We start from the raw sequence: 72,089 nt of genomic DNA, 5'->3' as shown, positions 1-72,089 counted from the left end.
AGAATTGCTATTTTAATGCTTCTATTGCTTACATTAAAAACATGAATCTGGTATATTTATATTTACTGAAAAAAAGTAAGCTTTAATTGATATTAGATAGACATCAGCATAGAATTAAAATTAAAACTTAGAAAGCATATCCTATTTATACATCCAAATACAGGGGAAGATAACCATAAGAATGTTATCATAAACAAGATTAAACATTCCTGCGTATACCAAATATAATAGAAATGAAATTTTAAAGTAAAATCGAAAACTGCAGAAAAAATTCAGAGAAGAAACGTTTATTCAGAGAAAAAATTCAGAGAAGAATAAAATTTTCCGGGAAGAAATCGCTACAGTTCCTGAAAAATGATATAAATTTATAAAAGAAGCGCTAGTTTATGATAATGCAGAAACATCCTCGTGTTTCCAAAGAAAGGAAAATATTAATAAAATATCGTAATGCAAATCTTATTTCGTTTACGTTATTTCTTAAAACTAGTACCAAGGTCTACTACTAGTAATGTGAGAGGTTGTTAATATGTGTAACTTTTTATTAATATGCTGCATATAAATATAATCAGTTTGTTATGAATTCCATTAAAGAAAATAATGAAATTTAAATTTTACAAGATAATGGTATGTAGCTTATTTAATTCATAACAGAGTAACTTAAGGCTCTCTGTATGAACCTGTCATAATCCTGTTAAACAGCTGCGTGTAGTGGGGCTATGCCCAATGTCAGTTACTACATGGAAAAACGTTATTAGCCTTTAAATTTCCAAAATGAACGAGCAGTGCACAATTTGAGTGTCAAGTGATGTTTTTTCTGAGAATTCTATAAAACTGCATCAAATGTCTTCACAAATATATTCGTATTCAAGTATGTTTGTCTCTGAATCAAAGACAGAATGCATTTTGGAAACTCCTAAAGTCCTTTCTTTCATCCAGGTATAATTACTGTGGCCGTTCTTTACGAAAAATATCATTGTTGCATTTCGCATTTTTGGGAAACCCTGAGTCTAAAATATAATAAGCACTTGAGAATACATGAGATAAGAATGAGATCTTACTAGACAGTTTGAAAGGTGTATTAGGTATGTCTCCCGCTTTCCTAGCGTGCCTTCCTGGTGTAGTGGTTCTGCACGCTTGGCCGGTATTCCAGAGATCCGTAGTTCGATTCCCGGTTAAGGCATTTACTCATTTTTTCATCTCACTCTTGCTCCAAAAATACCTAATGTCTCTGCAGGTGCGCTAACCATTGATAAATTTTGGTGTACTGATATGTCTTGAGAATTAATAAATTCCATAATTACTGATTTGTGTTATATTTACATTTATTAGAGATGAGCATCATCTAATTTCAGATTAAGCAATATTCGATGAAGATTTGCATACAATCAAAACTTCATCTTGTTCGTCACGCTGGGAGGGAAATGTAGGAAGTGATGCCTATGGGCAGTAAAAAGCACATCATGTGAAAAATCATGATGTAAGAGGATTAGAGTTTAGTTCCAGTAACACTCCTCGCCCACCCTTTGCCCTGGGGCCTATTAGAGGGAACACAGAATTAGAGTCTGCTCCTGTGTGGGGCACCAAAAGCACGGTAATTATGAGCGGGCCACCTAATAAATCAAGCTGTCCGTTTCATGATGAAATGAAATCCTTCGCCCGTGTGGCACATAAGACTAATCACAATCTGTCCCGTGGAGTTAATTTATGAATGCGAGCTGGGAAAATAGCACTTTTATAGACCTTATTAATTACATATCGACGGCTCTGCCATTAATGGACGTCAGTATCCGGCTGGAAGTATCTCTATCACGAGTCTCCCCCAGCCTGCTTTGCACGCCCTTCTCCAGTAGTGTTTGTGAACCATTCAAGAATACCCAGTTGTCTATTTTTTTATTCTCAGTGCTACATAAAATGTGTTTTAATATTCTGTCGTCAATGTTGCTTACTCATACGTATTCAGATTGGGACTTAGTTAACCCCTGCAATATCACTTAATTTTTAAGAAAACCACTGTAAAAGCATCTACTTTTATTCAAGAAAATGTAACCGTAATTATGCTTCTTATTGAAACTCTGATACAAATTCATTTTGTTATCTTGTTTTCTTAATCAAATCGTAAATGCTTAATGGCTAAAGGGATGTATAAGTTAAATTTAGCGCTGTTCAGTACCTGCCTTCTCCAAAGTTTTCACTTGGCAGTTTCACAGGTGGGAGAAAAAGAAAGCGGTACCTCCGGCTCTTATATTAATAGGAAACAATAGTAAGAGGTTAAAGAACTCTTTTCCCTGTAAACCTGTGGACCAAATCCGGTCCGCAAGCGAAAATTGTGCAGCTCGCTTGAAAAATTAGAAATCCCCACACTTAAATCCGCTGAACATCCTCAGTTCGACCAGGGCTGAAATTCAGGCAAACAGGCTGTCTGCGTTAGAGTTTTTATGGTCTTCTTCTCCATGTGTAATGTGACTACGAGCCAGTTTCCCTTACAAAATTTTCCATGAAGGCATGCCTTTCCTTAGGCAGATATTCCTCAAATGTTTTCTTATAATCTAAATAATTATTATCCTATATAGATAAGCGTTTTTCAAACTGTTTTCTCGTGGAGACCATTTTTATAACCTAGAATGTTCAGCGGTATATGTTAAGAATAGAATGTTCAGAGAATTTTATAGATTAGAATGGTTACTCTTGTCCCTTTCGAAAGCAATTTTTTTTTTTTTGGCATATGTTACTACCAGTATACTTAAATTTTTAAAATGCAATTCATTAATATACATTTAACGAATTGAGTTAATAAAAGAAAAGTTATATTTGTTTTTTAATATTTCAAGGCTGTTAGAGCTTGGGCAATCTTCAGCTTATTAAATAAAAATTAAATAAGCTTTAGTACTCACATTAATAACCAATTCCTGCAGACTTGTTCCATGTCTGACTCTAAGTTGGTAAGCTTGTAGCGTCGTTAGGTTGTTTTGAAGCAGGAGTAAGTGATAAACGAGCACTTCCCTCCCTGGTACTCGAACCTGGACCTCTCAAATATGCGTCGAGTGTGCTACCATTATACCACGAAGGTACTGGAAGGAGGAAGAGAATACCTTATAAGCTTAAATCTGAGATCGGCATAAACATAAAATCGTTTTCTGTCCTTTGTCTTTATTTTAGTTAGGGACGAAAATCCATTCTTACACAGATATGTAGATGCAAACTGAATTATAACTTTTAGCCACCATTGTACGGTTCATTATATTCCATTTTCACTGTTAATGAGGTCCAGAGGATCAAGAACTTATGAAAATGTGTTATATTTACCACTTGGAAAATAAGTTTCAAGTTGTGACCTTAGTGTTTTGATATATGTCATTCATAATTATTTTCCAATAACGATATAATAGTCTGCTAAAAAGATTCTAAGGTTGAAAATGGTCAAAAGCTCTCTGTTTACGCAACTAACCCACAAACCAAGTTTCCTTTCTAAGTCTTTCAATGTCTCATGGGCATTGAAAACATTCAAAGATTTACCTTGTAGACAGACATTTAGTCTACTTAGTTCTGAGACTATATTGAGCTTTGCTTTCATTTTGAGAAAGATATATCAGTGTAATTAGCTACATGTCATCAGCAAGAAATGATGTGAAATCTTGTCAGTCTCCAAATCTAGCAGGACCACAAGGGCAGGCTTTGAGGACCATAGTTTGAGAAACACTACTATAGACGCATTTACGTGAAAAAAAATCATCTCAAGCTCAGTTTTTTTACGACGTTCCTGCCAGACATGACTATTATTTATACTGGCAGACACGATTTCTAAAATACTTATGTAGTCATCAACGGTTAAAGAAAAGTATCCTATTATGACATCACTTGCAGACAGTGACAGTAAAATGCATCCGTCTACAGAACAACATTTATAGCATAGGTTTTCCCTGGCTATTTATCTGCCATCCAAAAAGCGTAAAATATGTCGTGTGTTTTGCAATTTGAACGGTTGGGGTGGGGTATAAAAAAGAGAAAGCGAATGAAACGTATTCAAGAAACAGTGATCGTTACTGAATCTGATAATAATATAATACGCTTGATTTGTGATGAGCTTATTCCTGTATTAAAAGAACACAATACCCACGTCATTTATATAGAGTCTCTATGTTCTTTTTGGTAGCATACAACATGGACTCTACGTAGAAGACGAAGGAGCGAATACTCGCTGTGTCTTAAAGAATAACTACTACAAAAGAAAGTTTTAAATAACCCTTTTTTTTAACTAAAATGAACAGATGCACGCACTTGGTCTCACAATTCATCACCACTTGTGAATAACTAAATTAACAGAAAAAAAAAGAATGTAACAAACCGCTAATAAATTTAAAGGGCTAACTAATGGCCCCTTAGCTTAACTAAACGCTAAATCGGTTGCACACAGCAAAGCCGAGCCTAGAAATATCAGTATAAACTGAAGGTGTCTAACACCGACTAAAAGAGGGCTAAATTCAAACACGCAGCATAAACTCGGAATATCTCCGCTACTACTCCTTACGAACTCTTGAAACGCAGCTTAAATAAATACCGCTTCTGACACACATTTAGATTATCATCTACGTCATTACAAATTTACATTCCTGCAGGAAATTAAAATCATAAATGAAATAAAAGTAAAACTAAAAATAATTGGTTAGAATAAAATAAAGTCCTTACAATTATGAAACAAAACTTCCGCAGAAGTAGTTACATCATGATTAAATAGGCTGTCTGAAACGCAGCTTAATGATACAACAGTTGTCATTTTTTATGAAAGGCTAGAGAATAAAGATGAAACAATGGCTAGCTTTCGCATAGCACATGTATCGGTAAAACGACATAATAAAATTTTGTATTATTGAAGCAGTGGAAGAAATACCAGATATTCGTTTATGTAATACCCACACTTTTATCCAAAAATTTCAACGCAGATTTCTTGGTTGTATTATACGGTTCATTCAGTTCCGTATGTCTGATAACTAGGTTTCCCCCCCCCCTCGGAAAAACTGCGATAACTCTTGAAGGATAAAATATCTGTTAAAAAAAAACATGAAATTTTCAGTAATTAAATGCGATATTAAACAAATTCGAAATTCTTCCGTTTCAAATATAATTTTCACACACACATACACATACATGAATATAATTTTCTTGCAGTAATCATAGAAATTTAAGAGCAAAAAGGCTTCTGGAAAAATTATAGTGACCTGTATTTTTTCTTCATATTCTTTCTTGAAAGTAAAGATATTACAAAAGCTTATACATTATGTCCCGAAAATATAAATCTATTTAAACCAATGACCCTTTCTGCAAACACAGCTGCATCTAAAGTACAAGATATTGGTAATAATATTGTCTTTCAATTATGAGAGAAGACTAAGTATTTTAGCGGCTTTATCTTGCAGTGGGTAAATTGACTAACACTTCCGATGCATCTTAGTTTTCAATTCTAGAACAGAGAGCTGATAAAATTTTTGAAGTGGCCGAGGAGCTTGCTGGTATATGCAGCATGCACAGAACTATTACCAACACAGATATTGTTAATGGTGTGAACCAAGACTTAACGCGATTAAATTTCTAAGGAAAAAAATTACAGTTTATGGAGGTAGAACTATCTATGAGTTCAACAAATTGAAGAAATCATGAAAATAAAAATTGAACACACATACGCATACATGAAATATAGTTGTTGAACAAATCATGAAAATTAGCTACACAAATGAAAATTAGTTACACAATTTAGTTGAACAATTCATGAAAATAAAAACTGAGTTAACTCCAAGCCCTTAATGCAGTATGGACATTTTCACCAAGCACTTCATTCATAATGTAGGAAGTTATATTTAAAACTGTAATACATATATCTGCTGTAAATTTCTTATCATCTCATGGACGCAACCATCAACAGTTCTGCGGTTTCTTAGAAGAAATTAGAAGCGGGATCGGGACTTAACATACTGCTAAATACTAGCTTAGCTATAGAAAGGTTTTGTGGTTTATTAAGATGCTTAGAAGTCAGGATACAATAGATATGCTTCTAGAGGAGAACAGTAACCTAATGAGAATAGAAGAATAGGAATTAGAACAGGTGCGGATGATGAAGAAATTCTTCTGCTAAATAATCAGTCTTATAAACACTTAATAACTAAAATATGCTAATGCAATGCTCCGAGTAAAACACGATACGCCTTACCAACACAATTTCTGTTTCAATCATCTTTTGATTAATCAGGTGTACGAGATGGAATATTTTTCCAAGGTGTACAGATTTTGGAGATATCAGTACGATAAATTAGACTCATGTATAAATCGTCTATAACTACAGGTTAACAGTAATCAAAACATTTTTTAAAACTGTCAGATGTGTAGCAATTAAATCAAACAACGCTTTCCACTAATTAATAATGACGTTAATAAAAGAGGAAATATAATTTAAACTAAGTGTATTTATTAATTAATTTTTATTCGAAATCATCTCTAGTTAATTAAACTTCCAATAAAACTGAACTAGTATATTCTTATAAAACTAATTAGAAATCTGGGGAAACATAAATAAATTATACCGGGAACTTGATCTATCGTTTTTCAGTGTGACTGAAGAAAAATAGTACAAATACCAAAACCTATTACATATGAAAAAAAAAAAAAAAAAAAAAAAAAAAAAAAAACAGGATTAGGTTAAACAGGTTATAACAGGATGTAAATAAATATCATTTATTACTTTCAACATGAACACGCTATATTAAAAAACTACCTTTTAACAAAAATGTTAACAGTTTTCGCTGAATTTTTCCTTAATTTAATCTATGATTTTTGGTGACTTCAAATATCTTCACGATTCGTGTAGCTTCCAGTCTGGGGCTAGAAAAATGGTTAAACTTTTTGTAATTACTGTAAGACTCGGTGAAGCTCAACGTAATTTCTTACTCCTTTCTGATTTCTTCATCTTCCAACATCTGCCTTCTTCATCTTCCAAGTTGGCGTCAGAAATTAACCATCAAACTCCTAAAAAATTAACGGAAATAAACTTATTGCAACTTGCAGTGAAATAACATTTAGGCATGACTCCAATAAAGCGTACATAGCCTAGGCGCGAAACGTTATTGCATTATTTGTGCTCCCAGATTTTTAACCCTAAGGAGAAACTGAAGTAAATAATAAGTGCTTCTTCGCTCAATTTTTTCAAATTATTAAGCATTATGACATCAAAGATGTTAAGTTGCTGTTTTTTGTTCTTTTGTTCTAACAGTGGTGAGCTAAAAAAATATTGTTCTCTGTTAATTTTTATTTATTTTGTAAATATTGTATTTTAGTTTGAATTTTAATATTAATAAATTGTGTACATTATACTTTTGGTTTTTGGACATTGAATTTATTTCTTTTGGATTTGTTTTTGTGTATTTTTATTTCATATGATGGGAGATCGGCTGTGTCGGGTAGGCGTTTAGAATTTTCGGATGAATTTTTATAATTAAATAATTTAAGATTGGTGCATCAGCTAATTTTAGATGGGCAGAAAGGCAGTGGTGTTTCTAGGAGGAAGGATTCATTTGAATCTGATCTACCTCCTCTTGATAACGCTGAATCAAGATTATGATTGTATTCCTCTTCCTATTTTTTGTACTTGCATATATTTTTTGTTCTTTTTTGGAATTCTGATTTAAAAGAAATGAGTTGGTCTTTTTTTCCTTTTTTTTTGGGGGGGGGGAATTTTTGGACTTTACTGGTTTTGAATTTCATTTCTTTCATGTCTTTGTAAATTAGGTTCTAAATTTCTTACTTTTTTGCATATAATCGATTAATTTTTCAGCAACATATTGTGCGGAAATAATATGCGGATATTTTTGTTTTAAAAAAATTTTGTGAGACTGTTTTATATATAAAAATATAAGGTCTATATAAATTTCTGTCCGATAATGTTATTTGAAGTTTCAAAACGCATGCAGGTGTTCATTTGAAACATATATGGCTGTTTCTCTTTATCGCTGCATTCATAAACATCTGTTCTTAAGTGAGACAGGGTCGGTAGCCACTGAATTTTGTACGAATTCGAACAAGGAAGAAAAGCTACGGAAGCGTGTCGAAATTTAGCGACAGGTTTTGGTGGAGATGCAGTTTCGGATAGAGATGGTTTGAAAATTTTGAAACAGGTGATTTTGACCCTAATGATAAGCCACGCTCTGGGCAGCCATTTTTGATCGATGACGGTATTATCAAAACCAATACTTTTTTGACAACACTAGAAAAACTTAATTTAGCTCAACAAGCCATTTCGAGCCATATTCGGAAACTAGAATTTGGTCTATATATATTTCAGATGGGCAGTTGAGTTAAGTGAAAAAAAACTGCATGATCGAATAGTCAAACGCAGATCTCTGCTTCCTCGGGACAAAAACGAACCCTTTTTGGACCGGATGATAACTGGGGATGAAAAGCACATTACCTACAAAAACATCGTTAGGAAAAGAATATACTGTGAGTCAGTACAACCTGCCTCCCTCCGCCTTTAAGCCGAGTTTGAGGGTGAATAAAAAGAATGCTGTGTATATGGTTGGAAGTCCAAGGACCAATAATTTACGAACTTTTAAAACCTAAAGAAACGCTCAATTCAGCGAGATACTGTCAGCAAATGGACGATTTAAACAAATTAGTCAAAGAAGGCTGGCGATGTTCGATAGAAAGTACATCATACTGCATGATGATAATGCGATACCAGATGATAATTCTGCCCCATCCACCATACTCCCCAGACCTAGCACCCTCCGATTATCACTTGTTTCTCACCTTGAAAGTTTCTGAAGGGGCAAAAATTCAAACTGAGGCAGATGTCAGCCAAGCACTATTTGAGTTCTTCGCCCCTAAGAACAGTAACGACGGAAATCATATTGTACAATAAATATTATTAAAAGCATAAAAAATAGTATTTTCTTTCACTTTCCAAACGGACAAAATTTTTCCGGCAGACAATATATATAGACGCACAGCTAGATGTTATAACAGTCCCATGTACAAATTTTCAACATTCTACGGCTAATTGCTTTTGAGTTGTGCAAGATACATTACGTACAGACGTCGCGAAAAAAAAGAATCCCTTTTGAATCCATTTCAAATCAATTTTACAATCCATTTCGAAAAACGAGTCCTTTATTCTGTGCATAAGTATACGTTACGCAAAAAAAAAATCTTCCAAAGGGATTGGGGAACGGTCAAAATTAACTTTTCTGTCGAAATATTCCCCAAATTTTTCGCGATTACAATATTTTCTTTGCTTTGTACAAGGATTACTTTGTACTTTGTTTACCTGAACTTTGATTGTAAACACACAAATATAACTTTCAAACCATATGATATTCGCTCAAAAATGATTGAAGTAAAAGCTTTTAAGCCAGAAAAAGTTTACATTTAAACTTTTTTTTTTTTTTTTGGTCCGGGAGGGGTGGTGCCAGATTCATAATAATGTTTGTTTATATTTAAGATTGATTTGGTTTGTTTCATTATGACAAAGCTCTATAGGATCTGCTGTGTATATATGAGAATTAATTATCCTTCAGTTTATGATTATAGACCTGATATGATTTCACATGTTACATGTAAAAAATATGAAATTCAAACTTCAATGATCTTTTAAATGAGGAACTAAAGTATTCGAATTTAGGAATGTGAACTTATTTGATAGCACTGCTCAGTTCTGCTGACAGTCATTCGACTCTTCGCCGTCAATATATCAAGACAGTAAATGTAATCAAACTTGATTAGAGGATTCATCTGGAACGTAACGTAGCAGGTGTGAAATCAATTACGTAGAGTTTCAGATTATATCCGAGAGATAATATTAAATGGTACAAAGTGGAAATTACATAGAGATCCACGTAACCTCAACTGTGATGTCCGGGGTCGTCAAATAACACAGCAGCAGCTAAAAAAGGGCGTGCGAATTAGTCTCAGCAATGAATTTTGAGATGGAATCAGTACCGAAACATTGAAAAGGAGACTGCCATTATTGGCGATTTCTCGCTCTAATTATTAATAGAAGTTTAAGCGGGTCTCTCTTTCTCTTTTTTTAACTGAATATTGTACATCTATAAACTATTTACGCTTTTGCAGTTTTATAACCGTATTAAACAGATTGATTCCAAATAAAATGTTTAATTCCGCCATCAAATTGTAAAGAATTATAACATCAAAATAAAAATCGTAGCACTAATGCACCCTCATGTAATGAAGTAAAAATAAAAATCGCATTCAGATAGCAAAAAAAAAAATACAAATCCTAAGGTATTTAACACGAATATCACATGTAAAGAAGAAAATCACTAGTTTCTGTTTACGGTTTCCTGTCTGTTGGCGAAAAGCAAGTAAAATGTTTGTAAAATTAAAGCCTACTTACACAGAAATGAATGTTTCTTTCAAACACATTATATAGGCACACTTAAAATAGACTTTAAAGTATTTCAATATCTGAAGGCCTTCTATGTTTACGAGTTAATGCTTCTTGTCAAAGTATGGACAAATACATTACCTTTTTATATTTAGGGAGGGTGAATGCTTGCAAAATTTTAAAGATAAGTTTCCTAAAACCAAATGCTAGCAGCGCAAAAAAAGAAAAACCTCGAAACTTCTTAAGGCTATGCTTCAAAAGTAAATAAAAAAAAAGTTATAGTACTCTTCTTTTCATAGAAAACAATTATAAGAATTAGAAATTAAATAATTTATATTCCGATGTATAACGCGTACTTTTAGTTCAAAAAACAAGATCGAAATTTACGGGTGCGCATTATACTCCGGATAGAAAAATGATAGATTTTAAAGTAAGGAAAAGCTGAACATGCAAAAATTAGATTTCTACATCGCAAAGCATATTTATTCTTTAGCATATTGATGACTTGTGATTTAATTTTTCTTTTATTCACGTATGACGTTTTCACCAACACCAAACGAATTTGCTGCAGCATGATTTCCATTTTCTTTCCCAAATTGAATGACTTTGCATTTGAAGCCAGTACTATGTTTGTTTCGTTTGACAGGAGCCATTTTTACTAATAAAAGTAACACTAGAATAACTGTATTCCAAACTTGAAGCAAATGTGATTTGCTAAAGCCTTCGATGTTTTCTTCAAATGACAAAGAAAAGAGAAAACATCTGACACTTAATTCCGCGAATTCATTCGAGTCGGAATTACCTACGTATACCAAATTATATGCCCCTTTTACCGAAACATTCTTGTGCACATCTACATTGAATACAATCCACCCTCTCGGCACAAGTATGCTCCCTTAAGCATTTCCCTCCTCCCGCCCATATTGCTCCCTTAAGTATTTCCCCCCTCCCGCCCATATTGCTCCCTTTTAATTTCAATATACCATTGTTCGAAAGCCTGGGGAAAATCTCCGAATGAATGACTTTTAAAGATAAGAGCATTGCACATGCTATCTTTCAGGTTTCTTCGTTAAGAAAAGGGCGCGTTAATAAAATGGTGCCCGAATATACCTAAAAATTAAAATATATAGTTTGAAATTATAGATGCGCGTTATACACCAGCGAGCGTTATACGTTATATAGTAAATAAATGCGGAACGTTGTTTCTGCTTACTGCTCGATTTCCTTCGTTTAATAGATTAGGACAAAGTACATCGAGTGCTCTTTGTCTAAGGGCAGGGATACCTTCGCGGAGGGTTTTCGAAGGAAAAAGGATGGTATACATACTACCCACGGAAAAAATCACGAAAACGGCCGTGCAACCAGCACATTCACAATGATTTGACACCGTTTAGAACTTACGTGTTCAGCGATGTTATCCATCCGAGCACTGGTGGGTTGGCTCACTTTACAACGAACATTTGTCTATATTTTCGGCAAGTTTCAGATTCTCTACCAGAAAGCTGATCTTACAAAAGTGTGGTTTTAACCTAAACCTTAGAGAAATTTTTGGGAAAATGTTTGCTATGTCCGTGAACAAATTTACTTATATAATAAATAATACTTAACATAATAATAAACTATTTAATACAATAATAATATTTATATAGTATAATATATAACAAACAGTCAGTTTATAGACTCTGTATTTGATAAGTAATTTCATCAACGGATGAACCAAAATAAACAAAAAAAGAAGGTGTGATAGTTTCCGCGGATTCGAGCATCTCATTTCACCCAAGAACTCTTGCTCGAAGAATGTGTTTTATGTAATATTTGTCATGCCATGTTTATCATTTTCAATGAAAACAGTCAGGGCATTTCTATCCCATATAAAAAATTATTAATCAGTTCTATTAATAACACTGATAAATGCTCGTCAAAAGTATAATTTTACTTGTTTGAAAGACATAACATAATAATTACGAACAAAGTTGTCCTCGTATTAGAGAAAACAACACTCCGTTGCGTATCTTATCTGAAGGATACCTACAGGAGGAGGCTGAAGCAAGGCCGGCATCTGTGCGTTCAAGTAGGCATATTATGTGTCGCCGGGCCAAAGGCTACTTGCATCAACAAGCATAATAAATTCGGTGGATTCTATTCTCCTTCGGGTTGATCTTAATCAAACTTTAGATTGAGCTTAAGTCATATGGCGCAATACAGAAGCACTCTCTGTAGCAGAAGCAAAAACATATGTAACAAGATTTAATGGACTAGCATATCGCCCCGTACCTAATAGCAGGGCACCTTATAAGTGGTCGCATTTAGCAAGCTGCTTATATTACGCAGCTTTCTTTTCGTCTTTTAAATCTCGTATCTTGTAACTCCAGTGCTGAAGACGTGTTGGTCCGTAATTCTTTTTGATCCATGGCGGTGGATTTCCGCCCAAAAGCATGTGTTTGTAGTAGTTTAGATTTTCTCCATAAATAAAGGCCTTCACAGGTTTGTTTACCTATTTTAATCAGTTATAGCCAAGCACATGACAATGTGAGGGCATACATGCCTTTGCAGAGGACTTTATAAAAAAACTGTCTCTATTCCCATTATGCATGGAGAAAATCCCAGATGTTCATTAATTGGAAAGCATTTTGAACAATAAAAAATAAATAAATGAATTTATAGTATATTTGTATTTTTATTAATATTTGGAATAAATCTAATCAATTAAATTTAGAATTTGCTTATAAAATTTATTCTTTTCCTAATCAATTTTTCACTAAATTCGTTTAAATTCTACTACTATTATTAATCAATCACTTTTTAAACGTACCTATTCACTCATTTTTTTATTTAATTGCACAATTTCTTTTAAGTTCTCGTTTATTTTTTATTTTAGTTTTTCTATTATTATTCATAAAATTAAGTGATTAAATTAGCATTAATGGAAATAATAGAAAATAGCAATTTAGTGATTCCAAAACTTCATATTTAATTTTTATACTGGAAGCAATACATTCAAAATAAGCAAATTTTGGTGATTATGCATAAATATTCAGACAATGCAATATCAATAAGTAGAGATAAAGAAAAATAATAATTTATATATGATTACTTAAGAGCTTCTAAAAACCACTGACCAATTTCAATATCAGAAAATTAAACATACACATCAGTACAAGTCTTTAAAACTGCTGAGTTTTTTTCCAGTCACTTAAGATAAATTCTTAGCAGAATCTGAGTAAGACCTGCAAAAATTTGAGGATACCTGTAAAATTATTGTTTTTGGTGCTGTTCTGTTGAAAACCGGAATTAAAGACATCAGAATGAGATCTTCAAAAAAATTGACTAGATTACGGGAGAAAGAAATATCCCTTCACCAAATCGTTAATAAGCTATTGTTAAAAATGAGCAACAAACAGTTCGTTATGAATAAAACCAAACATATTGAATGGACTTGATGCTGTTTATAAAATTAATTTTTGTATACAATCGACACTTTATATTACAAAATCCAGCAAATAAATGGAAAATGCATAAATTATGACTTGACATCTTAACAGACAAATTTAATTATGAACGTTCAATAAGAACATTTATCTAATAATTTATATGTTACCCTTTGGCTGAATAGCACCCTTAGCAACGGCGGATCATACTTCATTGTTGATCATTTGTTACTAAGGTAGCCTTATGTGATTACGAGTTATCGTCCATATCTATGGTCTCACTACCGGATGCGAAAGGATATAGACGAGCAGTAGGGCGTAAAATATCGTTACGACATCGAACATTTGTTACTCAACTAACAACAGAAACCTGAAGGAGAGTGTTCTTACTGCTCATACTGGCAGACCTCTCCCTTTGTGATTATATCTTTCGATAACATTTAACTCTTTATATCTAGTTCTAGGATCTCTTCGCCACTCAACCAGGATAGTGGTTAGTGACTCTGACTGCCGTACCGAAGGATCCGGGTTCGAATCCCGTAGAGGGCCATGAATGTTTGTAAATGTATAGTTTCTGCGTGGCATAGGAGCCGGCTAAATATGTGGCGAATCGAAAAGCCACTCGAGAAGTTGGCGATAGAGGAAGAGGGGGTTTGAGACCCTCGGACCCCTCTCCCCGGGAAGCCCCAGCTCTCTCTCAAAATTGGGGTGGAATTGATTTAAGTCAGGTTTTCACCTATATAATACTCAAGGTTCTTGTCAACGACAGACCCATTCGATTATTCCTTTCCGCAATGAATGTCGTGGGCTTGTACTGACAAGCTTGTCGGACAAGTGACATTAGTAACAACAACAGGATCTCTCCACATCAGAACTCTTCAAAAATCATTCTTGAGATTAAATCGAGACTCATTCGTAAAGAATACTTGACTCCATCTCAGATATTCAAGAGTCTAATTCCCCCAGGCTGTGATATGGTGAAAAAGAATGGTGAAAAGGTGAAATAGATGGCAGGTCTTCTAGCAATCAGTCTACTCTCATGAAGTCTGTATAAAACAGTTTTTTAATATATTGGTGTTCTTTTACTAGCAGAAGAGGATCGAGGCCAAATGTCGAGCTACTAGTATTCTGTGTGTCGGGTGGGGGTCTTACAGTTTACCATAGAAAGCGATCGTCAACCGTTGAAATACTCCTGCGGTGTCCAGATCCAAGAAAAGGCTTAATTACTTCAGTAAGGATTCCGTATTGGCTAATGATGCTACAATGTACATTACCATTCATCCTTAAACTAGCTTGGTGCATTACGTCAGTCTTCTAATACATTTCATCATTCAAATGGTTTCCTGTCTCACGTTTCTAGTACATTTCAGATTTCTGTTTGAACCGAAAATGCTGTATTTGAAATGTCAGGTTTTCAAGATTAGGTTTTACAAAAATTACAATTGCATATTTAAAAATCAGCGCTGAAAACTATCTTAGTCTGTAAGTTTAAAATTTTAGTTCCAAGTAATAGATATGATAGGGCTGATATTTACATGTTGCTTAATTTTTGGTGTTATTGTATTATAGAACGAATTTATGCTTATGTCCAAAAAGTAATTGGAAAGCACAAAAAGGACAGAGTGATGGAAACTGAAGAAAAGCAGAGACTGAAAGGATATCCTGACTGCAGGTTTGAAACTGGAAAGTAATGATCCAAAATTGCGTGTGCGTTACTTTAGTACACGGAATGTCTCTCAAAATCTGAGAGAGGAACTGTTCCTCAGCTTACAGAATAGTTAGCAAGTATAATACACTGCTTCCATTTACTCAGGATCTAAATTTGCTGAAACAGATTAATAATTAGCTACAAGATCAAGTTCAATAATTTTTGCTAGCAATGGATGTCACACTGCTTGGAGAAAACAGCACACAGCTTTTGATCCAGATTATGTAACTTCAATAGGATGTTACATCTTGGTATGGGTGTGTATGACTGCAAATAGATCGGGAAAACATTTTATGTATCATTATTCATACAACGTACTTAGATATGATGAAAGGAACCTCAAAGAAAGGGCTATTCTTTGGGCTCTGACAGAAGTTTCATATTCCAGCAAGTAAACAATTCCTCAAGTCTGCGGAAAATAATGTAATATATATGGCTGCCTCACAACCCTGAGCGAAAACTGCACAACCTTTCCTATCCCCAGACATCATTATCGTTCGAAGTTTGCATTCTAGACTAAAATCAAGTATATAAAATGAGAAAGTAGTGAGCAAAGATCACATTTGAAGCATACCCTAGAAGTAAAAGGGGACAAAATATCTTAATATAAACTCTGAACTTGGAGGTTACAAAATTCGTGCAACTAAATATTAACATTTCATAGATTTGAATTAGCAGAAAGGTTTCCTGTATTCTCATTTTTTATTCCAAAATATGAGATTGTATAATAAAAACATTTTCATGTTTTTTTGTTTTAAGCTGTTATTTTTATTTTCTGTACAACTGTTAGAAAAGAAATTATCTATTAGGTTTATGACGTAAAACACTGCTTCACTTAGTTGGAAATGTTTAAAGAGTATCCTACAAATATATTTTCCATCCCTACAATGATGTGCATTCATATAGAAAAATTTTAGGCAATCCTCAATTTTTGTAGATGAATGTGAAAAAGACAGCTTCCGAAAACACGAAAAAAAAATTTCTCTTTAACTAGCATAACAGCATAAAACACTATGTTGACGAAAGTTAAAAGCCAGCCTTAAGAATGGAACTTTATGGAAAATGCTAGTCCCCTAATTAAAGCTAAATAAAATTTCTTTTGCGTTTAAATAATTAGTAGCAAATAAGTTAAATTTTACTCAAAGAAAAATAGTTATAATTAATTTTATTTTGTTTTGTTTTATATAAGAAAACTTTAAAACACTTAAGTGACCGAATACTTAAGATTTCTGAATACTAGTCGTTTGACCTGAGGTCGATCCCAGGCAAATAAGCTGGCTGTATGCTTGTTTTTCGTGGTTTTATCTATGTGTAACGTGAATACGAACAAGTTTTCTTTAGAAAATCCTCAACAAAGGTAACCCTTCCTTTAGGCAGTTGGCTCTCATGTTCTTTGACATATATAAGTAATCTTACTTTAAAACTTTTAAGTCACTCTTAACTTTTTCATTCATTTACGTTCATAATTACGAAGCTATTAAAACGTGTTAATTGCAGACAGGTTGATGACACATTATGTAGATTATCATTCATGGCTATATGAATTATTTTGTGTATGCTGTAAACTTAGCTTAATCATCTTAATGACTGTTTTTAATCCTTTACATAATATCTAGTTGTGGTTTAATTAAATACCTTCAGATCATTAGATGAAAAACTTTAATCATTAATTAGCAAATATGTATATTTATATATATATATATATGATTTCAACGTATACATTCAGGCATTTTATCTCGCTTTTGTGGTTTACTCTGTTTCATTACCTGGACAAAGAGCATAACTGCTAGACAACCACTTTCTTACAACCCCTATAGCTTATGATACGGACACACCCTCACACTTATGAATCGGAGCTGAAATTCCTCTTCAGGCTTTATATGAAGTCAAATGCCCTTTAGAAAACCGGAACAATGTAGTCATAGCGAACAAGTGGGTGGCATAAGATATATCCTCCATTGACATAATGATACTTAATAGCTCCACTTATTGATTCCACTGAAGAGTAAGCGTTCTGAAAGATAATGCTACGTTTGGGGCTAATCATCAAACTAGAAGCGCGGTCAGTTTGTGAAATTACTGTGAGACAATGGGTGCATTTCCAAATGGAATTTGCCCGTACTTTAACCTCGACTTGATAATGCAAAGATTTGTATTGACAAAAGGGAACATCAGCAATATTGCTAGGAATAAATGACCGTGCCGGTGTTGATAGAAGTGCTTTAATAAAATAATAATACATTTGGCGTTTTTGCTGTAAGTTATTACGCTCCACTTTGAACATCTAGTTTACGCCTTTTTTTTTTTTTTTTTGTCAGGAAGTTAAATTCACTGTCGAAAGCTTCTATAAAAGAGAATAAGCTGCTATTTTTTTTTTTTTTTTTTTTTTTTTTTTTTTTTTTTTCTTAATGTTCAATATTTAATTCTAACAAATGTATGTCTCTAAATCTGCTATTCTACAGTTAGCATAGTGCTAACTGTGGTTAGCAGATTTTAATTATAGAATCATATCTTTTAATTATGAATATTTTGCTTCATAAACAGTAAAGAAAGTAAAAAGGCAATGTTCTATATTAATGCCATTAACTCGACATACTTCAGAAATAACGTTAGATGTTTTTGCGCGTAATATGTAACAAATTATATGTCAGTAAAAAGAAGGATAATACATAATCCTGGATTTTATTATGCTCTAAATAACCCTTTTAAGCAAACATGCCATTAACCGCCGTTTCCCTTCACATATTTAAATGTGTCTGTAGTTAATATGCTATGATGCCTTCAGTTGGAATTCGCTTTGATTTGGAATAGTTTCACTACCTGAAATTATGGTATTAACACATGGCTGTTAAATTTTATGTAAAAATAAAGAACTTTCCTTTCCCTATGTTTTCCTTTCCAATGCAGCTTCATAAAAAACGTTATTAAATAATGACTTTCAGCAGTGAAGTATATAAACTGAAGTTCTCTGAACTGCTATGTGTAGGATTAGTTTTCTACTTTTTCTCAGTTTTTAAATGCTTGAGTTTTCTTCTTGAATTTTTAGCAAATACTTATTAATTAACCTAAAAATATGAAATATAGAGGTAAAAATATTCCTCATTCATTCTTGCACTTACAAATCATTATGCGAATATGCATTTAAAACCTAAGAAAACATGTGTGCGATGTTATCTTCATGCAATCATTCGCATGTACTTTGTTTTTTATCCCGATATTTTTTACCACGATATTTTAAAACTGCGATGTTTTGAACCGCTTTATTTTCGACGACGATGTTTTATACACAATGTTTTAGAAGTGCGAATTGCTTCCCGCGATGTTTTGTACGACGATGTTTTCCGTTTGGCGCTGTTTTCTCTGCGTTTTTTTCGGCGGACACCCCAACGAACGACTGAGAAGAGACAGAACTAATCAAGCAAATCCAGGTGGTAATGATTTCTCTGCAATTTCATTTTAGCACGGATGCTCCTTTAGAATACTTGTACATTAAAATTTCCAAAACAGTATAAAGTATCTCTCCCGCCTCCCTAGCGTGCCTTCGTGGTGTAATGGTTCTGCACGCTGGGCCGGTATTCCAGAGGTCCGTGGTTCGATTTCGTGGCGATTGCTAATTTTTCATCTTGTCTGCTTCCTAAAAAAATCCCAATGTTTCTACAACAGAAGCTGTGAAAAATCAACTGCGCCTTTTGAAACATGAAACTCCCATTTGCTAGCTAGATAGGATAACCACTTACAGAACAAAATAACGTTCAGAGAAATGCTACAATTCCTTACAATTCGATAACAGTTATACTATATCTCTTCTTCCTACATAGAAGAACCAATGCTGCAAAGTCCTGACTTTCTGTTCGTACTTCCATTCCATACTATTCCATTCTTTTGGTTAATAACAAGTTTAACCACGTACATAGAGGAAAACTGCATGCAGTTTCAATAAATGTATTTGCTTTTCCTAAATAAATTTATGTCTTTATTTACCTCAGATTTTATTCTAAGCAGACTGCAAGATATGATGCGCATGTTCTTAGTTATAAAAATCAGAATATATCCTCGGGTGCCAGAATTCCTTTTGTGAAAGTTAGTTGGAACCATCCTGTAGTTTCATTTAAGAGCTGCTAAACCCGAATCTTTTCTTTCTTCAATATGGCCAACTCTCATATTTATCTAATTATAGACTTTGAAGTCAGGCAAGTCGCTCAAAGCGCTAATTCTGTAAAAAACTACTGCCAAAAAACAACGTATAGATGAAAATGCAAATAATCCTAATAATAGTCCCCGTTTTCTTGTTATCTCTAGTCCTTCTGACGAGCTGCAAAAGATGTCTCCCTTTAAGATAAATAAATACATACATTCTCGTATTGGTGAGCCCAGAAATATAAAGCTTCTCCGCTCTGGAGACTTGCTACAAATTCAGCCACCCAGTCTGCTTCTTCACTTCAAGTAACCAAACTTGGGCAAGCGAATGTCACTGTAACAGCACAAAAGACGTTGAATTATTTAGCGGTGTAATGTAGGAAATCGACCTTCTGTGTGTTCCCGAAGAAGAGATCGCATCCGAGCTGTCTGGCCAAAATGTCTGTGGTGCTAAGCGGATCAAAATGCGTAAGGAAGGTCGGTTGATCGATACGAAACACGTGATCCTGACCTTCAACTCGCCTGATCTGCCTAAGAATATTAAGGCAGGCTACCTAAATTTTCCTGTAAGACCTTATATTTCCAACCCTCTGCGATACTTCCAATACCAGCGCTTCGGCCATTCTAAGATGTCTTGTCGTGGCAGCCTCACATGTGCTCTGTGCTCACAGATTGACCACGGTTGTGAAAATTGTACCGCTGCACCTTTATGTATTAATTGCAAGGGGGGACACCCAGCATTTTCTGGCTTGTGCCCAAAATGGAAGTCAGAAAAAGGAGTGCAGACTGCAAACGTTACTAGGAACATCACATATGGTGAAGCTGGAAGATTAGTCTAAAGCACACAGGTTCGACCAAATACATCTTACGCCAATGCTCTTAAAACATCGTGTACAACTGCCACCCAAACTTCAGTTGTTATGCAGACTACACCAAACAAAACTCAACAGATTACAAGCAACAGGAAAAAAGAAAACCCAAAACATATAGTACAAAAAAAGAAACGATAATTCAAAGCAAACCCAAAAATGTCACTCAGAAAATAATAAATAGAAATAGAAGCCCCAGGAATAGCTCTTTTGATGGGATGATTTCTGAATCTGTGGATTCAGATAGAATGAAAGTAGAGAAGGGACTGGAAGTTCCTAAGCATCTGCTTCCACGCAAAACTAAAAACCAGCACCGAAAGAACAAACATCAATCATAACGGCCACCCTCGTTTCATGGAACTGTCGCGGTTTCTACCGAAATTTGCTTGACATCAAAGCTATAATCAATGCTTATCATCCTGTGTGTATAGCGGTGCAGGAAACAAATCTGAAACCAGAACAACAACCAAAACTTCGGAGGTTTTCTTTCGTCAGAAGGATAACCTTGCAGGTGAGCGTGCCAGTGGGGGTCTAAGCCTCCTCATCTCACTGGACTATCCATCAAATGCACTTCCTTTGACAACATCCCTCTAAGTTGTCGCTACTCAGGCAAATTTTCATACTGTTGTCTCAGTCGTTTCTCTGTATTTGCCTCCAAATGAGCACATTGATCAGCAAGATTTAAATGGCCTCATAGAACAGCTGCCTCACCCTTTATCATAATAGGGGACTTTAATGGCCATAGTCCGTTTTGGAGAAATAAAGACACAAATTCTCGAGGAAGACAAATTGAGCAGAGGATTGAAGATCATAGCCTTTGTCTCCTGAATAATGGATACATACTTCCATGAACCTTCAAGGACATTCCACGCTCTCGACCTTGCCATCTGTTCCCCAGCTCTGTTGCCATTTTTCAGTTTTAGCGTCGAAAATGATCTTTACAACAGCGATCGTTATCCATTTTTGTGTCTCTTGCACGAAGAGGAGCAAACCCCATGTCGAGATCCCCTCGGTTTATACTTGATAGGACAGACTAGGAATTCTTCTTTTCCACTACAGAGCTCACAGAGAACATGGTAGAAGATGTGCATATAGATGATGCAGTTGAATCAGTTACTAATACTATTATTCCGGCAGCTGTGCTCTCCATCCCCAGGACATCAGGAAAAATGCTAAAGTATTCGAAACAATGGTGGAATCGTGACTGTCATGAAGAACGGAAAAAAACAGAAAAAAGCATGGGGAATTTTTCGCAAATACCCTACTTCGCGAAACCTTATAGCATTTGAAAGAGCAAAAACGAGTGCACGAAAAGTAAGAAGGCAGAGCCCAAGGGATTCCCGGATTACATATGTGTCATCAGTAACATCCTCTACTCGTAATAAGCAGGTTTGGCAAACAGTTAGAAAAGTATGCTGAATATTATAAAGACCACTCACTTTCCTTTTTGGAAAAAGACGGCCGAATGATTAGCTCTGTAGAAGAAATTGCGAATACTATTGGTGAGACATTTGCTGCCGTTTTTTCCATCAGAAATTACTCACATGCATTTCTTTCTATCAATCAGCATTCTGAGAGAAATCCCATCGCTTTTAACTCTTCCAACTTTGAGCTTTATAATAGAGATTTTACTGTGCTAGAGTTAAAGAGAGCATTGTTACAGGCTCATTAAGTCTTGTCCTGGTCTTGATGGCGTGTATTATGAAATGCTGAAGCATCTGTCCTATAAGTCACTAACTGCCCTTCTCACTCCTTACAATAGGGTGTGGAAGAAGCGAAATTTTCCCAGTGCATGGAGGAGAGCTGTTGTGATTCCTACTGCTAAGCCAGGGAAAAACCCCAGGAATCCCTCGAACTATCGGCCAATTGCCCTTACAAGTTGGATATAAAAACTGTTTGAAGAAATGGTGTTATAAGTGTGATTTTATAAGTGTGCTGTTATTTTTAGATTTTTTTCTCATCTAAAATTTGTACAGTAGTTTGTATGTTGAAGAATGAATCATGTGTTTGGCGCATATGGCCTTTAGAGCTTTTCACCAGAACTCTATTACCACCACTACCAAATAATACCATACTTGCTTTAACACAGGAGTTCTCAACTTTGAGGAACTGGTCTGTTCCCTAATTTTGAATGGATGGACATGAAATTTGTGACATACATACATTCAGCAGAATCTATGTTGTACGGTTTGAATGCTTAATAGGCTGTTAATAATGAGGTTATAATTTTATCTTGGTATCATTCCCACAATTTCTAAGTTCTCCTACTCCCAGGAAGGAAATTGGGATTATTAGGGGCATATTTCGAAGCTGAAAGCTATATAAAAAAACTCACGGGAAAAGGCAAGACGCGCTTAAGATCACAACTCAAAAGGGCTGGAAAAGTTCTAAAGCTAGGCACCAGACAAGTTAAATCAATAAAAATGTGTCTGTGGTTATATATTTATAAATAATACAGTCACATTAAATATAATAAATCTTAAGTTTATCTGCAAGTTTGTGACGTACTAAAAATAAATAAATTTAGATTTTAAGTTTTACACATTATATCAAATGCATTACACTAAAATTTAAAAAGAGAGGGAAAAAGAGAGGGAGCGAGAGGGAAAAGAAAGAAGAGAAAAGGAGCGATGAGATCAAAATGTCCCACGAGCAAATCGTTAATGCATGCCCAAAGGAAAAGTTCACTATGCTTATAATATTTCTGACATGGCCCCATAAATGAGATTATCTTGCAACAAACAACGATTTTATTTTTGAAATGTACGATATCTTCCAACGACACGATTCCCTGTCAATTAGTAATTTAGTTTCTTAAATTACATTTTATATATAAGAACTTAATCGATTTCAAACTTCCCACACTGTACCGATTGCCAGAGTAATGGCAAATTATTCATTTCTGCGAACTGCTAATGTGGGCATGCTATTTGTAGAGCAGGTGAATGGAGATCGAAAGAGCCTAAATTAGTAATGCGAGCACCATTTGAAAAAGAGTGTGTTCTAATTTTTTCACCCAGACTTTTTTTTTCCTTAACTACTTCAGGAATTTCTCTTTTTCGTTGTAGTCCTATAGCCCCCTTGCTTCTCAACCACGATGCAGTGTCTCGGAAGATTTGTAATTCTTGTAGGTGACCACTTTTATTCAATCATCTCGTACCTTCAGTAAAAGAAATTGCTGTCAGGAAAGGGGAGAGGGAAACTTTTATATATTTATTCGTTTTTATTCTCATCGTTTCAGACTCAAGCCCGTCAATCAAATTATTCAATTGAAAAGTCAGTTTTCAACAATGAATAATATCTCTTTTACCTCCAACTATTCTGTTACATCAAATAATACTATCTAGAATCTCAAATTAACTAACAAAATTATTAAAAAGAATTGTGCTGCTTTATCCGATGGTATAAAAAGGAAAATTCTGTGATTTTTTGTCTGTTCGTTAAACGAAAATATGTAAGAAAAATCGTTTTAATATAAAATTTTTAAAAATATAAATCGTATTTTTAAATATTCGTATCAGCACATTATATTGTCATACACAAACAATGTGTGTATAAAATCTGAGCTCGAGCTTGGCCAGCAGATCTGTCTCAACCTTCTTATTTACAAGTGTGCCGTGCATGGGCATTCATAATGAGTGTTTAATTCCTAAATAAATCAGATTTACAGATGTATTTTTAGAAACATACCGCAGTCACACTTTGTCCACATAGACTTCTAACTTTTGCGATGATTGTCTGGAAATCATCGGCGGAAGTCACCATGAACTTTGTAAGGATTATGTTAATTTTAATAACAGTTAAATTTTGAGTTAAACTTCTTTCCTATCAAATTCTTAACTTCAACTTACTACTTCCGGCCAGAACGTAGTTTTAGAATCACGTCTGAATACATAATGAGGAGGAGCGGTATTTAACCGCGAAGTTCTGCTTGCTGAGAGAATCGGAGTTTCTGATTAGGGCGCGTCCGCCTTTTTGGCTACTCTCTCTCAAAGCTGTTATTACGCTCGGCCGTACTCAGGCCCTTGATAGCTTCGCAGTCAATTAGCGTTAAGGGGCCAACTTGGTTAGAATCTTGATAGCTTCGGCTATATCTCTTTTATTTTAGATTAGTTTTAGTTTACTTCTTAGCCTCTTAAGTTAAAGCCCAAGCGTCGGCTTTTATTTTACACTCCAAGACGGAGTTCTGTTAAATCTTATTTGAATAATAAAGGGTTATTTACCTTTCCATCTTGTTGTTTCTTATCACACGAACTCAAGCAATTATTATCGCTTATTAGTTCTTAAGGCTTTTCACGTTCAACTGTAAATTAGCATTTAAAAAGTGAGGAACTCTACAATTTCATTTAAAACTGGGCATGTCCACATCTGAGATTTGAAGAGGATGGCCATCTCCATTGGATTGACATCGATTTCAAATCTAGCTCATAATCTTTGTTACTCATTTTGTCAATAGTAATTATTCGAGACAGAAGTCTTTCACCTTTACTATTGGATCTTCATATTCAGTAATGTTGTATCAAGTAATAAGGATTCGTCAGGCACAAGTTTTTCTATTTTACAGAGCTTCGGTCAAAGACAAATACTGATGCTGGTGAAATCACTATAGATTGTAACCTTTCTTCACGTGTTGCTCAACAAGCTTCTTCATTTTTAGCCCATCTCGAGCATTTTCGTTCATTTGTTGATGTTTTGGGTGTTCCTGCAGACATCTTGCACGCCTGACACAGAACTGCGTTTCTTAATCTTTTTGATAAATGGAACCGTTTTAGTGTCCACTTTTGTCATGGAACCCTTGTTGCTTCAATAGTATGGTTTTAATGTAACATTTTGTAAACGAATTACTTTCAACAAATTGACAATTTTTTCAAAATAATATTTATTTTCTTCAAAAGTAATTTCTAAATTAACCCAAAAGTTTTTAAAATAACATAAAACAACGTACTGAAGCAAGACTTTTAAATTTAAATTTTAATAAGATGAGTGATACTGCTTTTTGTTACCTCAGATATACTTAATATTAGTCTTCATGGATGAAAGTTGATTTCTCATGTTATGCTCATCATCATTCAACAAAAAATAAATACTTCCCACAAGTATTTATTTTTTGTTGACACATACAACTGCGAATCTCGTTTAATGTAGTTGCAAATGGTAAAAGTGCCAAAACGTCCTTTTTGGCAAGTTGGGATATTTATCTTTTAAGCTGCTCCAGAATTCCACTAACGGCATGATTTTTCTTGCAATGTTGAATTAGATGTTACTTAAACAAAAGTTTCGTATTCTTCTGCTGACATAGCCGAAGGTCCTGTATTGCCAATAAATATGCTTCTAATCCACAATATATTTTGATATTTAATCTGCTGTTCATTTGAAGATTAAATATCAAAATATATTGTGCATCATAAGCAGTAAATACTGATTTAAGTTTTTACTCAAACCTTGCAGGTGCTGAATAATTTCTTCAATAAATGTCAACTCTTTCCTCTTCAGAAATGCTTTTTTTTTTTTTTTTTTTTTTTTTTTTTTTTTTTTTTTTTTTGAGAAGCAATCAAAGTCGCTCGCAAAAAAGCGCAAAAATAGTCCAAATTTCTTTTTCTGCAAAAATTTTTAAATGAGCATTAAATACTTCCCACAAGTTAATCGGTTACAGTCGAAAACCTCACGGAGAAAACAACGCAAGGCGAAAACGTCGTGGTACAAAACATCGTGGGAGAAAAGAAAGCAAAAAGATAATATCACAGTTCTAAAACACCGTGGTACAAAATATCGTCGTCGAAAATAAAGCGGTTCAAAAACTTCGCAGTTTAAATTTTCTTCTTACTTTTTTAGTAAAAATTTATTAGTTCATTCAAAAATATGAAACATAAAAGTAAAAATATCCCTCTTCCCTTCTTGCGCTCCCAAACCATTATGCGAAAATGCATTTACAGCTTTTAAAAACCTGAAAATCGCATGTGTGCGATGTTATCGTCATGCGATGATTTGTATGTACTTTATTTTTTACCACGATATTTTCGACGACGATGTTTTTAAACTACGAGGTTTTTGAGCCGCTCTGTTTTCGATGACGATATTTTGTACCACGATGTTTTAGAACCGCGATGTTTTCTCTTTGCTTTCTTTTCTCCCTCGATGTTTTGTACCGCGACATTTTCACCTTGCATTGTTTTCTCCGCGATGTTTTTAGCGGGCAGAAAGTTAATCCTTTAAATTTTAATGAGATGTTCATTGATGTTTGTAAAAATGCATTTAAATAGGCAATTTTAAGCAACCAGATCTACCAAAAATTCGACGTCTCAGATCGAAATTTTGCTCTAAAAAAGCATACACCTTCGCCCCTTAGTTCAAAAATACGGGTTAGCATCTTTCCTCGAGGTAACGCCTGATTCTATTATGTACACTTCCTACGTCCTCACATAGTATTTTAAATAAACGATTATTTAGTATTTGAGATCTTATGAAGTTAGTGACTTTGACAACCTCATCAAGAGCAATTTTATAACTGGGGATAATTTTTTGCAGCAAATACCTGCCGATATGCCATGCAGTGCCTACTAGAATAGGTTTTGGTAATATTTTTAATGTCTTCAACCCATCAATTATGCCACTAATGGCCTTTGCTTTATCGGCAGAGATATCAGTGTAGTTGTCCCGTATAGCATCTATATATATAATCATAGAATAATAAATGTCCCCTTATCCTGGTTCGATTTCCGTATAATTTACATTATGGTTAACGATGTGTTGAGTTTTTTACTTCTAATTTTATGGAATAGGATGTATTATGTGCAGATATAATAACCAATAAAGTTTATCAATAAACAAAAAATTAAAGTAAAAAATCCTTCAATCAATTTGTATTTTATGAAACACACATCCACAAATGATCATTATCCTGGTTACTCGCACCATTCTTTTATATTCAAGTATAATCTATTCTCCTGTGTTTTTAAAATTTGGGGATCCCACTGTATTTCTGATCTTTGGGATTCCCCATGTGTAATGATCAATAACAAAACGAGCCAGGGAATCGCCGATAGTAAAAATTTCAGGTGATTCCGCAGTGCGGCTGCTGCAGAATACCAAAATTTGTCGCGATGGTGCCGTCACAACCCGCGACGTCAGACTCTCATATTTGGATCAGCTATCCAGATTAATAAGTGGATCCGAGGGTTAGTTCTTATGCTATTTTTTAATTTAGTAGAAGCGTTCATTTTAATTCCTTTTTTTAAATTACTTTCTTAAATGTTACGAAAAAAGGGGGAAAAAAGCACATTACGTGTCGGGATTTCCTTGAGTCATCTTGACTGAACTCCAGGGTTCCTTGGAACACAGTTTAAGAAATGCTAGCAACTGTTTAGAAAATGAGGTCCCAGCGGAAGTCTGTATTACAGTCTACCGTCCAATCATTCAATACACTATGATATTCTGTAGAAGTTTTGCCATGTAAGCTTTGAATTTTTGAAGTATGATCATTAAGTTTCTGACAGTAACCCAGACTTCTACAGACTTTATAAGGTATTTCTCCCGCCTTCTTGGCATGACGCTGGACACGTATTCCAGAGGTCTGTGGTTCGAATCCCGTGCGAAGGCATTGCTCCTTTTTCATCACTCCTGAGTAAAAATAATAACCTAAAGTTTCTACACTGGCGCTCGAACTAAAAAGGTATTGGATGATGATTCTCCACACTCAGGATTTAACGATTGGGTCCCCTAAAACCCCAGTCGCCCTTTAAAAAGGGGGAGTATATAAGGTATTTCTCCTTCTTTCTTAGCATGCCTTCGTGGTGTGGTGATCTGCACGCTGAGCGCGTATTCCAGAGGTCCATTATTCGATTCCCGGCGATGGCATTGCTCATTTTTTATCACTCCTGCTTACAAATAATAACCTAATGTCTCTACAACTTCACTGACACTCGTCACTTCAAAATCCTATATCCTAAAGAAATCAAAAGAATGAACTCTTTTTCTTTAAAACTTTCACTGCAAATAGCATAAATATATACAACCTATCCCGCTGTTAAGTGCTATCTTTGATTAATACAGCATTTCTTATATCAAATGTGAAACGCATCTGTCAAAACTCGTTAAAAGATCTGTGTCGGTACTATGAAACTTGGAACTCAGCTCATCCAACATCAAATCGCTTATACCAATAGATATAACAAACTAACAAACGTATGACTGTTACACAAAGGAAAGAAAAGTGCAAATATAATATATGGGGAAAATTAGATGCATTATTATACAAGCTACTGGATTCTACATTCTTTAAATAATACATAATATTTATTTATACTAAAAATTTTCCTGTCATACGGCTATGCTTAAAAAATTTCTTCGTTGATTAAAACTTTTCTTGATTTAATTAACTGATATTAGAGCAGGAGATAGCTTCTGGACATACCTTGAAGAAACTGGAATTCTCGAATACCATTAGCAGCACTGTAAAATATTTTCTACCTAATTACCACGTATCTTCATGATGTAATTGGAAGCACGTCCGGCTAGCAATCGGGAGACCCGGAAATTTGAATCCCGGCAAGGGCATTGCATATTTTCTCGTTTCTTACACTGAAACTGACCTAACTGATTCTACAACATCAACCTTCGATCTACAACACGGACATAGACCTTCAACAGTATTAGAAAATATCCATGATTTGTAAAAGACTGGTTCAAGAATTATCAAAGATAGATCCCTGTTGAGAAATTTTAGCATTAATATGGACCTCAATCTTTCTTTACATGAATAATCTCTCATATATGCTGTCATTCAGTAACACATAGCTTCTGAAATTTCGTATGCCCAACCGCGGCCGAGTTGTAAAATCGTTGAACATTGGGAGTTCCGCTATGGGTTCGAATCCAGGCGAACGGGATGACTCCATGACGTTTTTGTGTTTTTCATTATGTGTAACATGCATACAAACCAGTTTCCCCTAGAAAGTCCTCCCCGAAGGCATCCCTCCCCTTAGACAGATAGCCCTAGTGTGCTTCGCCATAATTGAATAATACCAATACCAATTCTCGTATTATGATAATACATGAACAAAACATAAAACTTCGTCTTTAGGGTTCTAACTGAAGTTTTTTTATGACATGGTGTAAGGTACTGTTTCGCAGTATCCACTCTGCAATGCTGCACCGCGTGAGTTATTTTCCAAATGTCATTCATTGGCATTACGATGTGCTAATGATGTATCTCAAATCTTAACGAATGTTACTATGAATACATTGCACAGTTTTTAAGCTGCATAGGAAAAAACTGAGGAAGGTCGAATCCTAAGTCTCGTCGAATTCAAATCCAAATCCTTTTATCCTTGGATCATAGTTATCGCATCTGGCGAAGGTAATCTGGAGCTGGTTTCGAGCGCATTTATAAGCCAACTAACCAATCAAATCCGAATCTGGAAAGATTGTCGGGTCTTTTGAATTTCAAATCTGTCGTAGTATAAGTGACTAACAATATCTATTAGTAGGACTCTATTAGCAGTGAGTTATCTTTGTCCAGAATTGCAGATTTTCGGGTTTAATCCCGAGAACGCACGTTGTACCTATTACATAATAATTCCAGCAGATTTCGCTGGATGCCATGCAGATATATTGTGACAACCAGGGCCTTTACGACGTAGTAGTGGTGATTCAGATATACTGAAACTGCAACAATCTCCCTCTCTACTGAGCGTCAATAAAACCAATATTTTGAAAATTTTGAGTGCACCAATATTTTGAAAGGTGTTTTTTTTTTTTTTTTTTTTTTTTTTTTTTTTTTTTTTAAGTGAGTGTTAATGTACACTACAGGGAAATAAATTTTGCCAGGAAATGAAAAGTGAAAAATCTATTGGAAAATGATAAATAAAACGACATGCATAGCATTGAAATCTACAACTAAATATGTGGCTAAAGTTGCACCTGCAACAAAGATAAATTTTTAAAAAAGGCCTTATCGAATAATTTAACTATTTCTAACTTTGCTATTTAATTTAAAATGAATCTCATTATGCTTGCTGATGCTGTAAGAAGAGACTTATCGCTTTCGAAAACAAATTTAATGTTAAAAACTAAATCACGCGTATTACAACATCACACACACAAACCCTCCTCCCCCCCCCCCAAAAAAAAACAATCCTGTAAAATCTTTCATGGCTAACAAAATTAATTAGTACAGACATGTCAAATTTAAGATAAATACCACAAAAATTTAAGTAACAGACTATTGTTCACGTACAATTTTATTGCTTCACCTCCCCCTCCCCCATTACTTCTTTCTGTTGCAATGCGCCAAAAAAGATTAAAAATTCTCAAAGACACCATTTGTGAATTCGCGGGCGCTAAAAACCCTAACGCCGCCGCTGTCAGGAATAATAACTTTTCTTTTCCAAAAATTCTGAAACAAATGTCGGTTTTTAAAGTGAGAATGTTGGAGTTTTTCATTTAGCAAATATTTCTCAGAAACAGTATGAATCATCTTAGAATTGATATTGTTACAGAAGTTCTTCAACGATCTTGTTTATTTTCTTAAATTATTAAATTTTTACGGCCATTAATGTTTTTAATTTCATAAAAGAGTAAAAGTCGGAATTCATATGATTACGAGAATTTAAAATCAACGAAATGCAGTAATGGTATTTATTATCTTTGCTTATCAGTTAAACTACATGGCCATGGAAATTTTTGCATTTCTTTAGCAATGTACAACAGTTAAGCATGAATAATGACCCTATTTTACTACGGTTGTCTATTTGAGTGCATATCTCGTTGAACTTGTTTCATAATTTTGGTTTAAGAGACTGAAAATTACTATCATCGTTTTATTTAAACGGTTTCGAATGATTGGATTTTTTCCTCCTCCCCACCGCAACCTTTTTTTTTTTTTTTTTTTTTTTTCCACCTCCCTTCCGCCACGATAAAAATGACCACCATGGCAGACGTAAAGAAAATAATTTGATGATCTGATTCTCATCTTTGTTCTACATTCGATAAAAAAAAGTTCTTCAGATCATACTGCTGATAATTGAAATAGCTCCTTCACCTAAATAGAAAAGCAAAGAAATAAAAAAGACAAGTCCACCAGCAGGGAGCACATTTCCCTTCAGGCAATTTCGGAGTTAACTTCTAGAGCCTCGGAAGAACAGACTGATGGTAATTCTTTTTGGCGATAGATCCGCCTCATATTCTACTCCTCGGCAGTGTTGAAAGCAAGGGAGGAAGGGGGAACGAAATATCTTACTTTAATTTACAGATCATTACAATGTGTATTTTAGGAACAGAAATATCCTCGCAAAATAAGAACACAACATAATTCTTTCATGTTATATTACAATAAATTATTTTTAAGTTATATTGGATCAAGAAAAATTGTTTTGCAATTTAATTTAAATGCTAAGCTAATTAATCTAAATTCTATATATATACTTTTTTACTTTCATTAAATTGATTGGTACAGAAATAATTATTTAAAGTAGCCTTAATCATTGGGTTTTTGACTGTTTTTTGAAATCATAGAGAAATATTAAAACTTATAAAGAAACAGAGGTACTATATTTTCTTACACATTTTTCATCCATCTGTGAATTCTTTGCGAAATTATTTCGTATTCCTAGAAATTTCTTTTTAAAATTTTGAATATTGTTTTTCTTATGTAAAATGAGTAGTTGCGCGTGCTTTAAAATTTAAATACTTCGAAAATTAAACCTACTCAACTTTATTTTCGTTATTTCTGAGATAAATCATAACGAAAACTGGAACTTTATTCTTACAGAAATCAAGTTTCAAATGTTGCTAAGTTACTTCTTTCTTTGTAAATATTATATTGTACGAACTTATTTGCTAAACTGAAAATATTTATAACCCTGCTGTTCAAAATATGAAAATGTATCATTGACTGCATACTTGCAAGGAAAGAAGAATTTTGCGATTTCCCCACACACTTAAGCTAACCGAAACAAAACTCTAGAAAAGATGGGTGATGATAACGTGCTAAGACTTTTCAGATCATGAAACAGGAAAAATCAATCCTTGCCGGAATTCCAAGGTCGTGATTCAAATCATGGAGCTTTAAGATACTAGCCAGAGGTGTTACCACTTACACTACGAGTGTATTTCCGTAGTAACACGATAACTCTGTAAAGTCTTCCCGACTTAAAGTTTGACTGGTGATAGGCATGAAACCCAATCGACCAAATTTAAGAGAGGGGTTGACGAATCATTATCTACCAAATTTTAATTCGATAGAAAATGTAGAGGCATTAGGATTTCTTGGAATCTGAAAAGTACAGCGACGCCTTCGCCGGGATTCGAACCACAGTTTTTTTTTAATTGATAGTGGACGTACTACCACTTAACCACTATAGCACGCATGAAGTGCGCGATAATTCTTTATAAACGCATTCCAACTACGCAGCTTTAATCTTTAAATGGTGCAGTGGAAAAAATGTGCACGCATCTGATGTGGGTGAGTTCTTCGCTACATAAAATTATTCTTTCGGGAAAACATTTTACAAAAATCTTATCATATCGATAAATATTCGTTTATTCATCGAAATGATTAATAACTTCCTTTCTAGGTAAAACGTGCTGTATAATTTCACTGAAAGTGGCCAATGTATCAAAGAACTTGGAAATACCTAAATACCAGGTTAATAAAAAAAATCATTTGGTAAAATGAGAGGATGGGATTGTGCCATACCAGTTGTGGGTTAATTCACTTTACGAAAAAGTTATGCGCAGTTGAAAAAGGGTTTAGCTGAATTTAAAGTTGTTTGATTTAGTATGCTGGCTAGAAAAACAACTGCATTGTTTTAGTATACAGGTAGATCAGTTTGATTTGGTTTACCTGATTATGGCAAAGCGCTTGAGGGCTATCTGACTATGGGGAGTGATACCATCGTGGAGGACGTTTTAGGGGAGCTGGCTCATATGTACGTCACAAATGGGGAAAACCGCGAAAATGCCCTTGCAGCCAGCCTATTCTCAAGAGTTAAAATCCTGAACAAAACTACCAGTGTTTAGTGACATTATCGCTCGGCCACTGACGGGCCACACAGGTAGTTCCATATTTAAACACAAGACTGTGACTGGATAAAATTTAGATAGTTGAAGACCAATAAGCTGTCAAATTTTATTTAAATAGTTTCTTCTCTAACTGAGGGTTCTCAAGAGTAATTGTTTAATTCAAGAATAGTGAATAAACTGAGAGCATTTTCTCCCCATAAAAAGATAGCTTTCTAACGCATTCAACAGCTGATAGAGTAACAGTTAGTCTTTACTATTTGCATCTAAAAGTGGATAAACATTAGCACCTAATCAACACATCTATCTCCAACCGCAAAATGCAAGGCCTTCCACAGATTAGCAATTCACCGTCTCCGGTCGTAAAACTTAAATGCAATCAGTGTAAAAACAACCCGAAGAAGCTATGGAATCCTATCTCTGCTTTCATCGGCTTGCGATTACTTTCATGGTATCCATGCCATTTACGATAACTCGTTCATTGGCACATCATAGAACAGCGTACATCGGCAACATCTTTTATCAGGAGACGGGAGCTTCATTAGAAAACCGCACAGTAGCTACTACTGACTGCAGTCGCGGAAGCCGTAAAAATCCGCCAGTCAACTATTAGGGAGGTCAATAATGTCGTTTCTTTGCCGGTCACGAAGGCGGTCACTTATCTGATTGACAGGCTGTGTGACGGTTTCTGCCACGGGGGCTAGCAGGCCCTTGTCGATCTGCAATTATCACCACTGAAACTAATCTTAGTTTTTCGGAGGGAAAACCAATCTGATTGGTATCGGTCTCCAAGCGTTAGTGCCGACGGTTGTAAAAAAGGTGAGCTTCAGTGATTAGAAAGTACTAAGCAGATTTTAAGTGTATCTTGGCATTCCAATGCTCTGCACCTTTGACCACTTGTTTGTGTTTTCGTGTGAGAAATCGCAAGTTGGAATCGTTAATAGCCTCGAATGTAAACTTTCCACACTGAAGAAAATTTTCAGGGCCAGATAGTGTTATTTAAAACTAAGTTGTACTTTTTATGAGAAAATGAATCTTTGACGTATATTTTACCTATAGCTATTCGTTTTGCTTTATAATATCGGTAAACTTTCTTAAAAGGAGGAAATATTTTTGAAAATAATATTTGTCTTTATTCATATTACCTGTGAGACCTTTTTTTTGTCTGTTTATTACTATTATATGCCTATTCTCTGAAATATGTGTATTTAGTTGCATAATACGATAGTTAAGGCAATATATTTAAATCTAATAATTACTATTAATGCATAAATATTAATATATTGATATCTTTGCGAGGCAATTGCTTACAGTTCTTTATTTTAATTCGGTTAAATTCATATATCTAAATTATATAAGTTAATAATTTATTTTTCAGGAGAGAAACAGGTAAAGTTTTGTCAAAAATAATCCATTTTTGAATTTTTAATTAACGTTTTAAAAAATGTTTCATATTAATTTTCAAGTCTGCCAGAAAGAGATTAGGACTATTTATATACTAACTAAATTAAATTTTACGTTATTTCCATTTCATTCCAATTTAGAAATATTCCTAAAATTTGCTTTCAACTTCATTATCACAGACTTTTTCAGTCAACACCAAAGTATCATTCCTTTTATATGCAGAACATGCAAAAATTCGCGAAGATTTTACTATTTTTGACTTTCATCATTACGATGTTACACATCTGAATACTAAATGAATTTCCATATCGTTTGTTAGCTTGCATTTCCAGTATGCAGGTAAATTGAAAATGAATAAATAAATGAAATACTATCTATTTTTTTCTTCCCGATTAACAAAAAACAGTAAAAGAACTGGAGAAACTTCGTGTGGTATTTGAAAATATCGTAGAAACAAATTAAATAAAAAATCTAAAGTTAAAGTATTTTGTTCACTGAAATATGCTTGTAATTCTTTCTTAATATTATAAAACATTACTGTTATTTAAAATATTTACTTACTTAAATATTCTTAATATAGTAATCGTCTTAAGTACACCTAAGTTTCATATGCAATCAAAAATTTAAATTTTTCTCAACGTAAAGGACATAATTCAATAAATACTTGAGAATGCCGAGATTTCAAGCAGAAAGTTATATTATAATATATATATCTCGCCTCTCCCCTCCCCTCAAATGACAGGGCAAATTCTTTTCAAACTTCGGTCGGGGATGGCCGTCTCTTCGTTGTTGTAGCAAATATCCTTATAGCGTGTATGTTATTTTGTTTATGTACAACACATCGGTATTTTTAATAATCAAATTACAGCCTTATTGTTTATCATGCATTTTTTAACTTATGATGTAATAGCATATTATACATTTTATAAAACAGTACTTGAAGTGCATTGACTGGCCATTATAATATCCGTCCGTTGTTTAGAAAATTATTAATTCTCATAGTATTACTTCATCTTTGTAGCATTTTGGTGGCTGCGCCTACGGGGCATAGAGTTTGCTTATGCGAGTAATTATGCTGGCTTGTTTTCTTGGAGGCTAATTGGTGTAGTGTGGAACAACGTATATCGTGTAAGTGTATTATGTGCTGATCAAGATTTTAATGAAAGAAGACCGAGTGCTTTAAAATTACTATGTGCTCTTAAGTGCATAACCTTTGGTTACAAATTTACACGTGAATTTCCACGGATAATATATATAACACTCACGCGCAAAATTAAAAGAATTTACAAACTACGTCTATTTTTAGGAAAGGTTGTAAGGTATTTTCACTCTCCTTTCGGTATGCCTTCGTGATGTAACAGTATCACACTGGGTATTCAGGTTTGAATTCCGGCTAGGGCATTGCACATTTTTCACATCTCCTGCTTTAAAAAATATAGTAACTCTGTAGTGGTGCCCGAACTAAAAGGTGGTGGATTATAATTCGTCACTATCAAGATTCGACGAATAGGTCCCCTCATCCCCAGCTGCCCTTTAAAAGGGGGGAAATATATAAGGTAGTTTCTCTCTCCTTTCTGCATGCCTTCGTGGTGTAACGGTACCACATTCCGCACGTATTCGAGAGATCCAGATTGCCTCCAATTTCCATTTTTTTCAATTCTCCAGCAAAAAAAAAAAAAAAAAAAAAAAAAAAAAAAAAAAAAAAAAAAAAACCAATGACTCTACAGTGCCTCCCGAACTAAAAGGAGGTGGACAATAATTTGTCACCACCAGGTTTTGGTGACTGGGTCCCCTAATCCCTAGTTGGCCCTTAAAAGGGGCAGTATATAAGGTATATTCTCCCTCTTTCCTCATGCCTTCGTGATGTAACGGTAGAACACTCGGTAAGTATTTGAGAGGTCCAGGTTTGAGTCACGGAGAGGATATTTTACATTTCACCTCTCTTGCTCCAAAAAAAAAACCTAATGACTCTACAAGATACTGAACCAAAGGCACTAATCAAATATTCAGAGTCGAATATGCAAGCGCATCGTTGCGTGTCTGTGGAGCTGTGTTTGAAGAGGGGATGTAAGCGCACGAGGGTCTTTCGGCTAATTGTATGCTCGTACTCATTCACGACATCCTCCGTGTTTCTTGTAAGAGTTGGGTAAATTTTATAAGGTATCAAGTAAGTGAGTAGCGATGAACGTATGGATAACGGATTGATATGGAGAACTGTCAGTAGATTGGAGGCAGGCCAGTTGCAAGTGCAAGAGGCTACAGAGCTCAATGTAATACTCAGTGTCATCTGCAATTTATGGGAACAGTTTTAGGACACTCAATCCATATCGAGAACACCTGAACAAGGTCGACCACGATCCACAATTGGACAAGGTTTTCAATATCGTTATTTGGCACTTTCAGCGAGGCGACACAGAACTGCCGCAGCTTCACAGGTCTCAAGTGAGTTGTATACTGCCACTGGAACCCGAGTTTCACGGTCTGCAGTTGCCTAAAGCTTCATGAGAAAGGGCTGTATGACAGAAGATCCGCGATTTGCATCTCGTTCACTGCAGCACACAAGAGAGCGTGTTTAACATGGTGAGACAACATGCGCCTTGTACCAGAATTCATAGGGACACCGTGCTTCTTACAGATGAGTCGATATTCAGCCCTGACACTGATTCTCGGCGTACCTATATATGGAGAGACCCTGGAACACGATACGGTTCCTCCCTCATCAGGGAAAATGATCATTACGGCGATGGAGGTGTAATGGTTTGGGCAGGCATTACGTTGGATGGCCACACATCACTGCTTGTGTTTGACGAAGATTTTCCGATTGCTACGAGGTATAGAAAGAAGATATAAGAACCTTATGTTCGACTTTTCAAGAGCGCAGTCGGTCCTGGGTTCCTGTTAATGGACGACAACTCTTGCCCACATAAGGTTCAGCTGATCGACCATTACGTGGAAAGCGAGAATATTATATTCGCTGCGTGTATTGGCCAGCTAAATTTTCTTACCTTAACAATATACAGCATGTCTGGGACGCTCTTGGGAGGGCAATTTCACCTCCATTTCCCTCCGAGAGACAGTTGTTCCAGAGTTGAAGATTCCGGAGTTGAAAATTGCATTGGTGCAGGAGTGGGATCGACTGCCACAAGGATTGCTCAACTGCGTTCTGTCTAGTATGCAGTCACGCTGCGCTACCTGTCTGGCTATGAGGAGGGGACCATACCCCATATTAGACTCAATTTCAGTTCGATATCACAACCTGGATTTTAAACATCTCTGCGGTATGAGCTTTACTAATAATCATGCCACATAAAATGACTTTTGAACAGTGCGTCTCTTTCTCTGCTTTAAATGTATATTCGTATCAAATTTTATTAAAATCTGTCGATTAGGTTTTTAGCAGTTCAACATAATGTGCAAATTCTCTTAATTTTGCACACGAGTGTACATATACGCACATTTGATAGACATGATTTACGATGTAGTTAATCTAATGAAGTTAGAATACCGATGATCATTCTTTTAAATTTATAACTTAAATTAGAGGTAAACATACTTAGCCTTCAGTTCGATATTCGGAACCGAAAGTGATAAAATTATTTACTCCCTCTCTCTTTTCCTGTATTTCTTATTATTCCTATCTAATCTCTTTACAAGTAAGAATCATAACCTATTTTATTTTTATTGATGGTTTATCTGTTAACTGTGCATTTGATAAAAATGAGACTGATCAATCCATGAATTCTTACAAGGCCATAGATTCAATTTGCTCAATCTATTTACTTGAAAAGTGTTTGCAAAATATTTCATACTCCTGTATTGGGTTAACTTCCTAGAAAATCATAGCACGTGCAAGTAACTTGCAATATTTGAATTTGCCTGCCACAAGACGTTAGAACACTGTTTGTAGAAAACACGTATGACGTTATAGCATCCGAAATAACACAGTTTGTGTTGTAGTGTAGACGGACGGTATTAAAGCACCTTTCGATCATTCAATACGCTACCAGAAGCCGAGTGTTAAAAGCCGCTAAATCTAGATAGGTCTAGGGTTTGAATCCCGGCGAACGTAATGGCTGCATAAGAGTTTTCATGATTTTCAACATGTGTGATGTAGATACAAGACTCTATCCTCTAAAATGCCCTCCACGGGCATTCTTCCCTTAAAAAAAAAAAGAAAAGAAAAAGAAAAAAAAAAAGAAAAGAAAAGACCATTTGATATGATATTGCATTTTGAACAAAGAGCATTTACGAAGCTTAAGTGTTTTTTATTAAAAGAAGGTTCTTATTACTCCACTAGCCACTTTTTCAGCCAGATTTCTAACCCTCTGACCGTACTGCCCCTTCTTATCAAGATAGCTAGTGTTTTGAGACCATTCGAGCAATTCATAAGCACGCGGAAACCAGTCTGTGGCTCACGTCTCCCGTTAAGCTGATTATGAATCCCCCCTCCCGCATTTCAAATGGAACTTCCGTATAAGCATTTCTTGTGAAATTTTTAAACAAGTTAAACATGATTTATTAGTTATTATTATTATTATTAGAATACCAGTGACTGGTTTATTTGATTGCGGCAGAAAAACTAACGCAGCCTGTGTGTGGAAAATACAACCTACCTGATGAAACTTTCTAAGGGAAACGGACTCATATTTATGTTACACACAAAGGAAAATCACGAACACATGCTGATAGCCAATTCAACAAACGGAAATATAACTTGCGTTGACTGAACACTGTTCCGCATCTTAAACGCGTAGCCGTTGGTATGCCTTAAACTAATAAAATACCCCAGTCACAGAGCGCACTCCAGCGGCTGAGCGGTAAAATCGGTGAACACTAGTAATTCGACTTGCTCTCGATTCCAGGCGAACGGGCTGGTTGGATGAGCGCTGTCATGTTCTTCTCATGTGTAACGTGGATACGAGTAAGTTTTCCTTAGAAAGTATAAGGTATGTCTGCCCTTATACAGATAAAGCTGGTGATTCAAATAAGCCCAACCGAGCGGATGACAGAGCATTTTTGAACTCATTTTTGATTGGCATTTGAGCATCGAAAATAGTTCTCCTTTTATATTATTTTTCCTGACCTGTTCATTCAGTTAGACCTGAGTCTAGTCCGACATGCAGTTTTAATTCTTGTTTTATGTAATTCAATTTCAATGATTCTGCAGAAAAAGCTTTTCAGTTTTGAAACAATTAAACATTTTTTAAAGAATGCGGATGAAACACACTAATGGTTGTTAACACTACTTAGTAAGTATTCCAGCCAGCTGTGTAATATGACCCTGTATAAATCATTCTTGAACTTTCAAAAATTTCGAAGAAAAATTATCATCATTTATTTTTGTAAATGAGGTAAATTTTTATCTAAAAAAATGCTGAAATTTTTTATAATATTAAATTGTATATTTCATACTTCATGTGGAAATGTTTGATTATGGCATCAATTTCGTTTTAAAATCTTTAAAAATGAGCTTGAATTGCATCTTATATATTTGCGAATACGAGAGTTTTATTCAGTGATTTCTCATATCACTATCATAAAAATGCATTCGAGAGATTGTCAATTTTTTTTTTAAGTAAAAGATCTTAATCTCAGTTGCCTTATTTACTGATGTAACTATATGCTAACGTGCTGCTCAGAAACCTGCAGTTTTTCTCCTTCCTCTCAATAAATGTTCTGTATAACATTCATATAACATTTTAATAACAAGCTAAACATTCTATTTTCTGTAACTCCCCGCCCCCCCAAAAAAAAGGAAACCTCATTACTTGCAAGAAAACCTACTTACAACTTTTTTTTCTCTTTTGGTCTGAAGAATTTTGGAAATGTGTGTTAATTTGAATTTTTGTTTTGTCAAATGAACAGCTGCAGTTTGGAATTTCACATTAATTCTTATTTATAAGTAATTTTGTGCTTGGTATTTTTAAGAGATTTCACTCTCAAAGACAGTCGCGTCATTTTTTTTTCCCTCTTTTTAAAGTTACCTAGTAATTAAGAGGGTAAAACCACACACAAACTCCCTCATATTTACGGGCAACCGTGCCTTGCATTAGGCATTTTCAGCACATCTTAGGTCGATATCTACCTCATGATGTATTCCTCTCAACAGATAGTTTGTTTTTGCCATCTATTCTTGGATACTCGATAATTACTGCCAATCGTAATGGTAGACCCACATGGCACTTAAGTGGCAAATCTTCAAACTAGTGTCTGCCCGCCAATCGGAAAGCTGGTTTGTTTACGGCATAACTCAGTCGAGAAGATTCCTCTTACGTGAGATTCGCTATCGTTCGAAGTTTCCAACGGTAGAGAGATTATAAAATCGTAAAAAAAAATTTCTTTGGTGACTTTCAAAACTGAGGAATTTTCTCTCAGATCAAGCTGCTGCTGTCAACAGGCATTTACCTTCAATAAATGCATTGTTTTGCCATTGCGTTATTCTGAATTAAAACTACTTATTCTGAGCTATAAACTGTTAGAAAATTTCTTAACAAATATTAGCTTAAAGTTCTAAAACATTTCCTTTCATCACAATTTCCTTAAAAATCAAACACTTGGGTCATGTTTCTAAAAAAAGTGATTTCTATGTTTTGTATTAAAAAAAGTTAGAACAAACTACTTTTAATTTCTATACTTATCTGATAATTTGTTTTCGTATGTATCAGATTAAAAGGTTTCTATAGTACTAAAAGTGCACTAGATTTTTTAACTTTCTACTTTTTATAATTAAGTAAATAATATGCATTTCTATAAATCTTCGTTTCATGAAATACTCAGTTTAATTTTTTTTAAAAAAAAATGCGCTAGTAATATTATTTTACTAATACTCACGCATCTCCACGTAATTGTTTTTGGAAATAAATAATGAAGCTAGTTGGAATACATTAAATATTTATTCTGAAGTTAATAATTTTATTTTTATTATTAATTTCTTTATTCTGAAGTAATTTATAATATGGAAAGCTCTGAAGTTAAGCACTAGAATTTCTGAAGATTAAAGCGTAAATTTCTTGGAATGCAATTACATTAATTTATTATTTCAAAGTATTACGCTACGCAAAAGAAAAACTAAGATAATTGTTTCGGATACCGTGACTAACCGCCTATGGACCTGAATTTTAATTAATGAAACGCAAAGGAAATACACTTATCTGTAAAAACTAATGTGCTTCTTCTTGAAAAGAACGAGGATTTTCATAAGAGCAGTGCAGCGATTTATTTACACAGATCAGCTAAGAAACAGAGAGATTAACTGAATTCTACAGTCAGGAGAAGATTCATCAGAATTCCATCAGCTCCAAAAAAAAAAAAAATTCTAACAGTTGCCATCACATTTTAACAACATTATTCTCAAAACATTAAATTAAAATAAAAATATTAAGCACACGATAGTAAATAATATTATTACACATGAGCAGTTCTGAACACAAAGTTTTCAAATAAAATTATTTGCTTTGTTCTTTGCACTATTTTTTTAAAGTTTCGTTACGATGAGATCATTTTTTAAAGGGAATATTGAATTATTATAATTTTCCAAGCACTGTCAATATGTCATGAAAACTTTAACAACAAAATAGAAAAGGTTTCGGCTTCTAGAAGCTCTTGATAAAGCGGAGTTCAACAGCCTTTTACTTTCAACATGTTAATCTGATATTATTCACTCTCACGTATAAACCAATGCATCCAAATGCGAACAGTTTTGAAAGGAGGGATTATTCAAATGCCTCTTTAACTGAAGTTCTTATTCGTCGATTTCAGTCTTACTCAGCATTTCACTTTCCATCTAATTATATGGGGAGAAAAGGTACTAAATATAAGCAAAAAGGTTTTTTTTTTTTTTTTTTTTTTAATAATTTCTATTTAGGAGCGCTTCCTCTAAATTCACACATACACACTTTCGTTGACGGATTCGTTTGTTGTTGTGACTTATCTTACTTTACTTGTTTGACAATAACATCAGAACAAGTCCATGAATTAATCGTGGCAAGGAGCACATGACTGCGCATATTACTGGCATGGTCCTTGGGGCAGGACGCTTTATGGGTGACAGTATAAGACGTTGCCCAGATGCGTCCCAATTTTGAAGGAGAATTTCCCTGAAGTCGGGTACAGAAGTCTCCCACCTCTCTTCCTCTACCACCAAGCCACACGTGAGGACTTTCGGCTTGCCGTGTATTTTAAATGCGCCCATGCCGCAAAGGCACAATACATTTACAAACACTCAAGCCTTCTCCGGAATTTATTGATAAAGCAGCAGGCAACGCGAATCACTATTTTGATCCATTATGACCGGATTCGGTTTTACTCTAAGTCATAAAACCAATCTGCACAATGTAATCGAAAACTAATCATGCTGAATATTAAATCTATTTTATTTTTAAATTTCGCTGGTATCTAAGGCATGAAATTTAACAGAAATCAGCAATGCCGAAAACATCTTTTTATAATAAAAATTAATTTATAGTTCGATTTAAAGTTTCTTCTTTCTTTATAGTTTCTTCAAATTATTTTAAAAGTAACTTTGCCTAAGTAATAATAACAAAAAATGAGTTAAAATATATAAAATCAGTAAAATAACTTATTTAGATTTTTTTTTAACTTTTCAGCTGAACACATTGGCATGCAAACGTCTAATTGTCACGTGTTCTTTATATGTATTTATTACTTCAGCTTTTAATATTTGAACAGAAAAGGAGAGATCTTCTGTTAAGCAACTGTAAAGGCCCTGGATGGATAACGTTCTCCACCTTTTGACTGGATGACTCGATTTTAAGAGCTTTAACTCTCCCTTTTCAATTGTAACTGAAACCTATGCATTCGAAGCTCAGTCCTTTATTTTTCGTCATTCTGTAGAAATAAGTTTTTTTTTTTTTTTTTTTTTTTTCCCCAATTTACTGTATTCTTGTGTACATAGTACTTAGCTTCCGCGTGTCACAAGTGCGTGTGATTTATATTATTAGGATAACTGATATTATTATAGTACTTTAGTTACAATACTTAATTGATAAAATGAAGTTGGAAATTGTGAAAAGAATATAGAAAACAACGGAGACTTAATTTTTGTTTGCAAATATATGGTTGTAGATTGGGAGAAGATTACTTTAATTTTAAATATAGCTGAAATTCAGCGTTAAGCTAATATTAGTTAACTATTTATGTTTCGATTGATATTGAACACTCTCTTATACGCAGTCAAAATATTCCGCTCTTTTTTTTTCTGAAAATACCATTCTAAAGTAGCCGACAATATATCAAAAATTTGTGAACCATTAATTGTATCGCGATCTGCTGAGGGGGAAAAAACACAAATGAAAGGGTTAAAAATGTATAAGATAAAGCGTTTGAACACTTCAAGAAGACTAGCTTGATCGTAATTAAAATCATTAATTAAAGTCATGTTAATTAAATTAATTTATTTGGTGATCATTAATTAAAGTGATAAGTAATTAAATTAATTCAATAGAATATATAAATGTTGAAGAAATATAATTTAGTAATTAAATAGGTATTTTTTCATAATTTTAACGGAACCAAAATTAAAAGAATAGCTGAGAGATCAACGGTGAATAGGAGATGAAAGAATTATTAACATTTTCTTTCTGGCGTATTGGGTTGTTCGGAAAGTAATTTTGTTTTTTCCCCAACTGGTATTAATTGTATTTTTTCACAGCCAACCTCACACTTAAGCCGTATATTCATTATATATATTTTGTCAGCTGATATAGCAAGGCTTGTTAGAGAAAAAGTTCGATTGATTTTACGGCGATAATTTTTGGTTGGTGCCCTTTCAAATATGGAAAGTGAATATCAGCATTTTCGGCATATTTTACTTTTTTAACTATCGAAAAGGTAAAAATTCTGTTCAAGCAAGGGAAAACATATCCAATGTGTCCAATGTGTATGGAGAAGATGTATTGACTGAATGCCAGTGCCAAAATTGCTTTTCAAAATTTCGATTTGGCGATTTTGATCTTGAAGATGCACCACGTTCTTGAGAGCCACGTTGAAGCTAAAGAAGAGCTTAAGATGGGAAATCCATATGTCGAGCTTTGAGATTAAACCTAGGCTTTTCGAATAATCGTGAATGGTCGAATTCTATAAATCTAATCTGTTCGCGATCTCACGAGTTGTTATTCGCCAGTTTGCATCAATTAATGCCCTTTATTGCGTCTTCATCAGCTTCAATTGGCCTCCCAGAACGTGGAGCATCTTCAAGTTCAAAATTGCCGGATCGAAATTTTGCAAACCAGTTTGGGCACTAGCGTTCTGTGAATACATCTTCTCCATACAGATTGGATATTTTTTTTTCTTGCTTGAACAGCATTTTTAGCTTTTCGATAGTAAAAAAGTAAAATATGCCGAAAATGCTGCTTTTCACTTTCCATATTTGAAAAGGCAAAAACCAAAAATTACTGCGTAGAATCAATCGAACTTTTTCACAAATAAGTCTTGCTATATTAGCTGTCAAAATATATAATCATTACGTGGCTAAAGTGTGAAGCTGGTTCTGATAAAATACAATTAACCCTCTGTTGGGAAAAAAACGAAATTACTTTCCAAACAACTCAATAGGATTTATATACCGTTATTCGAAATTTTAAAGTCCTCTTGGTTTAGCCTATGTACCGAAACTACATCTGTAGAGTCATTAGATTTATATGGAGCAAGAAATATGAAAAATGTGCAATACCCTCTTCAGGATTCGAATTCCAAACCTCCCACCTGCTAGCTGGACGTGATTTGAATTACATCACGTAGGCATGCCAAAAGCAGGAATAAAATTCCTTACATTCCACTTATAGGCGATTGGGAAGGTGGAAACCCAATCATCAAATCCAATGGTAAAGAATTATTGTTCACCCCATTTTAGTGCCCGATTATAGAGTCAAATAATTTATTTCAGATTTAGGAAAAATCTACAAAGCCTTCAGTGGGACTGTAACTCCAGACCTCTTGATGCTAGCCGGACATACTTCTAACTACACCACAACGCCACAAACTGAGGAGCGAGAAAATTCCTTGTACGTTGATACGGAACAGCATACATTTCCCCAAATATTTCCCAAAATCGCCCTGGAGAAAGAATTTTATTAATAGTAGAGAAAATAGCTTGGAATTTACAGTTAAAAGATTTAATTTATAATCCTATTAATTCTGCCTATTAATTTTTCCTCTTCGCCCCCTTCTCTATTTTAATTTCGCCTAGTTAAGTGGAATATTTCTCGCAAAATATCTTTGCCTTTCCCGAAGAAAAAGGTCTTGTGCCAGACGCTCTCGAAATATATAAAATTTACCTACAAACCTAACATCAGTATAAGATTTGGTTTTGCTTAAATTTAAATCTCAAGACTAACGTCCGTTTCTGCCATATGATTGCGTTTAACCCTTGATAAAGGAAACGCAATCAAAAATCGCTGTTATAAATGATTCACAGAACTGGTTTCAAAGCGACATGAGTGAGAAACGTTATACTGAACTTACCTTTTTGGTTAGTGGGAGATCCAGCTGAATTTTTAAATAATTATTGTAAACAATGTTATTGAGATTATACAGAAAAGGATTCTTATATATGGCTTCACAATTATGAAAATATTTTTTGCCATAAAGTTCTAGCTTATCTTATTTCAACTAAAGTTCATAAAAATTAACGAAGCAGGAAATTTACTTTAAAATTTTAGAACGAAATACAAAAATAAATTAATTAAGAATAAAAATCACATTGTCTAACACTACTTCAAGATAATACCATTCTAACGTGAAATAAGAATACAGATTTCTCTGCACTTTTTTACAAAGTCATAACAGTTAAAAGGGAAATAAAATTTAATTTAAGGTTTTGAAAAATTAGGCATGCGTTCATTCTTTCCCAAATGTAGACTTCTAAACAATTTCAAAATCATTCCAGTATATCTTTAGAAGTATAAGTGGTAATTTCCTACATTGGACATTTTATTTTAAAGTTGCTAAGTGGTTTTTACAAAATTAATTGATTACATTAGTAAAACTCGTTTAGTTCCTAATCTTTCTAAGGAAATTAGGGAAAAATATATCCATACATTTGTTACAATTTGTCTCGGTTGCTGCTCCCTATCCCTTCCTATCATTTTCCACTCTTATCCTTGGCTTATTTCATCATCATTCAATTAATCTTGAATTTGTTTATTATTTCATTGCAAAACAGTGGGCAACGGCCCACAGTTTCTTGATATATGAGTTCTTTCATGTGAAATATGAGGTACATTATTCTTTGTTAATCCCAAGTTATTGAGTAATTGCGCACAAATAGCATATGTGCACAACTGTTCCTGATAACTGCACGAAACATTTCTTCAAATAATAAATTTTGTTAGTGAGAAAAAGCAGATGATAATAAAATTTAGCAAGTGGCAATAAATTCTCAATCAGGTCATAAAGAATCAGTCAGTTCTGTCATGTATAGGCGATTGTTCTAAATCACTCTACTAACTTCTGGACAGTACATCTTGAAACAGGTGCATAGAAATGACTCTTGAAATTCGTTATTAAGTTATCATTGTTACAGTTATAGATAAGATATTAATTTGAGATCTGTAAGCTATTTTGATTACAGTTTTTTAAAAAAAGTTTTAGTTAGTTAAAAAATTATACTAATGCGTTATTTTGCGAATCAACTATTATTTTATTATATTATTATGTTAACGAACTGTTATTAAGCGAATCAACTATATTTCCTATGCTGTGATAAATGATTTTGAGCTAAAATGTTTTAAGTAGGCCTTTTTTAAACATATATGTGAAATTTCATTTTTTTTTTTTTTTTTTTTTTTTTAAGTTCAAAGAGACTTTGTCCCTGAAGGACTATTGTTTTCGTTTTGCAATTTTGCGTTGAATCACTATAAACGGCGAATCACGTTTCAAACTGTTACCACCAAATGTTAGAGTTCTGCATTATATTTGAAGAAATTAAATAATGAAAAATCTGCATAAATGTATGTATATTTCTCGCATTGTGATAAAAGAACGGTACATGGAGCCATCGAATTTTGAATGACGTAATCCTCCTACGAATATGGGCACGTAGAAGACCAAATTTGGAATTTGTTTTATTATCGATTTCATATTTTGTAGAACTTTAACAAATTTTTGAGTAACAAACTCAACGATTTAAAAGCGAGCAATGGCAACACTCTACGGCGGGGGAAAAAACCTTTTTATCTCCAGCGCGCGGAACTGTATATCGGAAATTCTAAAGGTATGCTCATTTTATTATTTTGGGACGTTGCTGTTGAACTGAATTTTATGGTTTAAGTGCAAAGAACATGATATTTAATAAATAAAGGTAAAAAAGGTACAAAACGTTAAAAAAGTCCCTTGGGATGTAATTTAAAATCTGAAACCTTTCAGATTTTTTTTTAAATCTGCATTAATTGACGTGCTGTATAAAGAAGCATACAGAATTTTAGTACAGTTAAAAATAGTTAATAATCTATAATGTACTTATTAAAGTAATCGGCTTACTCTACGCACGGGAAGGTTGAGTTATTTAAATTAAAGCAAAAACTATCTGTATAAGGCGAGGAAAGCCTTCATGAAGAATTTTATAAGAGCGATTGGCTGGTATTCACGTTAGACATGGAAAAAAGTATAAAAACTCCAATGCAGTCTAGCTCGTTGGCTTGAATCTGAGTCCTAGGCGAACTACTAAAGGGTATCCCAAAATTAATGCAAGATTTGAATTTGACGCCATTTTTGCATTAAGTTGTTGACAACCCTGAAAAAAGAACGGTTTGAAAGCCGAGAGTTTAGGCCTAGTGAAAATGGAGCGTCATACGATACAACAACGTGTCTTCATTATTGAATAATATTTTTTAAATAATGAAAGTTTGGCAGCCGCAGTTCGAAAATTTTATACAAAATATGGTAAAAATAGTGTTTTAGCATCGTCAACTGTGAAAAGATTAATTGAAAAATTCGTAGAGACTGGATCAGTTGGAGACGCTAAACACACCGGTCGTCCAAAAACAAGCCGTTCAAATGTCAATATTGAAGCAGTGCGTGAGAGTGTTCGTGAAAACCAAGGAATATCAATTTGGCCTCGTGGACAAGAATTGCAAATTTCAAGAAGCTCTCTACAGCGTATGCTCATAAAAGATTTGTGTCTTCATGCTTACAAAATTTAATTAACACAACAACTGAAGCCTAATGACCATGAACAGCGAAGAGAGTTCGTGGAATGGATTATTAATCATTAAAAAGTGAATGCTGGTTTTTCGAGCAAAATAATCCCAAGCAATGAAGCACATTTTCACCTCGATGGCTTTGTTAATCGCCCAAATTGCCGTGTTTGGGGTTCGGAGGACCCACGTGTGATTAGCGAAAAACAAATGCACCCACAACGTGTCACTGTTTGGTGCGGATTTTGGGGTAGAAGGCATCATCGGACCATACATTTTTGAGAAGGAGGCTGGTCAAGCAGCAACTGTTAATGGTGCTCAATATCGCGACATGATAACGCAGTTCTTTCTGCCGAAATTGGATGATCCAATATGTGTCCAATATGTGATTTCAATAAGACGGTGCCACATGCCATACAGCCAATGAAACAATTCAATTATTGCATGAGTCATTTCTTAATCGTGTAATCTCTCGTTTCGGTGATCAGAATTGGCCCCCTAGATCATGTGATTTAACACCATTAGATTTCTTCTTATGGGGTTATTTGAAGTCAAAGGTCTATGTCAAAAATCCCACAACCACACGTGCATTACAAGACGAAATTAAATGCAGCATCAACGAAATTCAGCCACAATTATTCAGAAAGGTCATGAAAAATTTTGACGAAAGGGTGCGTATTTGCCAGCAAAGCCGTGAAGGCCATTTGCCAGATGTGTTATTCCATAAATAACCCTATCCTATGTACTTTATGATTCACTTAGAAAATAAATATCTAAAGACTAAAAACTCTCTTTTATATTGAATTCAAATCTTGCGTTAATTTTGGGACACCCTTTAATGTTCAGCGGTTTTTAGCAGTCGGTGTTCAGCGGTTTTTACCACTCGGCTTTATAAGCCTGGAGGGTTTCATAAATTTGAAATTAGTATATTTTCATAAGAGAATCGGAAACTTATAATTTTTTTAAATAACTGAAGAATAAAAAAATGATATACACATATATATTTATATATAGATAGAATTAGATATATATAATAATTCCGGGAACATAAAAAAGTACTCAGCTTGTAGTCATCGTGGCTGAGAATGAAGGCCTACAGATGAAGACAACAAACATGAAGTTGACGAATTTCTACTCTTTATTTCCACTCATATAAAATCATCTCCATAGATTTTTATCGAATCATAATGAAATCTGAGACATTTCTATGATTTAATCATAACGATATGTAAAATATAAAATCTAGCTTTTAAATAATAAATTATTAACAGCCCTTTAACTTCCGTTTCATTCTAAAAATAACAGCAATAATTTTTTCTCTCTGCAGTTCTGATGTGCACTTATCGATGAAATCCTAACCCAAAATCTTTTATATTATACTGTCATGTGATCTGAAATGGAATTTGGTATAAAAAGGGTAATTACATCGCAACTCCCTCTTCTTCTCTTCGCTCGTCTCTTCTGCTCCTTTCCGCTGTGTCGCTAGCTACGCAAAATTTACTTTCCTAAATTTGTCCATTGTTTAAGATGTAAGCTGAACAAAATTGTGGGGCGCATAGCGCACCCACAGTGATAATGTGCATTATCGAAGAAATTAAATTATTTGTAGAATTTAGGCCATATCTGTAAGTTTTTTTTTTTTTTTTTTATTTATGCATCCATCGTTCTAACTACGCAGCAAAGTCTTCAAGCTATGATGCAGAGAACCGCCGCCAATCTGTTGCAACTATCATTAAGTCATCTTTATCACAATAATAACGCAGTTTTATTACATACATATATATATAATACATTTGATTGTGCGTGTATAAGATAGAAAATATGAAAGAAAATTACTAATAAATTACCAACTTAATTTGATAATAGCCCTTTTAATTCTTAGCTTTAATTTGGTCCTTCAGAAAATCTGCACTGCATCACTTGCGTCATTATTTCATCCGCAATGATCCACAGTGCTGTAGAGTCCTTGTCCAAACACCATTCAAAACTGAAGTAAATGAGTCGAGTTTAGTCCGGTAGTGTTGTATAAACCTAGAAGAAATGTCTTAAGATATATGTCCAAGAAATTTTTCATCATAAAGGTAAAAGGATACTGTGACAATCAATCTAGTTGTGCTTTCCGAAGTTAATGGGTGCCTTCTCTCATCCAGGACTAAATCATCACATATGTACACATGCAACTAAAAACAAAGCATTAACCTTTGCTAGTAGAGAAACGTTGCTTATTTACCTGTTCTACAAAAACTTTGCTTATTTACCTGTTCTATAAAAACTTTGCTGTTTTATAAAACTTTTCATAAAGTTACTTCCATCGAATTTCAAACACTTATGATTCACATTATTCTTTACATTTCTTCCGCTGTTCCTGCCTCTGTTTCTCTTAGCGATTCGTTAATGAATTTAATTATTTTATTGTCCTACGTTTCATTCAAAGGTATTATAACTAAGATAATTGTAACGATGAAAGTTTAACTACGAAAAATAGGCTATATATGATACTTATGACTAATTTCTTTTAAAGATACGAGAACCGGTATAGTACTTACACATTGGAATCAATACAAAAGATAAAATTCTAAGATTTTTGCAAAAGCTCAGTCCATAAACGCACTACGCCGTAGTACAGTCAGGCCTTGTTGTAACGACTGCTGAATGTGGCCTACCGTTCCAATACTACGACCAGCGCAAAATATCCCCAGTTCACTTTACTCAGTACTCACTTTCGTCCCAACTCCACTATTAAATCCTTTTACATTACAATGATTATTCATTGTAAAATCTTCCTTCTTTAGAATGAGAAGGATCGTTATAAAGAGCGTCGACTGTATAGCCTAAGGTATGTTACAATTTTTGTCCAATATCCGCTCAGTGTCACACTCTAGAAACAACTGAGATTCAACCATAAGCTTGAAGACTTCGCTTGTTATTTTTTGGGCCATAGGGTAAAACATGTAAGTATGTAAGGTGTTTCCAAATTCTAGGCATTGAGCTCTAGTTCAGTTCCTAAAACTTAGAGACAACGCTGTCAGCCAAAGAAAGATCTTGACGTATTTAAAACAGCTTTCCCTCGCAGTACTGTTTAGTCCGATCAAGTATTTGACTGATACAAGGCGCATTTTTGTAGCACTGTTTTGTAATCATGGAAGATGTGAAGAGCAATTATTTTCTTTTTTTAGGAAAAGGGTGTGAAAACTTCTTAAATTGCTCAACGTCTGCGAGGAGTATTCTTCTCCCACATTTGAGAAAACTATTAAGGGGTGTTCCATATGAGAGTTTCACCAAGCATTAAACATGTGTATTGAGGAGACACAGGAAACGTTTTTTGAGGACGGCTTTAAAAAAATTAATTTTTCGTTGGAATAAATTTATTTCATTAAGTGGGGGCTAAATTAAAAAACTACATTGTAATATTATTGAAAATTGAAGAAATAAAAAAAATTATACCTAAATTCCTAGATTTTAGAAACATCTCTCGTGGTTAGATACATCTGCGGCTTTTGTGTAATTACAGAGATGTTGTTTCCTTTCCATAAGTACCCATGATTAGGCAGTTGCTGGTGGTTCCAGAATCCTTTTCCGGTTTTAATGAGGTCCAAGCGCTAAGCTGAAGCAGTTTCTCGTATTTCTTCCAGCTAGAAATTCTACATAACTTATCTCTGCAAAATCAAATCTCTCAATAACATATTTGATTAACATTAAAAGTGCAAACTTCCAGTTTGATTTGATACGGGCTTTCATTATCGTTTAGCACTATTTATGACCTTCAAGCCTTAAATACATATGTTTTTAATTATCGTCTAATGAACCCGTTGGGCTAAATGCGAAGACCATGGAAGGAGAACGCACTTTAGAGTTTTCTATGAAAAATTGAGGCTCTATTACAGTTTGAAGGAATGGTAGTACATTAAGAATAGAGGGTAATTTCTGAAATAAATTTCATTCAGTCTTCAAACACTGTCTAAAATCTATTTATGTTTTAGATTGTTCAGCTTTCAACTATTTTAATGATAAATGTAAATCTCTAGATATTTTAAATATATACTTAGACATTTCCTATATTTTTTTTATCAAAGTTGCAGAGTATGTAAACACCAGAAGCTGAAAGATAAAGCTTTACTTTATAAAAACTAGATCTATGTATGGAAGATTCAGAAGTTGATTACGGTAATTTAAGAAAATAACATTAAAAAAAAGCGAAGAATTTATGTTAACCTTTACTGACAGATCTGAGAAGTAGTGACTAGCATTTTAATGAAAGATACGCTAACTGCAGACTTAAATTATTTACCTAGCGAAACTAGGTAATATTCTACATCAAAACTGAAGCAATTTCAAAATAATCTAAAATTAAATTAGCTCCGTTAGTTTTTGAATCATTCATATAATACACTTAAGTAAAACTTTCAGATGTAGTATTTTCATCATTTTAAATTTATCAAGCAGGTGGTTTTTTTATATTTTACAAGAACTTTCGAATGCTAGTTAAACCAAGGACCAATGGATTTGTTTACGGAGTACCTTTGCAAATAAATAAAATTACCTCCACCTCTTCGATAATAAAATATGAAATAGCTAAGAGAAGTCCTTCACTAAAGAACGTGAAAGAAGCCATTAGGGGCTGAGATAAGAGCTCGATAAGCTCCTAAGCGGTTCTGAGTAAAAGTGACTGACCCGTGGTAGTTGGACCCGGATTCCCATTCTAAAATCGTTTTCGTTGCTTTCGCGAGGTGTAACGTAGATGCGAGCCATTTCGCTTAGAAAACTCTCCACGAAGACATTTCTGCCTTTAAGCAGACAGTCCTCTTGTGCTTTGCTTTAATCAAACAAACCAAAGCAATAGAATGTTATTTTATCATTATTTTTATTATCATCATTATTTTTTCTTTACATTCATTATTTTATCTTTCATAAACGGAATTTATTTTTAGCTGAACATGTTATTTAAAAAATTCTCTGTCCCTCCTTTTTCTCTATCCTTTTATAAACATTTATATAAATATATGTGTGTGTGTATGCGTATTTTTCTGCACTAGGTTAATTGAAACTTAAAAATAAAAAAAAGTTATTACTAGACATCAAATGCTCTCGTAAAAATGCAATACAATTAAGTCTTCTTAAATCATTCATAAACTATAAGAAAATGTAGAAAATTAAACACCTGGTAACCAAGTTTGATCATTTTAAAATGCCCTATATTACCATTTTTTGTTCAAGTTATTACAGAGGTTAATACGCATTTCCTACAAATCTAAAAAAATCTTTAGATGATTGAAGAAGAATTTCTTTTTGAATTACATTTATTTTACATTATTTTTTTAATTATGTTGACTTCACACATTCATAATTCATAGGTTAGTAAATGCCTGGCTATCGTGTCACTTGATTTTAAAAAAGGGGAGATGAGGGAAATCATGTCATTACCACGCATTTCTGAGGAGAAGCTTTTGTTGAAGCAGGCATTCTTTATGACGGTCGAGGTTCAAGTGAATGACTGCTGAGAGTAAACTGAGACAGAGCGACGTAGTACTTGAAATGTATAAAGTTCTTATGTGGCCGCGGGCCACGAGACACGAATTCCTAGGCCGAAGCTTTATCATAGACTATGAAAATAAATGTGCAGCAAAACATATACATACCATTTCATTAGAAATCCAATTGATGATGAAAATATCGTAGACGGTAAATGATAAGCGATTAATTGAGGTGATACGAGTGATTGAAAGCTTGAAAATACACTCGTGCTCAAAAGATAAGCAACAAAAACTAAAAGAAAAAGTACGAATATAAAAAGGGGGGAATTAAAACATACAATTTGCAAATGAGGTATAGGTTGCATCGCCAAATGTAAATAGGTAACCAAAATTAACATAAAACGCAATCCCACAGTAACACCGCAAGGTCTTAAAAAGAGGCATGACGGACCTAAGCATCATTTCGCATGTAACGATAGATCATTAATCCAAGATAACCAAAGCGAAAAGCATGAGTCGAAGTCACCATTTGCACGATGAAATGCGTTAGAAAGCTATCGGGATGTTGCAAGTTGGTGCAAGAAAATCCACAGTTGCGAGAAAGTTCAATCTGTATCATAGTGTCATTAAAAAGCTCTGCAATCGTTAACAAAGAGATCAAAACCGATACCCAAGACGCCGTAGATCACTAAACGGCTGTTCCCACTGGGGTTTATCTGAGCTAATAGACACAGCTGACGTTAGCTGATCCATCTCCAAAACCAGTTTTTTCCCATAGGACAGCAAGTTGAAAAATCTGAACTGCAGGCACAGCGGAGCTAGATGACACATGGAACTCACTCCGTTAGCTCAGATAAAGCCCAGTGGGAACGGTCCTTAACAGCACGACAGCTTTCGTTACATCTCTCTGCTTGTGTAGGACTGGCATCTGTGTCGCATCGACTGCATGAAGGTAGAATGTACGCCCGACGATCTGTGGTTTGAGTTCCTTTGTCCCCATCGTATAATAGAGCGCAGTTGAATTGGGCCCGTGAATATCGCAGTTGGACACCAGAGCTGTGGGGCCACGTACTGCTTACGAATGAGTGTCGATTTAGCATCCAGAACGATTCCCAAATAGCAATGATATGGCGAGAGCCAGGGACACGCTATCGAGCTATGGTTATGTGGTCTAGTAATACCACAGCAAACTCTTGGATGAATTTCACGCATATCCATTAAATGACCTTTTGTTTTACTCGGTGTTTTGCCTTTGTTGCTTACTTTTGAGCAAGAGTGTGCAAATGAAGCAGTCGAGACACATGAAGTTCAGGAGTTAGAGAAAGCTTAGCGATTGGTTGAAAGAAGAGTTGGTACGAAAGCAATACAAATGCTGTAGGCTTTGTTCCAAAAATACAGAAATAAGTTTACAGTGCTGCCAGTAGATGGCCGCATTTACGTGATCAAATTTTTTACAGACGACAGTAGAATATTTGCAAAGCAAAATACAAGTAAACTAATTCAATTAAAAATCAATAATAGCGAAGTTCGGCTAACAGATTAGCATTTACAAAAACAGACAGAAATATGGGAGGATTAAGAGGAATCAATTCAGAAGCTATACTTTTAGAAGGGTTAGCCAAAAGTGGGGGTAAGGGAAAGTTAAATAAAATAATCAAAATTTTTCCGACTCCTTATTATAGCCACAGGTTGTCGTCCGTAATATAAATTATCATAAACTACCAAAGTATAAACAAGTTTTACTAATTAAATATTAATGAAGAGTATATTTTTAATGATTTCAGCAAATTCGGCAGTCATTTGCCGCAAAGTACTCGGGGGCTACCTGCCTAAGAGGAAGGATGCCTTCGTGGAGGACTTTCTAAGGGAAACATGCTCATGTACACGTTACATATGAGGAAATCCACGAAGCAGTCATGCAAAAAAAAAATGCTGACATGTATTTAAAATTTTTCCTTTTACGACATGTGAAAATCTTTATTTTCTCTACATTCACTGTCTTTTCCTAATAAGGTAATTTGCAATCATTTAGCATTTATCAAAATTTTTATGCAAGAATTGCCGACAAACTAAATGAAAATTATATGTAAATTTTAAAGTAATATGTTTCGTTTTTCATCGTTCTGAAATTTTCTTAACTTTACCAATGGCCAAGCGGTTAAATACTGCTGAATGCTGGTAGTTCACCCTGTGCTCGACCGCACACGAATAGGCTGGCTGCATGGTTGGTTTTCGTGGTTTTTCCTGTGTCTGACAAGAATACGAGTCAGTTCTCCTTAGAAAATCCTCCATAAAGGTGTTTCTCCTCTTAGGTAGATAGTCTTCGTGGGCTATAACCAAACCATCTTTCTGACTTCATGGATGCAGTTTGCTGTTAATGCTATCCTTTCAGTTTTAAATATTTAACCATTAAAATCAATTTTCATAAACACTGGTGTATACAATTCTTTCTCCGTAGGCTATGGCCTGCTTTATTTCTGAAGTTATCCTCATTGTTGTTTGTGTAGTTTTAATAAACTATTAATTTCATATCAACTTATTTCTAGATAAAAGATAAACTTTTTAATTTCTGAAATGAAGTATTCCCTTTCCTTCGCTATTACTCGTAGTTACCTGTTAAAAGTGAACATTATTCTGTAAGTTTCAGAATGCGGTATTTTATGTAAAAAGTTCAATACACTTCAATCTTCTTCATTGAAAATATCGAAATGCATTGCCTATATTGTCATTTTAAACGAAAGTAAATACGCAGCATTTTGTACCGCTTCATAAATTTCAATAAATGTGTTCTTGAATATGCACTAATGGGATAAACTTAAGCAACGTTTCTTATTTTGGCCGCAATTCCGTTAAAAATCAGCTGGGAGACATGAATTCATGCTACAGAAGTGCAATATAATACTTAAAAGCTCAAGAAAGAAAATCACTGCATTGATGACAAAAAGCTCTTTTCAACAATTTTAGGGTTGGGTTGTGTGTTGAAAAGAACTTGTTGCTGAAGTTTTGCTCAATAGTGTATAAAAATATTAATCCTATGATTTTCCTTTTTTGATGATGCATGTCGCATCTTAATGGGTATTTTCTTTGTATCAGCGTATTTTAAGGACAACTGTAAAGTTTCTTCGTTTACCTGAATGCATTTCGTCAATTTTTCAATTTATTATCTGGGAAAACTAATATAAATTCGGTAAGGAATTCATGTAACCAAAGTCAGTTTACATTAGTAATGTAATTTTAAGTTCCATTATGTTTTATTTGCGGTTTTCTTGGATTTCTTGAATTTATTTAATTTTAATTTTTTCCCCAATTTTCTACCAGTTTGCTCATACATATTTCAATTAACAGTTAACAGACTTATAGAATAATTATTCACCTGTTTCACACGTAGGCACAAAGGTTTTCAAGGCCACAATGTTTTTTCAAGTCTTTGGAAATCAGTTCAAACAAATAGAATGTGTAGCAAAAGTCACGGGGGAGGTCGAGTTCGCAGGACGACGCCTGCAGAAGGCATGTACATAGTGCTGTTAACAAAAAAGAACCGACGCAGCACAGTTACTGAGTTTGCAAATCAGTTACTTGCTGTTACTGGGAAGAAAATCTCTTGAAAAAATATAGCCAGACGTTTGCATCAAGGAGGACTATAAGCCCACCGTCACGTTGCGTGCATTCCAATGTCTAGAGGTCAACCTTCCCGGCCGTTTCCAATGGTGTCGTCAGCATTTGAATTGTGTCGTCAGCATTGCAATTGAAGGAAAGACGACAGGGCTTGTGTACTATTCTCAGATGAGAGTAGGTTCTGTCTGTCGTCGGATCGTAGACGACAGTTGATCTGGCGTTAGAGTGTTACTGCATATAGTTTGGAAAACATACAGGAAAGGGGCCGATACCCTACATGTAGTGTCATGTTATGAGCTGGGATCATGGTCAAGGGCCCTATGTCGCTTTACGTGCTACCAACTAAGAAGAGTATGGCAACCAATGCATTATTGATATTCTGCTGCCTCATCTTCTCATGTTCCGTGGTGCTGCCGGTGATAAATTTCTTTTCATGGACGACAACGCAACATGTCATCGAACAGTCGCTGTCCAGGAGTGTCTAGAGAGCAAAGGTATTCAACGGGTCTTATGGCCAGCACGTTCTTCAGATCTTAATACTGTTGTAAATGTTTGGGATGCTTTGGGGAGGAGTCTTGCTTGTCGACAGTGCCCTCCAATAAACAAGGTCAGCTTCTTCCAGGCACGACAGAAAAATGGGATAAATTACCCTAACAGCTGTTGGATAATGTTGTGCAAAGTATGACACGACTTGTGGAATATTACATCGCCTCGCATGGTGACCATATTCCCAATTGACATCTTAACCAGAATGCCTGCGGAAGGTAACTGTATATTTTTATTAAATATATGTGTTCAGCACAATATGACCATTTTTCAGAGACTTGTAGATCTCAGAGCACAATAAATAATTTTTATTGTTATGTCCTAGCATTCTGGCATTGTTTCATTTCACTTGGCATCCAACCACACGTTTTACGCGCTATTTAGCCGCCTGTGATCCGCCCTTAGCAATTGTCCACCAGCATAAATGCGACTGTTTATTACGCTGATTCGCTTGCATCGCAAAATATGTTAATTTGCTAGTCATCATGTTATTGGAAACATTGCAAAAAAATTAATATCGGAAATCAACAATTATTTGTATGGCGAAACTCCTAAAAATTATTTGTACCATTTTTTTACTTCAGTCTTTAGGCAGTTCTCCCTTCCACGTTTTTTTGCAAACTTTTCTCCATGTTTTTTGCAGAAAAATCTTCATTCTTTTTGTGGAACAAGCAAGAAGGCATTTCGATCAAATAGTCTGCATAATAATTCCAAAACATTTATCCTCGAGTTTTTGAAGTTTGAAGAAATTCTAAAACATAATGTAAATCTAACTAAAAATTATCATTTACTGTGTTCCAAATTATATCTAACATCTTGATGGGATACATATTCACTTGAACTAAATTTTCGAAATTTGTTTCATACCAAATTTGCGATAGCTGCTTTTAATTACTCTTTCATTTACGAAAGCTCATTTTCGCCTCACCTAAAACAAACTTGGTGTTCTTCGATAGCTTAATAGCTTCCTCAACTTAATCTGAAACTTTGATTAAATCATCTGTATTTAAGCTTTCATTTAATACTTTATAAACTTCAGGATACTACCTCTCAAATTCTTTTATATGATGTTTATTGTGTCAGGTCAAGATCTTGCCTCAAAATTTCATTTCTAAATATCAATGGTTCACTGGTAGTTCGGTCTGGGTTTCTATTTCCGTCGAACGGTCCGTCTGCATGGGCGTTTTCGAGGGGTTTTCCTATGTGTATCATAGATACGAGCCAGTTTCCCATAAAAGTCTTCCACAGGGTATCCCTATCTTTGGCGGATACCAACGTGTGCGTCGTCGTAATCAAATAACATATATATATATATATATAATCTTAAGTACACTTAGTGCGAAATCGAGTTATTCTACTACTTGCGCAATTGCTGCAAAGTAAGTTAATAATAATTTATTTACTAAATAATATTGATTATATTATCTCCTAAGATTAATTATAGTAGAATTATCTGAAAAGAGTGAATCCATACTTAGTAAGTTCTATTTAGAAAGATGTTTGATGTTGTAACTTGAATGTAAATTGTTAAAAATGTTTAACGGGGACTTGAATTAAATCATGAATAATAAAATTTCAATTGCAAAAGGAATAAATAAGTATGTAAATTAAATGCAAGTAATCATTACCATTGATCGGAAATTAGTTGACTTTTCAAGGGGAACAAACCAACTCCCGTTCAATGAACAATAATTAAGAAATAAATATATATGTATAGTTTTTTTTTTTTTTACGGTGTTTCATCTTTAAAAAGGAATCTTTGGCAATCTCTGCCTTCTGCCTTCGGGGTAAAGGTTTTAAAAATGCCTTTTCGAAGTTAGCTATCATACTTATTTCATGCTTTCTAAATTTTAGCAATAGCAGTTGTAGGTTTGAGCTTAAATTTGGACCTGCAAGTAAATTGCTGTTTAATGATAAATAGTTCTTTTTCCTTTGTTGGATGCATCCAGTGGGATGCTTAATTTAGTTGTTTCTTTACCATGCCTTATTAGAGGATGATATGATATGTAGTTAAATGCAAATTAATGGTACTTCTGCTTCTTCATATGCTGACCCCTTGGGGTGCAAACACTGACTTAGTCTTTTACTATGGCAATAGCACTCTGGGGAACATAAATTTGAGCCTGGCGGTTCCAGAACCCCAAGTGGTAATCGTTTCACACGGTTGGACAGAGGGGGGAATTGGCGAAGAATTCTACCCTTTGAGGAGAGAGGTAAAAACTCTGTACTCCGCCGAGGGGGGTTACACCAGCGGCCGAGTGTCGCAGAACACTGGTAGTTCGAATCCCACAAAGGAGGTTTTGCGGGATTTGAATCCCGCGAATGGGCTGGCTGCATGGGCGTTTTCGTGGTTTTATGGTTTTCCCCATGTGTAACGTGTATACGAGCCAGTTCCCTTAGAAAGTCCTCTACGAAGGCATTCCTTACCTTAAGCAGATAGCCCTCGAGGCTTTGCCGTAATCACTTAAACCAAAGCAAATTCCGCCTAGCGGTTGGCCCACCAGAGGTTGGCTACGAGTGGTGAACCCCTCGGGCCTGGTTCGAAAGGGAGGCTAGGGAGATTTAATATGTTCCGCTGAACTCGGGATTGGGGACCCGGGTGCTTGGCAAGTAATGTTCTTTCACCTCCCAGGTGTTTTCTGGCTGGACGACCGCCCCTTGCCTGATATGGAGGGGTTTTCAGATGGGACTTCAGTCCGTGTAGTGTATTTAAAAATGAAATACGTAGATAGTTATGTTATATTCTTCGTAAACTTGTACAATAATATCAGAATTTAGTTGACCTTGAAAACTGATTTGCACTCTTTGAACAATGTTACATAGCTATTAAAACGCAATATTAAATGTGAAAGTCTTCTCTTAGAACTGAAAAAATTATTTGGAAAAATTTACCTTGTAGAGACATTAGGTATTTTTTGGAAGCAGGAGAGATGAAAAATTAGCAACGCCTTCGCCGGAAATCGAAAAACGGACCTCTGGATACTGGCCCAACGTGCAGAACCACTACACCACGAAAGCACGCCAAGAAGGTGGGAGAAATACCTTATAACCTTTTACATAAAGGGTAGTTTATATCTACTTTATTGTATTTCTTGTTCTAACTGTATTAAAATAGCTGAATCTGTAAAGTTTAACCGTCAAATATAGTATTATGATTACTCTAGAAATCTTAATTCCCAATTTGCTTTGATTGTGAATTTATATCTTCTTCCTAGGAATGTGTGTAATTTAACAGTCTGCTTTCACCTGAAATATCGCCCTTTGAAGAACATTAATTTGTTGTAGGGAATTATACGAATTATCTACGCTTAATGACTCCATATATAGCCTAAAATCGTTTAATTCCATAAGCCGTTTTTGCTATTTTCTGTATATATTCCATCAGTAAGGAACAAAGTACATCTGCTCCAATTTAAAAATGCGTATTTTTTCTATCTGAAATGTAATGTATAACTCGTTACACGGAATTTTGTTTATGTCACATATTCGCTGAAGAACTTTAGCCTGTGGCAAAAATGAATGTTTTATTTATACTCTCTATAATCAGGACTTTGAAACAAGCTTTTCCTGTGTTCTTCGCAAGACGCACTCAATGCTCTACGCTCCGAAGGCTTTATTTATGGGATCTGGGTTTCCAAATGTTGCGCACAGACCAAATGTTGTATTCGTTTAATTGGGAGTCTTTAATGCTTGGGCTAGTGAAAAGGTGATGAATGATTTTGAAGAAGCACTGTCGAATAGCACAGAACTTAATTTAGAATGTTAAGGATTTAGAGCTTTAGCTATGCACGTTATCAAAATTGAGTTCTCTTTCATACTGCTAACATCTCATGAGTCATATTCGAAACTGCTTTCAAGTTTTCAAAAAAAAAAAAAAAAAGGCGCCATTTAATTCAGAAACTTCTTAATTCTTCGTTTTCTACATCTGATTTCTAAAGTTTACAACAGACTGTTTCAAGATGAGTTTTACTCTGACAAGTTTGATATTCTTTAATCTTTGATTTACATTGCGTACTTACATGGGATGAAAGTATTTGAAACACCATTTTTCCGAGTTTCCTTTTGCGTCCTTTTTCATCAGCAGACATTACATTACAACTAAACTCTTCATGCGTACCATTACAAAGTATGAAATTATGAATTAAACTTATCTGGAAAACTCTAAGTATAATTCTTTTTGTTAAAATTAATATAAGCATTATTAACATCTGCTTCTGAAGAATTCAAGAAATTAAAGCTCTTTTGTTTTCTTTGGATAGATGATTCTACTTCGCATTTTAGAAAATCCAATAAGTTCGTAGACATCAAATTCTGTTTTTAATTTTCTTTCAATACTATGTTCTAAGTAAATGTCCTCTGGTATCAATCTTAACCAAACTGAGCCCAATAATTGTGAGTATACATTCAGACTTTCTAAGATTCTTACATTTATTTCTTATTCGTCAATTAAAATTTCTAAGTGCTTTAATATTTGACGAAGTTTAACTAGCTACAGCAGTGTATTCATATCACTTCGACGAAATATGTCTGTAAGTATATCTATTACAAACTTATAGATGTCATCATCTATTTAAAACAATCCTTTAACTGCATTTAAAGCAACACCACATAAAAGTGATTTCAAATAACTGAATTTTTCTATATTAGTTAAATTTTGTTTTTCATGTATCGCATTTCCATACTGATTCCAAAATGCGAACCAAATGTAGCTTCTTAGAGAATTTTGAAATAGCTGATTCTGGTAAATTACAGCTTTAAATTTCGGTAAATATGTCCTATTAGTCAAATAAAATGGCTGAGCGATTACTAGCGAGTCTGATACATTTGCCCGAATACATTTGCCCGACACTCAGATGCCGAATAGGTACATTTACTCCACAGTCAATTGCCCGTTACCCAACAGATATGTTTGTGTGTGTGCAATAATAGATTAGTCTAAGGGGAGAATTTTGTAAACCATTCAATGATAATCTTAGCTGGAATTTTGCTGCGTTGTAGATAACTGGAAATGATAGACATGCTGGTGACGTCTTGCCAGGTGTAGCTTTTGAAGAATCACAAAATCTTGATAATCCAAACATATCTTTATTATTTGATGATTACTCTATTCAGACATGTCTTATGGTATGACAAAGCACACTGGAGACGACAATCTGCACCCCAAAAGTTTTACTAATGAATAGAAGCAGCCAGGCAAGAGGTGTTCTTTAGCTAGGCAAGTGACGTCCAGCAACTGAGTTGTCGGGCAACTGAGCGTCGTGTAAAAGACCTGATGCGATATTAGCTTCTATATCAACTTAGCACTTTTTTTTAGAAATCGAGCACCCTGTCCTAAATCTTCCAGTAAAACAACACCAACTCGGGAGAAGGTTCAAAATAAACCTTTCTATTATACTTTCAGCTTTACAACTTAGTCAGTTTCCCTTTGAAAGTCCTCCGCGAAGGCATCCATCCCCTGAAACAGATAGCTGTCGTGCACTTTGCCACTATCTAATAAACTAACTCTCAACTCGCTAGAGCAAACACTGCTAGCAAAGGTTAACATCTAACTTCAAGAACTATGTTTTTGTGTACAATAACTATGCAACATCCTGGTGGTAGCCGACGAAAGTAGAAGTGATAGCAGAGGCAAAATATGGTAATGAGTCAATAAACATAAAACCTCACAAACTTAGTAGTTAAAGCTCGACTGGTAATCATTTTCTTCTTTTACATTTAAATATTCCCTCCATCTTCATAAAGTATAGATTCTGACTTACCTCTTTTTCGAGGAATCTTACGTATTATCGAAATGAAATGGTCCTTGGAAAGTACATGAGGTTTAGATGTGCTTTCCGAGGGCTATTCTTAGGTTATATTCATTAGATAAAAAGAATCATTTCATCAGCACTCGAAATTTACGAAGATGTTTGAAAGCATCTAAAATCATTGCAGAAATGTTATTTTTTTTTTTTTTTTAATTTTAATATTGCTGTTACTATTCAAACTTTTAGAGTAATGTAATTTTTTAGAATAAACATTGTCGCTGCCTTACTTATATTTTTGCTACTGAAGTAAAGTAGTTTATACAAAAACAAGAATTACGCATGAAAAAGTGCGCAAAATACAGTAAAAAGTGATTTTATGAGCTATATTGAATCTTATTTACAAAAGCTCTGAATTTCATAATCTCATGACTCATACAGCGTCCGAGTTTAATAACTAAAAACAGTTAATATAGTGTAAATTATTGCCTTAGGTTTTAATGTTGGCGTAGAAGTTATCGTTCCAACGGATATGTGAAGATCGCATGCCTCTTCCACTGGGTCAATCTGTTTCTTATAAGGATTAGCAGTCAGTAACGTCACATAGGAGAAAACCTCGATGTAATATAGTAACCTGGGTTTCTCCTATATGTAATATGAATACAAGCCATTTTTTCTTTAGAAAAGCCCTCCACAAAGGCATTAGTCTCCTTAAGCTCGAGTGTTTTGCTGTAATCGATTAAATAATCCAGGTAAACTTTTTTTACCTGGATTTTATGCGTATATACAGGCCCACTTCGTTGTTGTTGTAGTTGCTCATGCTCACTTGTCTGACGTAGTCAGCCTAAGCCTAAAAAATTCCTCGTGGCAAGGTGACAGGGCGATTTAGCTCAGTTCCGCCCCTAATTTTGATGAGAGCACTCTGGGGAGACGGGTACGAAGGTCTCCCACCCCTCTCCCCTTCTACTAACCACACGAAAGGACTTTCGGCTCGCCGCATATTTAGAGTGCCGCCATGCCGCACCGACACTATACATTTACAAACATCCATACCTTCTCCAGGATTCGAACCCGGGCTCTTCGGCTCGGCAGTCGGCAACTCAAACCACTGTACCGGTTGGACGTCAGACCCACTTTAATATCTGCAAATAGTCTGCAAGATCATTTGTAAGGACAAATTATATATTCATGTCTTAAATATCTGCTTACTAATGTTTAGATATACCTCTATTTTAGAATGATGACCCAACACATATAAAAACAGCTTATTTTTAATTTTATTAGTAATATAGTTTAATATTGTTCCGTACTTTCATTTTTACCTCCCTTCTGTCATCAAGTAGCTAAATGCGTGTAATTTGTGAATTTCATAGGAAATTGACGACTAATGTTTGGCGTAAAAAATCAACTTCATGACAAGATAATTAGCTACCCCTTGTATTACTGACTTGCAAATAAAAATTACAATTGTAGCCAATTAACGAGGATCAAAAACCCACCAAATCATAAAGATAACGATCAAGGGCAAGACACATAAGAGATATTGTATATTTTTTAATAGTAAGCTTATAAATAACTTATTTGCATGTCAGTAATTATGCTTTCATTTATAATTGCCGCACCGGTATAGTGGTTAGCGTCGCTGACTGCCGTGCCGTCCTAATTCCGGAGAAGGCATGGATGTTTGTAAATATATCGTGTCGGTGAGGCATGGCGGCACTCTAAATATGCGGCGAGCCGAAAGTCCTCTCGTATGGCTTGGTGGAAGGGGAGAGGAGTGGGAGACCCTCGGACCCGTCCCTCGGGGTACTCTCCATCAAAATTGGGGGCGGAACTGAGCTAAAACCGCACTGTCACCTGAAACCTGAATGGTGCTCAAGGTTCTTTCCAACGACAGGCGTAATCTTGAGCTCTTTACCACGAGGAATTTCGTGGGCTTGGGCTGATTACGTCAGACAAGTCAGCATAAGTAACAAAAACATCATTTATAATTTGAATAAATTAATTTATTTCTTTGTTTCTTTTTATATGTGTTGACTTGTGGCCTAAGGAGATCATCGGAGTTTATATTAAAATGTGTGTTCACTTCCATTGATCATGATGAAAATATTTGGTAACTTCACGTCATTAGCCTGTTTACGAATTTAACTAAATAATCCTCATGACAGAAAAGGTTATATTACAGATATAAGCAGTACTAAACATGCAACCAAATAATTACAAAATATTTCCTTACTGTGCTGAACGCTGTAGGATGCATGTAAGCCTGACCAGATACAAGAGAAACTTTTGGTACTTAATAGTTATACCCGCTCACATTTCTTAACGATAATTTTTGCTAAGAATTTCTTTGAAGGCAAAATATTTTTAGTGACATTTTGGTAAACGTACTTTTGTATTGGAGTGTTTGAATTATGGCAAAGCACTCATTTTAAGAGAGATTTGTTCGTATTTATATTACGCAAGAGGAAAGCCACGGTAACTCCCTCGCTCATTCACCGGGATTTGAACGCGAGTCGAAATACCGGTGTTCAGTTGTCTTACCGACGGTGGTTTTGCAGTTTTCGACACTAAACGTCTGAAAGACCACATAAGCGTCTGGTTCTCTCGATGGTAAATTCTCTTAATTATACTTACGTGATAGTATTAATTAAATGTTTAGCTGCTAAAAGAAGGAAAAGTAGAAACAATTGTCGGTTTTCTAAGACGAAAAAAACTAGAGATAAGAAATATATAAGGGTCATTGAAATATCATTCGAGATGTTTTAGCAATCAAAAGCATAATTTGCGCCATAACAGACTGGGGATCTGTCGTTCGGCCACTGCTGTTATAGAATTCAAATCTGAAAGCCCTCAACCAAAATAATATGTAAGCATACTAAAATTTTAAAATAAAAGTCTCTTTAAGTAGCATTAGTTTTTTATTCGCATCGATTTTGGGATAGCACCTAAAATTAGAGTTTAGGTTATTTGTTGTTCGTTGATTGATGGTCAATGATTACAACAAGTAAACGAGAGGTCTGTTTACATTGGGGAAAACTGCCTTTGTTGAGAAATTCTTAAGGAAAATTAATTGTAGTTTTAAAACTGTATAATTTACTGTTAAAATGGGTGTTGTCAGGAAGCAACAGTCCCAATTGAAGTTATCATTCTAGCTCATCTTATCTCTAATTTAAATTTGATAAAGTTTAGCTTAACATTAAATTGTAAACTGAACTCTTTCACCATTTCCTTAAATAGTAACCCTGGAAATTTATAAAAAACAAAGTTTTTCTCTGAAAGAAAAAAGATTTTTTTTTTCAAAAAGGTTTCAATTTTATGGATGGGAGGGTTCTGCAAATGAAAAATCTAACTTTCTATACTGTCTCTATAGAGCAAAAAGAAAATTAATAATTATGCTTTTGATAGTTATGCTAATTAGAAATTAATAATTAATAATTATGCTAGAAAATTAATAATTATGCTTTTGATAGTTATGCTATAGAAAATTAATAATTATGCATTATGCTTTTGATAGTTAAAACCAAAAGTTCTATATTTTTAAATGCAAATTTCGGAAAAATAACCTTAGTAAATATTTTAAAGAGACCAGCTGTCAATTCAGTAATAAATGTTGTTTTAACAAGACGAAACACTAAACTAAGCACTAAAATTAACAAAATTTGTTTTGTTTGAGTAAAAACAGTAGGCCGTTGGTTGTAAAAACAGTAGGCTTGAGTAAAAACAGTAGGTGTTGGAGATGCTAACGTAAAAAGAATCAGCGTAATTTTCATAAATATCCACATTTATGCAAATTACGCTGATTCTTATTGCCTAAGTATTTCTAATAATTGTTTTGTTATTATGAGTTAAAATGTATTAAATTTAAATCTAAATCTGCATTCTAAAAATTGCATTTTTTAATTTATTTGTGAATTTTAAGCGCGAAGGTATGAAACATTTTACTTCGTTAAAGCATAATGAATGCTTTACTAATTATAAATTTTTTGATTTACTAATTATAAAATTTTTCATTCGAAAAAAAGGATTCATTTATTTTTTACCCAGTCTTCCCGTACATATTGTTAAAACAGTTTTAATTAAATTCTTTTATTTTAAGAAATTTTGTTACATGCGTAAAATCAATATTTAAGGATTTAAAGCCTGTGGCTTGTTATGTCAATTATACTGGGCGGATGTGTATGTATACACACAAGATGTTCCAAAAATTGCTCAGCTAACATTCCATGAATGGTTGGCCAAGTATATTTGATTCCCTCTTTATTTGATCATATATAGTTTCAATTAGAGTAATGAATCAAATAGGGAAAGCCTGGTAAAATTCGACAATTTTTGTCCCATACAAGCCCTAAATAAAAATGTACGAAGCTTGAATTTTTGTGCGGTTCTCATGAGAAACAAATGACAACGAAAAATGCATTTTCCATGTCTGAATTAAGTGTATTGCACTGAACTGGTAAAATAAATAAAATATCCATCCTCATACGATCAGAATTATGAGTTATCAATTTAAAATTTTTGGGGGGAACCGTATATAAATGCTATTAAAGGCAGCTACAATTATTAAATTTTCGCGAGTGCAAACTTCTGAAAGATACTTTTTACATTTAGAAAACATTAATAAGTGTACTAGATTTCCAATATTTCATCACATTCAAGTGTGTTCAAATTGAAAATTTTTAATTAAATTAAATTCATCTCATACTATCTCTAAAGATGAAGTTTTTTCATTCGTAAAAGCAGATTGAGCCATAAAATTTTGACAGCTTTTTTTTTTCAGTGCCAATTTCGCATAATAAGGGGCCAGACCCCTCTCACACACGCAACGAAGGAAAAAAAATGTTCTCGGTAGGAGAAGGAACAGCCTTAATTTTAAAATGTTTTTATTTGATTCATTTTTCTTTATTGAAACTTTGAGTCTTTGTCCAAAAGTTTAAGAAATAGTAATCCAACTATGTATACATAAAAGGTTGAGTTTGTTTCCTGTTACTGCTATATACATCAAGAAATATTTGATTCATTATTTCAAATATTCACTAGATAACATTTTTCTTTTTATTAAAAGCAAAGTACTACAAAGTTGAAAATGTGTCTTTCCTTCTAGAGCCAACAATCAGTTAGTTCACAAAGATTCCTTACAGTCAAATTCGCTCCATTTGGATAATAAAAATACTTCGTTACTTACAAAGGTTTCATTTAACCCGGTTATTTCTTTTCGATGGCTACTTTGTTCTCAATTTTAGTTATAAATGTCAATAAAAAATTTCTGTATAGTATCTAAAACAAAATCAGGCTGAATTAAATAATTTAGTTCTAAATGTGAATTGGAAGAAAAACGCTTTCTCCCTTTTCAAGTTTACATTTTTTCCATAAGTTTATCTTCGTAAGGAAACGGAGGGGGTGCCATTTTCTTTAGTCGGTATGGTATATTGAAAATAACCCAAAGCTACTCACCTGATGGAGATGCAAATAAAATTCTTTAAGCAGAGAAATTTTATTTCTTGCCCAAACTCTTGGACATTCAAGCTACAAAGTATTTAAAGGAAATGCTAAAGTAAATTACTTGTGCTGTAAATTCGTATTTTTAAAGTAAATTACTTGTGCAATGAACTCATATAGCGATCATCGTTTATTTCCTGCTTCTGAAGCAATCGATTGAAGCACTATTCGTCAAACGTTATCTTTGTGGGTGCTTTAGGGTTTCTCTGGATGATCCTTCCTACTTGCATCTTTCCAAAACCTCCTGGAGGCTTCAGTGACAAATGGCCGATTTGAACAACCACACTAAAATCATCCTTGATGAACTACCGCTTGGTAGTGGCCTGTGCTTGGGGAGGGGAGTGGTTTTCTTGTTTGAACGTGCTTCGAGTAATTGGTAGAACGGAATAACTTCTCACCCTGAATGAATTACATCTTTATCAAGATACCTGTAGAAGTTAGGGAGAGTAAGATTTATTAGTTAATTACTGGGCGCGAAGTCTCTGACCATTGGCTGGGTTGTAGAAATCAGTAGAAGTTTGATAATCTAATCAATCTTTATAATAGAGACATGGAGTCAAAAATCTGTTATCTGAGAAAATATTGCCAACATTTTAAGAGATAGTTATCATTACTATGATTTATTTTAAATGATTAAATCATCAAATGCGAGATTTTTCATAAGAAATTATTGCAAAATTTATAGCTCAATGAAATATTTGGTATTTATATATGTCACATTGTGTCATAAAAGCAGTTATTTGCACAATTATTTCTCTTGTTATGTTATTTTACGTAAACGAACCCTGAACGGAACCACCTCATTAGTATATGTATTGAAATGATCAGTGTCATTTTGAAAATGAATCCATCAATTTTTATCACAAAGATCAAAAATAGGTTCTTAAAAATATTAACCCTGGTATTAAAGGTGAACTGGCTCTAAATTTAGGATTACGTAATCTCAGTAAAGTATCATTTGTGAAGCTGAAAGAGGTTTGAATAATGAAAGGGCGTTCTATAGCGTCTAAAGTTATTCGTGTTAGTAATCTCCTTTTTCATGAAAACTCTGAATTCTCACTGTTGCTACATCTATAGCGGAGCTGCACTTTATTAAGAATTGCACTCTTTTACTGAAATCATATTTTTAAGATCAGTGCTATGTAATGTCTAATTAAGCTGTTTAATTTTCAAGAATAATAGGGAAAGCAAACAGTAAAATCGTAATTAAAATTTTTTTATGGTGCATTAATGAACAAATATTTCTCTAAATTTTCCTATTCTGTAATTCTTGATTCCTACCGTTACTAAATTTAGAAATGTTTATTACTTCCATCCAAAATTTATCTAAAAGGGTTCCACAAATGCTTTAAAAACAGAAGTTGTGCGGTTCTATCCTAATTAAAGGGTTACTCCAAGAGCCGTAAAGATCAACAAACGATATATTTTCCCATTGTATTTTCTAAGTACAATAAATACAACATAGATCAAGGTGTAAAATAAATCGATTTACTAATACTTCAGCCTGACTGTTACACAAAATGTACAATAACAGAAACTTAATAGCCGCTACTTGCAGGAAATGTAGAAAAATGTTTCAGTCAAATTAAAATATTAAATGCAAAGTGACCTATGCCTAAATAAGCTTTCGTTGGTCCCAAAGTACTCACAAAGCGAATGCGGCTAGCGAGGCTAAATCCGAAAAATGGCTTCAGTATCAGAGAGCCGTAAACAGGTTAGCAACATTGCCTAAAGCTCTCTCTCAAATTTGAAACTTTTTGAGGTCTATAACCACATGCGGGATTTTATCAGAGTCCCTGGAGATATTCCCCGAGAGAAATGATAGAAAGCATGAAACAATATGCAAAGCACCGCTTCAGGTTAGTGCGAAACTGTGCTGTTCGAGCTGGTTTTAATGAAGGACAGAAAATAACGCAATATCTGTAGAATGATATTCACTTGTAGACTACACAAGAATACTAAATTAACGAAGTATGTATTAATGATTAAAAAGAATCAGGGCGGTCTTTTGAAACACGATAAATAATAAAATATTCGGAATATTTGTTTATTGAGTCATAAAACAAATTATCAAATTTAGACCCTTTGGTATCGTGATACTCTGTCCTTTTCAA

Source organism: Stegodyphus dumicola, chromosome X1 (genome assembly GCF_044657685.1).
Source record: "Stegodyphus dumicola isolate Sdum_Otavi_A_Nest chromosome X1, ASM4465768v1".
In the NCBI taxonomy this organism is placed as follows: Eukaryota; Metazoa; Arthropoda; class Arachnida; order Araneae; family Eresidae; genus Stegodyphus; species Stegodyphus dumicola.
Note: the sequence above shows the minus strand (reverse complement) of the source record.